Raw genomic sequence first — 72,089 nt, forward strand, 5'->3', positions numbered from 1 at the left:
ATTCATTGTATTGGTGAATCCAGTTGATCATTTTCATATTGATGAGAATACAGTTTGTTCTTGTCATTCTTTTGTCTCTATTTTAATACTTTTCATTGTGCCCTTGATCTCGGCAAAATCTCACACATTTCATTAATGCAATGTTCATGGAAATGCCAACAAGGTTTAATTCATTGCTTGATGAATAAGGATCCAGGGGTCTATCTTCTTATATTCTATTTCTTGCAATTTGTATTTCTTGAGAGATGTTGAGTAGCCAAAGTCCTAGAAGTGTTGAAGGGGGGCCATTAAAACACATAAATAGAAACATAATGTCATACTTTGGTAATGTTATTATTGGTGGTCCATCGGGTGGAGGTACAACATCAATAGTTGTAGATGCACCGAAAATTATTGAAGAAGGAAAAACCTCTGAGAAAGATTGAAATGGGTTAATTGAGTCAACTGTCAATGTCAGATAATATTCCAATGAAATTGGATTCCCAGAATAGTCAGAATAAGTTGATTGATGTTGATGACAATGTCGCATGAAATGTCGATGTGAATGACACAGATGATGTTAAACCCTATATGGACCTCAATTTTCAATGGGTCCACAACAAAAATTTTTGTACCTTTGCAATGGTTGAATTTTGCCCTAGGACCATAAGAGAATTTTTTTGTAGCTTTACAACAATCAAAATTTGCAGGCCTATAATGGAATTCATCAACATTCATACAATTGAAATTTGCAAGGCTGCAACAAGTAAGGAAGTGTTGGAATCAATGAACACTGAGGGGGGGGTGAATCAGTGTTCAACCATTTTTAATTTTATTAATCTGATGTTTGAACCACTTAATGAATATGAAAGGAAGTAAAGTGCAAAATAACAAAGCAAAGAACAACAATACCATAGCACAAAGATTTTTACGTGGAAACCCGGCTAAGGGAAAACCGCAGTGGGATTCAAACCCACAATATTAGGATACTCTATTAGAAGTATACACATATTACATAGGGGAATGCACATGCATTCAAGCACACTCCCTAGAGCTCACTACTTAGATTGCAATTAAGGGCAACAACCTCAAAAGGCTCACTACCTTACAAATGATTGTAGGAGATTACAAAGAACTTTGGACTAACAAATAACATCTACAAATGCCTAGATGTCATTCCGGTTAAGTGTAAAACATATGTTCTTACTCAATTCTGTAACACTGCTCCGTTGAAATACTCTGCTGTATACCAGAGCACAAATTTTCACCGTTCGCACGTGAAACTTCACATATTCACTCATACATACATCCACACACAACCATCAATGTAAAAAATACTCATTACGATCAATCTTAAATATCTGCATTACCAAATTAACAATCATTACACGTCGGTTTCAAGAACACGCCACACAAAAGATGAAAACATGTAAATAAGTTAGATCAAATCCAACTCTAATGTACACGCGAGCCCAAAAAAATGACCAAACGATTCCCACAAGATAGCTAATCAACCTTGAACATGCAAACAATCACCAAAATCAATCCGCAAGATCCGCAAAGTGAATCACCACACGCTACCATAGATATACACTATTCTTGCCAAAAACATGATTACCAGATCTTCTAGCTGATACCAAACTTAACATCGAAGGCCATAAAATTGAAATAAGATGAATTACATGACCACAAATCTTCTCCCAGATCTACAAAGAAAAATACATAGCCAATATAATCCGTCGAGCAAAACTGTACACTATTGGATACACATCTAGTTACTGGACCTTACTGAACTCAATCAATCTCAACTCAATCTATCAGAATGATGAAAACATGAAGTGTGGATACCAGAACTAATATTAGTTGCCATCAATGACAACGTTTCGTAATACTTACAGTATCTCTTGCCAACAATCTCCCCCTTTGGTATTGATGGGACCACTTATTGAAAATGACTAAGTGTTAGACCAAAACCAAAATATGATCACTCGATTCCAAAGAATAAAAAGAATCAAAGAACTCCCCCTTATATCAACATTTTTCACTCACTTACTCTCCCCCTTTGACATAAATTCCAAAGGTAGAGTTCCAGAAAAAAAATACTATGTACAAACTGACTTATCTCACAAAAATTGAACAATATCTGCAGAGGGGTTTTTTAACGAGTCTAGATGAGTTACCCAACCTTTTGGCAGATTGTCAAAAACTGTTATAAACCCACTAAAAAGATAGGATTGTTTTTTCAGCAGCCTTCAAGTTTTCCGATTGATCTTCCTTGAGAGCATTCTGAGCATCTTGAATAGGAGTAGCCATTATGTCCAACATAGGAATGATGAGACTCCTGAACTCTCTGACTCTGCCAATCATTCTTTCCTTATCATAGCTCATACTTCGGATCTTTTCAAGAAGTGATATAACCTGATTTTCATGAGTGCTCAATGAATTTTTTAAGGGATCAACTATCTGAGTTATGCTTTCCAATTGATCCTTGAACTCTTAAGACTTCTTTTCAATATCATCAGTAAATTTGTTTAGTGATAAGCATGATTTATATAGATTACCACCTTTAGTTGTTCCATCCTTCATTCTCTTTATATAGTTCTCTAATGTGGCTCTATCCTTTAAAATCATCTTCTCCAAGGTGCAGATATTTTTGACATTAAACTTATTTTTGACTTTCTCCTTTGCAACCTTCTCAAAGGATTCAAAATGGGAGGTAACAGAATTAATCAAACTCTTCAAATTACCAGATGGGGTGATGGACGGATCTTTTTGAAATGATGTCATAAGCCTTTCCAAAATGCTTGATACCATACCCAATAGAAGACTGTCTTCGGTGTGAGACTTCAATAGATCTTCACTGGCCTTTGTCTATGGAAAATATGTAAGTTGAAGCTTTTGAGTGGGAGACAAGGAGGAAAGATTGATTGATCCTTGAATGAATTCATGATCATCTATTGCTTTTCCCTTTGTTACCTCAACAATGTCTCTTTCTTTGGTCTTAACTTCAACTTCAACTTTGACCTATACCTTATTTGGTTCAACATTCTCTGCAGGTTCTTTCAGATCATTTACAAAAGGAATCTTAGACTTATCTCTTGCTTCTTCTCTTGTATCCTCTGATTTATCTACAGTTTTCTCGACCTTATCCTCTTTCAGTTTGACTGACTGCACATCTAGAACTTCAATTTGTACTTCCTGAATATGAGTATCATCCTGTGTTTGCACTTCCGGATTGGTGTTATCCTTCACTTGGTTCACTTCATACTGGTTTTCATTCAAATTTTTCTTCAAGATTGTCTCAGTTTCCTGAACTACCTCATCAATCTTCCCGAACATAATCTTATTAACTTTGTGCTTGCTTCTAAATTTATTATTTGTTATCTTAAGAATTCTATCAATTTCGGCCTTAGAAATAACTGAGCATAAGTTAACTAATACATACTCTTTCAATCTTTCATCTTCTTTATTAGCTGTAAGTCTCCTAGCATCCAAAATTTCATACAAGATTTTTGGAATTGTTGATGATAACTCTATCAAGGCTTTACCGTACACATTCATATACACAAAAGTGACTTCTTCTAATGTTCTCTTCCCATTGTCATCACAATTTTCATACCATTCAAATAGTGGTTTCAAATTTCATTCCTTAACAACAATATTAACAATTTGTTCTAATGTAATGGGAGGCACAATAGTGTAATTACCTTTAAGTTTTCTAGCCTTCAATGCCTCATCAAGCTCAGATTTGGGCTCCTTGCTTGGTCTAGCTCTGTTGGATGGTTTCTCCTTAGAAACCTCAGGAACTTTGTCTTTACTTCTTTGACTATCTCATCTCATTCTATCTCTTCATCATCAATAACTACAAATGAGACTTATTTCTTCTTCTTGTTATCATCGGGTGGCATAGCTAATGATTGTAGAGATGGTTTAGGAGGGTGGGAAATAGGAGTAGTGCTTCTAGTTCTAGCTTTGGGCTTAGCAACTGCTACCTGTTCCTTCCTAGCTTTCTTCTGCATAACCAATTTCTACACAACTAATTTTAGTCTCTTCGCCTTATAGGTTCCAAACCTTTCTTCATTGGGATCCATCGATTGACTCAATAAATGTTGAGCATAAAATTCAAAAACCTATCCATCAACCTCATATCCCATCAGTAGTATCCATAATATTCATGGTTATGTTGCTTCCATCAAGCATTGATCAATGTCAACCATGAAAAAAATTGTGTCAACATACTTATAAACAATAGCTATAGGGATTCTTTCCCTATTATGCATCTGCTTCTGAAAATTCCTCAAATAATCCCATAGGTTTGCATTGCGGGTTTTGGGATCACCAAAGCTATAGAGATAGTCCTGGATTTTTACTCCAACTGGCCTATCATATGCCCATTGTACCAGACCAACTCCCATAATCTCATTCTGGAAATGAAAGAAAATACAAAAGAGTAGATATCCATACTTGAAGGAATTCGTCTTGTTTTATTTGACTTTCTTCAAGTTTTTGACCAGCTCACTTTGGAGAAACTCAAAAGGATCATACTTCTTATCTTCCCTCAACATCTCATATACAACATAAATGATAATACCAAAAACAAAATTCATCCTACTAGAATAATAGATTTTGTATCCTATTACCATGGAAGCAAACTGGATGTCATCCTCCAAGATATCATCGATTGTCATTGCTCTTCTATGGAATTGCGACCCAACTGTATTTGTTACAACATCATTCTTTGCAACTTTCAAGGATGGTAGCTGACTGGATGCACATAACCATATGACGACTTGAATTACTCCCTTCATGATCTTAAAAAAATCATCCAACCATATAAATTCATCATGAACATGGCTCAGTATATACCGAATCCCCTCCTATTCATATGCCATCAAGAATTTCACAAACTGCACAAAACCCTTTCTATATCCAAATAGAGAAATTCAGGTTTCAACATGAAGCTTCCATCATATAGCTTGTTATTATATCGATTCAACATTTGAGAAGTCTCCAATTCTTCAATCAGATATTGTATATAAGCTTTGACATTTTCCTTATATAACACTTCGCGGGGTACAAATGAAAAAGTACTCTTTGGATCATCATCTATAGAGATAAACAGGTGATCTTTTAGATTCGGATGAGGGCGCTCAGTGATACTCACAACAGGAGGGGTTGCGGTACTAGACACAACCATTTTGCATATTTAAATTCTAAATATCAACTGAAAGGGGTTTGCACTGATAAATACCTTTGTTGCCAGATTAGATTTTCTTACTAAATCTCTTCGAAAATCGGTAGCACTTGGTTTCTCTGATCGCCTTCTTCACATAACACTCTTAGCTTCTTCTCTTCAATTTGCAATGTGAGAAATGACATGAAAAAGTCACCTTTTATCTATCGTAGACCTAACTTTTTACTATAATAAATGCACTTTTCCCTAACTCTTCCAAATATTCTTTGTTTGCTAGGAATTCTTCTCTGGATCTTTAGATCGGCTCAAATATTCAGGAGATTCATCAAAAAAATCTGTAACCAACATAAGCTTTTGGCAACCTGCCGAATATAGGCGCAAATCTCCAATCATGGTTTTTGAAAGATTTTCTTTATAACTCCCCCAAGAACGGATGCCTAGTTTCAGTTACTGGATGTAGTTCCAGCACGAGAATCAGGTGCAAGTCCACTTCCTACCTATGAATTAGTCTTCTAAACACATGTCTTCTTCATCTGATCTCTGATATCTTCAACTTTGGCTTTACCCTTTTCATCTGCCTTCACATTCTTGTTTTATCTTTCGGACTTCTCCTATTCATGTTTCTAATTCTGCAATACTTAGAAATGTGACTGGATTTTTTGCATGCATAGCAAACAACATTTTCTTGCATAGGTCTGAAATTCATTTGATTCCTTCTAATTCTGCATTGGTTAGCAACATGTCCAAACATACCACATGCATAACATCTGACTAACATTTCTCCTATTCTGGAAGTTATTCATCATACTTATACATTCATTTGACTTATGACCATAATTTTTGCACTTGAAACAGTAACCGGTAAAAGTAGGACCAATATTGATTATCCTATTTTTGCATTGACTAGCCATGTGACCAAATCTGTTACAAACAAAGCAATTGCCATTGAGTTTATGAGCATTAGGTTGCCTTACTGGAGGCCTTCTTGAGTTTTTCTTCTGTCGGGCTGATTTGGAGCTTTCACCTTTCTCAAATCGAAGATCTTGGGTGTCATTAGGATTCTTCCGACTTGCAAGCATCTCATCAAGTCTAGTTGAATTGTTATGAAATTTCTTCTCATATTCATTTGCAACATCAAGATCAACTTTGAGAAGTAAAACCTACTTTCCAAGATCTTCCTTATGTTCTCTAGCATCTTTTAGGTCATTCTTTAACTATCCAATTTCATCTTCAAGTTTGTAGCATTCATCTGATTTGTCTTTCAGGGACTGAGCAAGCTTTTCTTCATTTTTCTTTCTTTCCTCGATCTCCTTTTTCAATATCATCACAATGGCTTCCATCTCATTTTTATGGACTATATTATCTCTAGTAAGTTTGTTACACTCTTCATTATTCTACTTCAGGGCTTCTTCATCAATGCTTTGACTTTCTTTATCCTTTATCTTATCAACAAGTTCTTTCCTCTCATCCTTTGATTTGTTCAACTGATCTTTCAATGTCTCAATGTATTCCTCAACATCTTTAAGCTTTTTCTTCACTTATCGATTCTTATATTGTGCATGATCAACATCTTCAAGAGAAATAACCAACTGTTATTTCAGATTGCCAGAATCCATTGATTCACCTTCTCGGATCAACCTCCAGATGTTAGGCTTCTTCCGAGGAACTAGGCTCTAATACCAATTGTTGGAATCAATGAACACTGAGAGGGGGGTGAATCGGTGTTTTGCCATTTTTAATTTTATCAATCTGATCTTTGAAGCACTTAATGCATATGAAAGGAAGTAAAGTGCATAAACACAAAACAAAGAACAACAACACCATAACACCAATATTTTTACGTGGAAACTTGGTTAAGGGAAAAACCATGGTGGGATTCAAACCCATATGTAATATTAGTATACTCTGTTACAAGTATAAAAATATTGCATAGGGGAATGCACATGCATTCAGGCACTTTGCCTAGAGCTCACTGCTCAGATTATAATTAAGCGAAACAACCCTAGAAGGCTCATTGCCTTAAAAATGATTGTAGTAGATTACAAAGAACTTTGAACTAACAAATAGCTTCTACTAATGCCTAGATGTAGTTCCGGTTAAGTACAAAACATATGTTCTTACTCAATTCTGCAACACTACTCTATTTAGATACTCTATTGTATACCGAAGCACAAATCTTCACCATTCACACGTGAAACTATGCATATTATCTCATACATACATCCACACACAACCATATCAAAATAGTCATTATGATCGATCTTAAATATTCACATTACCAAATTAAGAATCATTACATGTCAGTTTCAAGAACATGGCACACAAAAGATGAAAATGTGTAAATAAGTCAGTTCAAATCCAACTCTAATGCACATGCAGACCAAAATAAAATGACCAAAAAATTCCCACAAGATAGCACATCAACCTCGAACATGTAAATAATTTTGAAAATCAATCTGCAAGATCCACGAAGCGAATCACCACACACTACCACTAATATACATTGTTCTTGCCAAAAACATGATTATCGGATCTTCTAGCTGATACAAAACTTAACATCGAAGTCCATAAGCCTGAAATAAGATGATTACATCATAACAGACCTTCTCCCAGATCCACAAATAAAAATACATAACCAGGATAATCCACCGAGTAAAACTATAGACAACCGGTTACACATCTGCTTACTGGACCTCAGTGAAATGATGAAAACATGAAGTGCAGATACTAGGACTGATATGAATTGTCATCAATGACAACATCTCGACATGCCTACAATGTCTATTTCCAATAGGAAATGGTTATCTTCTTTTGAGTAGAAGAGATCAGAGGCTAACATGTAGCGATTTGGAAATTTTGGTAGGGGTAATTGACTAGATAACCAAAAGGAACAAAATGAAAATTTCCAAAGGAATCCAAGGTTTAAATAATTAAAAACATATAATAGGGATTTAATGGGTTCGACTCGTAGAGGAAACAAAGGCTAGAAGGTTTGAATGAGAAAATAGATAGTTGGGAAGGAGCTGCAGTGAACCATCACGGGAAGAGCAATATTGTGGCTATGGGTGCAAAAAAACACTCGATTGGTAAAGTGAAAGAGAAAAGGAAATAGAGCTTCAGGATGCACTCAAAACATCAAAATGTTTGATTATAAGAAAACCATAAGAATAAATATTGACCCTTTGGGCATCCTTGAGAAGGGAGGAAGTGCCATAGGATTGCACAAAGATTTGTGTTCTTAGATGAATCAAATAGGGTTTTTGAAAAGTAATAAATGTTAACCCTTTGGGCATCCTTGAAAAGGAAAGAAGTGCCCTAGGAATGGGCAGAGATATGTGTTCTCAGATGAATCAAATGGGGTTTTCGACAAAGGTGATTTGGATGCAGAGAATGCAAAATGAAAGGGAAGTAATATGGAAGAAAAAATGCCCTAGCAGTAAACTCTTTCTATTGCTATTAGTTTTAACGACCCCAACAATTTATTGCTTGAAGAGGTTAGTCCTGATATTATCCTATTATTATCCCTAAATTAATTAAATTTTATTTAACTAATTACCTCCTTTAGATTTCTCCTAAAGATTGACTTATTTGAAACTCGTCCCTAGGGAATATTCCAATCCCCCTGCTAATCCCAATTAGTCAAATTAATTCTTAATTAATTAGGTTAATACAGTGATTCCTACAAACCCACCTTTTAATCCCCCTCATTAAGCTAATCAACCCAAAACCTATTCCCTGTTAATATTTATTCAATTTTTAAATACTAGACACCTACCCAAGTCCACATGTAACTCCCCTCATAAAGGACTTGCATGCACAAGTCACTTCACCTATCTACCTCATCTTCGACCAAGGGGTGCTCATACACGTGTGAGGATTCTCTTACACATGTCATAGACATGTCCCTTTCACGAGCTTCTCCATGTGTGATCACACATGTGTGAGCACACTTGCCCTTGCACCCCACTTCTCCTTGTGACACTTGTCACAAGCCTAAACCTTCAAATATGAGACCACACTCTCTTTTAATCTCAACCCTTCACTTGACTTCCAATATTGACCATTCATTTCCAATATCCTCTATAAATTGAAGCCTTCACCAAGGTTAAATATTTTGTACAACAAAGTTTGGACATTATGAATAGCCTCAAGGACAATTTGCACCAAGTGCAAAATCAACAAAACATCTATGCTGATCGGAACCACACTAAGAGGAAATTTGAAGTTGGAGAGTTAGTATTCTTGTGACTACAACCATATAAGAAATCATTCATCAAGATAAGCAGAGTTGAAAAACTAAAACCCCGATTTTATGGGCCATACAAGATCCTAAGAAAGAATAGAAAAGTGGGATATCAATTGGAGATGCATGAGAACAATCACATCGATAATATCTTTCATGCAACTTGACTCAAAAAAATGCTTGGGCAACAACTCACCCCATGTGTAGAGTTACCTTTGCTTGATGATGAGGATAAACTAATCCTGGAACTAGGAGCAATTCACAATATGAGAGATAACAATTTAAGGAATAGACCATATTTGAATTCTTGATCAAATGGAGGGGCCTATCTGAGGAGGATGCAACATGAGAAGGAGAAGAGATCTTCAACCATACAAATTTGAAATTGCTTGATGACAAAAAATCTTGGGATGGCATGATTGTCATGCCCCCTACTACAAACCCATTATTTGCTTCTACCCAACACCATGAATAATAATTTCATCAATCGGTGAACATGATTACTATTGACTACTTCAAGGATAAAAGTATAGAATGATAGTTGATATTGGTTAGTTAATCACTCTCTAATGATATTCGATTTCATTCCTTAATGATGTGTGATTGCACTCTTAAATATAGGAAAATAGATTAGAATTAGTTAGCACGACTAACAACATCTTGAATGGACATATTAGTTATGAAAGGAAATATGATGACCAAGAGGCACATCCTTTACAAATGGGTTCCATTTCGAGGAGACACCGCCGATGAGAAGGTATTAAGGAACAATATACAATAATGCAGAGGGAGAGTGAATATTAGCATGACACTCTATTAAATCTACAATTTCAAATCAGTGTTAAATATGCATTTCTAATAAGCATCGATTTTGCATTTCTAACCAACATCATGTCTACATTTCAATCAGTATTAAGAATACACTTCTAAACAATATTAATTCCATTTATAAATATTTCTAAACTAGTATTCAATTTGTTATATATTATTGAATCTGAATGAGAAAGAATAATCATATGATTATATTAGCAATTTGTGTAACAAACACCCCCATACCTTTCCATACAGGTATTTGCAATCGGTAACACTTGGACTCATTCACTTTTCTCCAAGTGTTGCTTCAAGTGCCCCAAACATATCAAGGACCTAGGAACAAGATGAAATATCCTAATGGTAACCTCTGCAAGCTGGGAGGGTAGCTATGATGTTTGCAGGATGTTTAGGCTCCTTTAGACACCCAAATATTCTAAGGGAACCCCTTCTTTTATACATATAAGAGAGGTCTATGGATCACATAGACAACACATTAGCCTAGACTGGGACACCCCCTGACAATCATGCAGATTGAGGCAAACTTGATGGTCTCCACATGCTTATGTATCTTGTAAAAAGTGTTCTCAAGAAAAAATAATGAAGAAAAGGTGACAAGCCAAAATATCCTACCCTATTAATCCTCCTCCCCAATAACTCTAATACCTTCATTTTGTCATCTTTCATTTGCATAAAAGAGGAAAACCAAGGAAAGGTATTCCATGTTTGTAGTTGTAAACTTGTAACATTTCAATGTTCAGTGTCAGTGGTAAATGAGAGATTTAAATTTAATATGTTTAAATTTCTAATAAATTTTTTAAAATATTTAATGAAAAAGCTATAGAAAATGTATAATGCATAAAATGTTCCATCCCCTCTATTGAGAATTGATTTTGAAATCAAAAGAATCCCATAGTTTTAACTGAAGCTACAAAAGTTTTCTTAAAAAAATATGAAAGTCAACCTTGCCCTTAGGAGTTTCGATAGAAGCTTTAGCACTTTAACCCATATCAGAATTCATAGAAAAAATCTATCGCTTAAGCTGAAATCATTAGATGCACACATTAATTCTTACCTAAGTATTCAATCCGACTGAAATGATATCGGTGAAACCCATCAATGTTTCATCGATAAGTAACTCATCGAACAAACTTGAGCCTCGATGATCTCCGAAAGCGGTTCACCGAAAGCAAGATTTCTATCGATAAGTAATATGTCAAGCAAACCATGGAAATGTTTCATCGAAAGTGATTTTCGATGAAAAGAACGTGTCGAAGAACCACCAAAAATGCTGTCTGAAGACGTGTTCACACCGAAGAAAAGACATCGATAAAACACAAGAGGTTCCCATCGAAGACCCGTTATCGGCCAAACATAGAGAGTCGAAGGAGACCATTTGTCTCTCATCGAAAGAGGATATTTCATCGACACCAGCGCAAATGTGGCATGTGAGAATTTTTTTTTTGATGGAAGTGTAGAGGTCGATGAAATTACAAATCCCTTTGATGATGATGATAGTTCCCTCGAAACTGATGCAACATTGATGAAAGATAAAGCCAGGATACCAAAGTGCATAATTTCATCAAGAAAGGGTACAACCATAAAATTGATGAGCATCAACGGGCAGCGTGAAATGTTGCTAGATGAATAATTATCTTCTGCCGCGAGAATTAATACGAATCTTAATAAAGTCACTTCATCATGAATTCAAATAAATGACTCTGTGATTGTTGTACAACTGGTAAAGGTAATCGATAGAATTGTTGAAATGTGGTGATTGATCAGCAAAGTACTGTACACTCAGCACGTATCCTTGCCGGGGTTTGGGGCTGGGCCGGGCCCCGGGCAGGGGTTCAGGGGTGGCAGCCCCCGAGAAAAGTGGGGGTTTGGGGGCGGGAGCCTCCGAGAAAATTTTTTTTGGGTATTTTTTTGATGAAAACCGACATTGTAATAAAACCCTAAAAAGGCCGACTTTGTTTTTGCCCTAAAAACGCATGTTATAAGCGGCTATGATGCTTAAGGCATTGTAAGGTTGATGTACTATTTTTGCTGGATAATAAGAAAGATTGGACGACTGTGTATGGTGGACGTAACCCATTCTGGGTGAACCACGTTAAATCTCTGTGTTATCTGTGTCCTATTTTATTTCTTTATCTTTTGTATTTAAATCTGCATATAATTGTTAGTTCATATTTGCTTTGGATCTGCTTGAAACCTTAACAAGAATCGCCATGAATGCTCGATAAATTGGCAAAAAAGGGATATAACTCTTCTTAGAATAGGTGTTGCTCACTTATTTATATGAGCAAGTTTTGTAAAAGGACATTATTAGAAGAGAAGATATTGGATAGATACTACAGCCTCTGACACACTATTGTACTATTTTGAAACTTTAATAGAATCAGTTGTTTTTTCTCTACATATGTGCTGTAAATTATTCCATTTCTTATAGGTAGTTGTTTGTGATATTATCTAAAGGAGATAAGGTTGCTTGTATTCTTACAGTGAAGTCTATGTTTCTATATTATAAACTTGGATTAATAAGATCTAATTGTGAATTGTAATTGTTCCTCGTAGTTATTCCTTGAATGGTCCTTTAAGGTTAAGGTTAAATTCATTCAAGCAGTTTTATGATATAAACATTTAGCAGATCTCATAAGAAACAGTAACTGATAGACTTGCCAAAGGGGATAGGTTTAAAAATTGTCTCACAAATCATACATTTAGTCCTAGGGAAATATAAGACTCTGTAGCCCAAATAACAAGAAAGACACTGGTCGCTCACGAATCACAACTTTTGCCATACCAATCACTTTTACTTTAAAGCAATACGAGTAGTTGAGTAGGATATATAGAATCAATTAGCAATAGTGTATATATATAAATTTCAAGCACAAAGATCGAATAGCTTCCATAACAACAATCGTGAACTCATCTAAAAGACATTTATTTCAAGAACCTTTGCCATTTTGAAATAGGGGTCAGTTAGATCAAAATAATCAATATGCTATAAGAAGATTTAGTTATCAAAAGCCACTAGTGAATAGGTATACCGGCCTAGGTCTTGCAGAGCCTAAAGTGAGAGAGTTAGTAACCAAATAGGTTCACTCTATAAGTTGGCCAAGTCAAATTGAAAGGTTTGATCATAGGAGTTGGCATTTCCTTAGATCCCATCCAATCTGTTGATTTGAGATCCAACAGATTGGCGACTCTGCTGGGGACACATTCATTTAAGAAAGACTCTACCATGGGAAAGAACTCATATACAAAGTACAATTTCCTCTCAAGAGAGAGGTGGTGACTCTGAAGTATAGAGAAGAAGTTTTATGTACAGGAGGAGGTCAATAACACAAGGCCACCCAATAGTACAATTAAATTTTAATTAGAAAAGAAATAGAAAGAGTTCAAAGAAAAAATCAATAGACAATCTGATGGAATCCAAGAATGACTTCATAAATGAAAAGTATAATTATTACTATTCTGAGAATCATTCACATCTAGCTCTAAATAAACAGAACTACACAGTTCCTACATACCCTAAAAATGAGGACTTGGCAGGTGTGGATGGAGCACGAAAAAGGAAATTCCCTCCTGGTTTTGAGAATTATCATCCAAATTCAAAGATAGGTACTTCAAGTTCCTCAGGCTCAAGCAGGATGGATGCACCAGACCGTATGACAGATTTGATGAAGCAAATGTTGGAAGTAGCTATTGAAATGAAGGATACTGGATGAGTACGAGACTGTGTAGAATTATGTGCTAAGTTGGGCATGAATGTCAATGAAGATGACATTGATCATGACCTGGATAGATACAGGGCAAGGTGTGAGCATGCAACCCGAGGATCAAACAAAGGGGGAAGCAATAAAGATGAAGTCAATGCAAAAAACAATACCTACAAGGTATCTGAAAACCCCTTATATGATCGTAGACGCAATAATATTCCATACACCAACACGCCTCCTGAGCACCAGCACAATCATTTCAATGATTTTCCGTACACCAATGTATCAAAACCACTTCCAACCTCAAAACCAATTTACCTCTAGTAATAATAATGTAGGTTAGAACCATGGAAATTTCTTTCAGGGGGGATATGGATTGATGAATACAGAATGCATCAGGCAGTTTGATTTTTCAGGGATGATGGTGTATCCTCATCCCATTCCAAATGAAATTAGAACTGCAATACCAAAATTCACTGAGAGTAATGCTATTTCAGGAGAAACACATTGCAAAGCCTTTGATACAGTCATGGAAGACTTCTGCCTCCCATATGAGGATGTTAAAATGAAATTATTCATGCAGTCTTTGATAGAAGATGCACGAGATTGGTTCAGAGCATTGCCAGACTTTTCAATAAGTAGCCTTTTAGAGTTTAAAAAACTTTTTCTCGAGCAATATGGAGATCAAAATAGCCCCAAGTTTGCACTACGTGAAATCATAAGTATCAAAAAAGAACCTAACGAGATAGTGGTTGATTTCAATAAGAGATTCAACAAAGTTATAAACAAAATTCCAAACAGGATAAAACTAGTCCCAGAAGTAAGCATCCTATACTACATAAACGCGTTTGAAAACCAAAAAAACTACGAGATCAGAACAAAAAATCCTACAACTCTTCAAGGAGTTATGAAGGCTACTATAACCATAGAAAACAATAGAAAAACTGCTGGGAGAGTTGGTAAGAGGGAAGACACTAGGTTGTTTAACCCAAGAGCTCCCAAACAAACCAAAGATGAAGATAAGTTATACAAGGTGCTAAATGCTTTAAAGGATTTGTCTGTTAGGGCAAATAAAATAGAGAAACAACAATTTTTTCGTTAAGATAGACCCAGATTGCATGATATGCCATATAATACTACATGGAAGGATGGGAAACCAGTGGAAAAAAGTCAAAAGGATAATGTACAGATACCAGATCCTCTGAAAAGAACAGTGAATCAGGTGTCAGATGACAACTTGTGGTGCTTTGTCTGTGACATGCCACATTCTCCTTATCAATGTATAATAGCAAAGAAGTTGCAGGAAGAAGAGGAAGGATGTGAAGGATATATGGATGACCATGCCATAAATCTTCTGTCATTTGAAGAATACAATTCATTTGATGAGGAAGGAGATAGTGATGTGAACTCTAGATGCATCGATTAGTAGTATTGTATGCAACAAGTATTTTAAGATGATGAAGAAATCAAACTTAGGATCCCCACTGAAGAAGAAAGAGAAAGAATTACAGCGGCTACAGTGGAACAAGCCAAAATAACCTATGCTCTTAGGAGTAGAACTATAAACCTGAGAAAGGAAAACCTTCTGGTATGTTCATGAAAGAAACCAACAAGATAGCTAAATTGATGAATAAAATGGATAATATTTAGGGCAAGGACTTGGGTAAAATCAAAGAGAAGGATATTCAAATAACAAAGCCACAAAAGGGACTTAAAGAGAGCATAACAAATGCTCCTTCAACACCGGCTACCACGTCATTTGACATCGCGAACACCCTAACACAAACGAAAGTTTCTATCCCATTGCTCGAGATAATGAAGTTCCCCGAATATAGAGAGAAGAATCTGAGAATGATCGCAGATGTCTCGGGAGAAGAGGTGAAGGAGCACAAGAAAAGTAGTCAAGATGGTAATGGTGAGAATGATCATATTCCAACAATATACTTGGGATCAACAATAACAAAGAATCCTTCCCAAGTGGATCCTTTCTACTTAACTTTGATGATAAACAACAAAATGGTTAAAAATTGTATGGTTGATTCAGGAGTGGCGATAAATGTTATGCCTGTAGGAGTTATGAAGGAGCTCTAAATGGGGGTAGATACAACGTTTGGAAAATGTTATGCTATGGATAGAAGATCTGTCCCAATTGTTGGTGTTATGAAAGATGTAGAATTCAAACTAGTAGCATGCCCTGAGGCATCTTACAAAATAGATACCACGGTAGTAGACATCCCTCCTAACTATGGGATGTTACTATCCAGACAGTGGTCAAATCTGATAGGTGGACATGTCCAGTTAGATTTATCATACACAACCATACCCGTGAATGGTCATGAGGTGAGAATTGAAAGAGAGCCTCGTTCCTTATATATCATTGAGGATCTAGAAATGCCTCGGCTAATATATTTTATTCAATCAGACATGGATAATTTTAAAGTGCAGTTGACAAAGGTAAAACATGAGGACTTGTCCCCAATTCAATCTTGCATCAAAGAAACCAATGATCAAGTGTGGCGCATGTACTTTGATGGTTCATGCAGTAAAGAGGAAAGTGGGGTTGGAATTTTGTTCATTTCACCAAGTAGCGAAACGTTTAAGTATTCTTTTAAGTTGCTATTTGAATGTACCAATAATATTGCTGAGTATGAGGCTTTAATTACAAGACTAAACTTAGCAGCCAAGCATGGAATTAAGATCCTTAGTGTGTTTGGGGATTCAGAGCTGATAGTATCCCAAGTTAAAGGAAAATATGCTTCTAAACATATCAGACTGAAGCAATACAGGAATGCAGTATGGGATACCATTGAAATATTTAGCTCCTTCCAGATAAATTGGGTTGAAAGGTCGAAAAACATAATGACTGACTTTCTGTCGAATATTGCCCTTAAAGAAAACGACATGATATTGAATGGCATATCAGAAATAGAGATAAAATTCAGACCCTGTATCCTTGATAATCTATACAACTGGCAAATTTTTCAAGATGATGTTGATCTGCTAAAGTTCTTGCAGTGTATGGATCATTATCAGGCACAAGCTATTAATTTTAATGACTTTGTAGAAAGGTTGAGGGGAAGGAAACCTTGTTTAGTCAAGAAATTATACAATGGAAATTAAACAAATTGCCAAGAGGTTTGGTTGCATTGGAGAGGACTTTCAATGCATAGGACAGGGTAGAAACCAAAGTGACTATGGCTAAAGAAAGTGATGTTGAATAGGTCATCTTAGGAAGCAAGGAATCACCAAGGCATGTATTTTTTGGGAAAAATTTAACTCCTAAAATGAAACAACAATTGACAATATTACTCAAAAAATATAGGCATGTGTTTGCATGGTCATATGATGACCTCAAGGCTTACAGAGAAGATCTATTCCAGCATGAAATACCCCTCAAACCTGATGCCACATCATTCAGACAAAAACAAAGACCTATAAATCCAACTTTGCTGCCCAAGATGAAAGAGGAATAATAAAAATGAAAGATGCAGAAATAATTAAACCTTGTAGGTATTCCTCTTGGGTCTCAAACTTAGTTCCTGTCACGAAGAAGAATGGAGATATAAGACTCTGTGTAAACTTTAGAAACCTGAATATATCATCCTTAAAAGATAATTACCCATTACCGAACATGGATATCATGTTGCAGAAAGTAATTGGATGTGAACTCCTATCGATGATGGATGGATTCTCAGGTTATAATCAAGTGAAAGTTAGGGAGGCTGAGCAATACAAGACAACCTTTACAACACCATGGGAGACATACGTGCATGCAAGGATGCCATTTGGCCTAACTAATGCTTGGGCAAATTTGCAAAGAGTAATGGATGTGGCATTTGCAAAGTTGATAGATGTGATAATGGTAGTGTATCAAGATGATCTAACCGCTTACTCCAAAAGGGCTGAAGACCACTACAATCACCTTGAAAGGATATTCAGAAAAGCTTTAGAATATGGAATTTCTCTTAACCCAGAGAAATGTCATTTTGGGGTTAGGGAAGGAAAACTTCTAGGACACATAGTATCTAAAGAGGGAGTAAAAATTGACCCTGAAAGAGTGGATGCAATTAGTGAAGTTCCTATTCCAAAAACGGTTAAAGCTATTCAGTCATTTTTAGGGCAAATCAACTTTGTCAGGAGATTCATCATGAACTTTGCAGATATTGTAAAACCTATAGTACAGATGTTGAAGAAAGGAGCCAAAATAGTTTGGGATGCGGAAGCATTGGAATCTTTTATAACAATCAAGAGGGCAATATCCGATGCACCAGTACTGATATCACCAGATTTTAGTAAACTATTTTTGATCTTTTCTTTTGCCTCTTGTCATACGGTGGCAGCAATATTAGTACAAAAGAACCAAAATGGTTGTGAGCAACCCATCGTATATTTTAGTAAGTAATTGAGCCCATCCGAGATCAAGTATGATATAAATGAGAAACACACCTACACTTTGGTTAAAGTGGTAAGACAATTCAGACCGTACTTGGTAGGGGCAAAGATCATAACTTATGTTCCTAATGCAGCAGTGTAAGATATTTTTAGGCAAACTAAAGTAACAGGGAAAAGGTGCAAGTGGATCAATCAGATCCAAGAGTTTAACATTGAGCTTTAAATTTCACAAGTCATCAAGGGTCAGGGATTAGCTAGACTTATGACAGGAGCAGATTCTGAAGAATTTCAGATAAATGAAGTTGGGTTTGAGGAGGCCAGTTTCAACATTGAGCACACTGCCCGGTATACAAATGTTGCATATTACCTTAAACATATGAAGTGTCCAGATAATATGACTGATAATCAAAAGAGGACCTTGAAGTTAAAATCATTAAAATATGTGATCATCAATGGTGACTTGTATTGGAAGAACAGAGATGGAATCTTGTTGCTTTGTTTGGATATACATCAAGCAAAAGGAATCCTACAGGAAATGCATGATGGGGTATGTAGTGGTCATTTTTCTGCTAAAACCACAGCTCATAAGATACTGAGGGCTGGATATTATTTGCCGCATGTATTCAATGATGCCTATGCATGTGTTAGGAAGTGTGAGGCATGCCAAAGGTTCTCGAAGTATCAAGGGGCCCTCCCATTAAGACCTATGCAAGTTGAAGAACCTTTTCAGCAATGGGGGTTGGATTTTATTGGGGAAATATCAGACAAATCTAGTGGACGACACCGGTGGATATTGGTAGCCACTGACTATTTAACTAAATGGGTAGAAGCAATTCCTACCAAGCAGGCTACTAGTAAAGTGGTAATCAAATTCTTGATGGAAAATATCTTTGTCAGGTTTGGTGTCCCTGCAAGAATCATCACTGACAATGGTATGTATTTTAGATCTGAAGAATTCAACACTTTCTGTGAGAAGTATGGCAGCATAGTATCCCATTCATCTCCGTATCATCCCCAAGGTAATGGAGTAATGGACAAGCTGAATCCAACAATAAAAATATCCTCAAAATTATCAAGAAGATGTTGGGACAGAACAAGAGCATGAGTTCGAAATTGAGTCTAGCACTTTGGTCTGATAGAATAACAATCAAGAAGGACACCAGAAAGTGTCCATTTGAATTGGTTTATGGCAAGAAAGCTAGACTCTCGTTGGATAACCTCTTACCTGTCCACAAGTTTAGGATACAAGAGGGAAGTGATGTGGAAGATCCTTTGCATGAGAGGTTTGTTCAGTTAGTAGAGCTTGATGAGGTCAGGACAGAAGCCCAGAGGCAGAATGTTAAGGCACAAAATCAGATGAAAAGGTTATATGAAAAAAGGACAACAACTAGGAAGTTTGAGATAGTAGATTGGGTCCTAATGTGGGATGCTAGAAACCAGGACAAAGGTAAGAACATGAAGTTTGAAGCCCTTTGGCTTGGGCCATATATGGTTATAGAAAAAGAAGGAGAGGATGCTTATTTCCTACACAGTGTGACTGGAGACAATCAGGAATTGCCGGTACATGGACAGTTCCTGAAAAGTTTTTTCTCTTAAAATTCTATTCCATGTACAGTAGATTAAGGATCATTCTTCATTGTATATACACCGCCAACCACCATTAGTAGTTTCTTGTTCACCAGAGATTCTAGATTCTTGAAGGTATTTATAATATACCTCCACCCCCAGTCAGAGCCACTGTTGAGCATTGATTTTGAAATCAAAAGAATCCCATAGTTTCGACTGAAGCTACAAAAGTTTTCTTAAAAAAATATGAAAGTCAGCCATGCCCTTAGGAGTTTCGATAGAACCTTTATCACTTTCATCAATATCAGAATTCACAAAAAAAAGCTATCACTCAAGCTGAAATCATCAGATGCACACATTAATTCTTACCTAAGTATTTAATCTGATCGAAATGATATCGGTGAAACCCATCAATGTTTCATCGATAAGTAACTCATCAAACAGACTTAAGCCTCGATGATCTCCGAAAGCGGTTCACCGAAACCATGATTTCCATCGATAAGTAATATGTCGAGCAAACCATGGAAAGGTTTCATCGAAAGTAATTTTCGATGAAAAGAACGTGTCGAAGAACCATCGAAAATGTTGACCGAAGACGTTTTCACACCAAAGAAAAGACATCGATAAAACACAAGAGATTCCCATCGAAGACCCATTATCGATCAAACATAGAGAGTCGAAGGAGACCATTTGTCTCTCATCGAAAGAGGATATTTCATCGACACCAGTGTAAATGTGGCATGTGAGATAAAAAATTTCGATGGAAGTGCAAAGGTCGATGAAATTATAAATTCCTTTGACGATGATGATAGTTCCATCGAAACTGATGCAACATCGATGAAAGATGATGTTTTGAGGAAAGATAAAGTCGGGATACCGAAGTGCATAATTTCATCAAGAAAGGGTATAGCCATAAAATTGATGAGCATCGATGGGCAGCATGAAATGTTGCTAGATGAATAATTATCTTCTGTCGTGAGAATCAATACGAATCTTAATAAATTCACTTCATTATGAATTCAAATAAATGACTTTGTGACCGTTGTGCACCTGGTAAAGGTAACTGATAGAATCGCCATGAATGCTCGATAAATTGGCAAAAAAGAGACAAAACTCTTCGTAGAATAGGTGTTGCTCACTTATTTATATGAGCAAGTTTTGTAAAAGAAGGACATTACTAGAAGAGAAGATATTGGATAGATGCTATAGCTTCTGGCACACTATTGTACTATTTTGAAACTTTAATAGAATCAGTTGTTTTTTCTCTGCATATGTGTTGTGAATTATTCCATTTCTTATAGGCAGTTGTTTGTGATATTATCTAAAGGAGATAAGGTTGCTTGTATTCTTGTAGTGAAGTTTATGTTTCTATATTATAAACTTGGATTAATAAGATCTACTTTTGAATTGTAATTGTTCCTCGTAGTTCTTCCTTGAATGGTCCTTTAAGGTTAAGGTTAAATTCATTCAAGTAGTTTTATGATATAAAAATTTAGTATATCTCATAAGAAATAGTAACTGACAGACTTGCCAAAGGTGGTAGGTTTAAAAATTGTCTCACAAATAATACATTTAGTCCTAGGGAAATATAAGACTCTGTAGCCCAAATAACAGGAAAGACACTGGTCACTCACGAATCACAACTTTTGCCATATCAATCACTTTTACTTTAAAGCAATAGGAGTAGTTGAGTAGGATATATAGAATCAATTAGCAATAATGTATATATATAAATTTTAAGCACAAAGATCGAATAGCTTCCATAACAACAATCTTGAACTCATCTAAAAGACATTTATTTCAAGAACCTTTGCCATTTTGAGATAGGGGTCAATTAGATCAAAATAATCAATCTGCTATAAAAAGCATTAGTTATCAAAAGCCACTTGTGAATAGGTATACCTGCCTAGGTCTTGCAGAGCCTAAAGTGAGAGAGTTAGTAACCAAATAGGTTCTGTATACACCTAAAAATGGTCGGAAGATAATTAATTGAATAAGGAATTATTTAATTAATCTCCCTTCCCAATTTAATTGAATTCATCAAGCAATTTGATTAAATTCCCCCTTTCATCTACTTATTAATAAATCTAAGGATTTATTTAATAGGTTCATTTCAATAATCCCTTTTGATTAATTAATTCAAATTAATTAATTCTTCCCCATCAAAATCATTTCTTCTAATCATTTAATTAATTAAACAAATCAAATCCATGAGTTGTTGAAATTAATTAACCTTTTCCTATTATTTGAATTCAAATTCTCCTTACTTTTAACCACCTAACCTAACCATTCCTATAACCCATTCTACCTACCCACATGTTCCCTTTCATTCAACCTCTTCTAGAAGCTTTGTGACACTTGTCACTAAGTGTTCCCTTTCATCCAACCCCTTCTAGAAGCCTCTTGACACTTGTCACCATAGAGATGACAGATGTTCCCTTTAATCCAACCCCTTTGCCAACCTCCTCCAATTTAACCATTAATATTTTCAAATCAATCTTGACCATCGATTCTTGCCACCTCACCCCTAGCCTTGGGAAATCCTATAAACAGACCCCATTTTGAAGCACAAAGGGTCCTAATTAATATCATTTTTGCATCCCAAATCCCATCTCATTTTCATTCAAGCATTGTTACTATAGGCATATAGCTCTTACCAAATCATTCTTACCATTGTTACCATGTTTAATTTTAGCTGAATTGCATCTTCATTCTAGCTTATTTTCTAGAATAATCATGAAATCATGTAGCTTAATCATGTTATCATTGCTAGATCATGCATCTTTATCATTCAAATCTGTTGGTGTAAATAAATATTCATTTAGGATATTATTACACTTTACTTAAGTTAACTTAGGATAATGCATCTCTTCGTAGTTTGGATTTGAGACACTTAGGGAAGTGTGCACATAGGGATAGAGCTTGTAGGAGAAATTCCACTTTTTGTGGTCTTATTTTGCTGTTACACTCCACATTCGGTGGGTCATCCACCTCTTGTGGAATATTATATTATTTCTTCTACCTACCCCTAGTATTTCTTACCTACCCTTGTTTCTCATTGAGCCACATGTCATAATTGTGTGCTCATACATCCATATGGCCTTGCCTATATAAGCAGGCCTATATTCATTGTATTGGTTAATCCAGTTGATCATTTGCATATTGATGAGAATACAGTTTTGTTCTTGTCATTCTATTTTGTTCTCTCTTATTTGTGCTTTCCATTGCTTCTTGATCTTGGCAAAATCTCACAAAATCCTCCATCTAACTGTAGTCAAGTCACTGGAATTTGCCCAACCAGATCTGAGAGAAAAATTTATTCTCGCATTTACTAGGAGGCAATAGATCGATTAGCTATGGTTTTATCTTGCGTTGATTAATTTTCTAACCATTGCTTGTAATGATTTATTGAGTGTTTTGTGTTGTAGCAGCAGGTATAACAAGTATACACTTCACAGGAACGACATTTTGGCACTCACCGTGGGGCCGGAATCATCATTTTTGGCCTCTCAAGCTTCAACAGAACTTCATCTCTGCTGGACCTGATTTAGAATGTCGTACGATTTGATTTTCCAACTCGTATGAACTTCCTTTTAGTCTGGGACAAAGCCTAATCCTTTGTCATACGAGCATATTTACCCTCTGGTATGAGATATAAATACATGTACGAATTACTAGCTAGTAAATCCTGTGTTGTACGAACTCATTTTCATTGTCGTACGAGAGCTAAATTCATGTCATACGAATTTTTGGCTGCTAAATTTTATGTCATACGAGTCTATTTTGGTTTTTGTCTGAAGTTTAAAGCTGTGTCATTTGAGCTCATAAATAATGTCGTACGAATATCTACATCTGTGTCTTCAAACAGACTGTAATTTTTAGGATTTTCATGTCAAATTTGATCACTTATTAGCGCTAATCCTGACTCGTTTATGATATTTTTGGCAGCCTAACAAGTTTTGCAGGACGTTGTCAAAGATACGCTTGTCAAAGACAAATTTCAAAAACACAATCAAGACTAGTAACAAATTTATTTTGCAGGTTGCCTATGAATTTGACTAAATTTTGTGTATTCCTTAAAGTTTTCTAGGCACACTTCAATTTTGCTAAGGGAAATGAACCATCATGTATTTCGTGTATTTTATGATAGGCGACTATGCTCTCACCTTTCTTAGGTGATCAAAAAGCTAGACTCATCTTTTACTTTCATTAGTGCATATCTTTAGCAGGCCTGTCCTCCTAAGGATCTTAAAAACTCTTAAAGCTATTACGACCAGTGTGAGGGGAACAACCTAAGTGGGAATGGCTAACGCCAAGTAATCCAACCCACTATAAAATAAATGTGATTTGATGAAAATCAAGTCAACGATAGTGCTCGGGAATAGCTCTCCTTCGTACCTTCAGGTATATCAAACCTTGGTTTTCAAGGCTGGGAGACCTCTTAATTGAGTTTATACCCCGACGCACCGAACAAATCCCTTACTAGTGCTGGTTAAAATAGAAGCTACTAGATTCACCTCCAAAAGGGTGATAATCTTTGTGCAAGAGAGATAGTAACTCTCCCAAGACACTTGCCATATCATGCCTCCATTAGCATTTGGAGTTGGATAATACAACGTTGAGAATCCATTGCGTGAGACTCAGTGGTTGTATTCTGACTAGCTATTGGGTGTGTACCTAAGCTTGCAAGAAAATGTTTTCATTCTCAACCAACTTCCTTAGGGTTTAGCTTTCTTGGAGTCACTTATCACATCATGTGTTTGCTGCGTACTCATCCCTAAATTGAAAAAAATCAGACATCTAAATCTGGAAAACAAAAGCAAAACACCAAAATTCACTAATCAAATTCGGCAAAAACAAACATATTTTTCATTGTCCTGTTCTTTGTCGTACGAGTCAGGTGATCTTTTGTACAAGATATCTATTTTGTCGTATGGTTTATAAAATTTTGTCGTATAAGTCTCTGCTCTTTCAAAAGAAATTTCTGATTTTTCGTCTAGTATTGTATATTTTGTCGTATAGTTCATGAACTATTGTCGTACGAGTATCTGTGTTTACCAGTCCAGAATTGTTGCTTTGCATGACTTTTCAGGTCTGTCCTTTTTCTTGGTCAAATTGCAGTATTCATAAACATCTGTTATCTGTTGTTCTGTTCTTAAATTGTCTTCTTGGTTTGCTTGGTCAAGTTATCATCTGTCAAAATCAGACTCTAGAAGATAAACACATTAAGATTTTCAAAGTTCTCACCCTTAACAAGTTCAAGATCTAAGCATCTCAAAGTGCATTATCACCCTCTTTGGTAAACTGATCACTCAAACATAGTTTCTAATCAGGATCAATCATCCGTTATCACAAAACTGAAACGTTTGGTCAGGATAATCTTGTCCCACATAGTAAGATTTATTGTTCCCACTGGACTTGGTTCTTATCAGATCATCATCATTGCACTCCTAAACCAAAGATCGAAAAACTTGCAAACCTTTAAACACTTGAATCATCTTTTCATGTCATATTATTCTAGCTTATCTACCTTGACAATTGATCACTTATCAAAACAAACTTTTGGACAATTGAATCCTAGCAAAATAACACACGTGTATGCCTATTTTAACTAGAGCTCAGAGATGAAGAATCACAGACAAATAAATCGAAACATTGAAAACAATCGAAGAGCATATAATCATGGAACATGAAGATGAAATACAAATTGAAGGAGACATAACAAAACAAAACATCAAGAAAGATCCTCAATTCGACAAATTTATGCAGAAATTATTGGAGGAAGAAAAAGAAAAATACTTCCTAATGTTAGCCAAATCTGGTGCTACACTCCCCCAATATTTTGATGTGAACAAATTGACACAAAAGAAAAGTGATCCTTCCCCTAATAACGAACAATATGAGGATATTTTTGGTTTCCGTATGTATGACATATCAATTCCTAATAATACCAGAACCAATGAAGAAACTTGCATACCTAGAAGAGATGAAGTAGAAATTATGAATAACATCCAATAAAATAAAGATACAAGAAGGATTAGAGATGACACCAGAAGAGATCCAGATCCTCCTAGAATACAAAATTATGGTCATGCAAGAACAAATCATGTTGATAACCCTATCACAACTCTCACACAACAACTACAAGCAATGCAAACACAAATTCAAGATATGCAAAGAGGAAATGTTAGATGATACTCACTTCAAGAAATTTGTCCTTATCCATTCGACAGAAACCTAAACATGAGACCATTTCCTATAGGTTTTGAAACTCCTAGATATGAAAAATATGATGGAAGCAATGATCCTCAAGATCATATATGAGAATTTTGCACAATGAGTATGGAGTTTGCACATGAGGATACCTACTTGATGAGATTATTTCCAAAAAGCTTAATTGGACTAGCTATGGAATGGTTCTCCAAACTTCCACCTGGAATCAGATCATTTTCAGAATTGGTAGATAAGTTTGTTTCACAATACTCTTATAACATACAACATGAAATAACAATGCTAGACCTATGTAACGCCAAACAAAAGGCTGGAGAACCTTTCATGACATTTTTACAATGATGGAGACGATTAGCCTCGCGGTATCCCTGTACAATGCCAAAATACGAAAAAATGGACATATTCATCGATAACTTAAATGATCAAATGAGTTATTACCTAAAAATGCAAGGAAATCAAAGTTTTGAAAAAATGGTTGATAATGGAATTAGAATGGAGGAAGCCATGATAAAGAAAGGTGAATTGAAAATATACAAATAAGGAGTCCATCCTCCTAACAACAACAATAACACCAATCACAATGATAAGCCAAAATTTTGGAATAAAAACCAAAATATCGTCGACGATGGAATAGTGGATAACAACAATGTGAACCAAAACAACCGATTTTTAATTTATCCATTCACTTAGCAGCGGCTCGGCAAAACAACAATCACCAAAGAGCAACTATCAAAACTTTCTTTCAAAGACAATTTACAAACATTGGTGAACCCCTTGGATCAGCGCTAAAAACACTTCTCGCAAACAAATTGATCACTTTACCAGAAGAAAGGAACTACGAACCTCAAATCAAACCACCTTGGTGAAATGATAACCATTATTGCGATTTCCATTGAAACAAGGGACATCACACAGATAGTTGTCAGAAGTTAAAACATATTATACAAGATATGATTGATAATGGAGTAATAACTGTGGATGGACATACAACAAATGAATCTCATACAACTTTTAAGATTCTATTTCTAAACTATGAGAAAGGTGAATCGTCAACAACAAACAATGGTAAGGGTAAAGCAAAAGTAAACTACGCTCATACATATGACAATGTGGTGAATGTGATTGTAGTTAAAGAAAAACAAAACCAAGAACATGCTCATGCTATCACAAGAAGCAAAGCCAAAGTTGTTTTGCCGGGTCCTACAACAAACACATCATCCAATACCAAACAATACAACCTAGTGGAGCAATTGCAGAAAAAACCCGCACAAATATCCATCTTAGAATTGTTAAAGCTTTCACCTGCACACAAAGAAATTCTAGAAAAAACATTAGTAGATACAACAGTTTCCAAAGATCTTGATATCGATCAATTCGAAACCATGGTGGGACACCTCACAACCCCTCACTGCTTATCATTCACTAAAGAAGATGACATGTCCTTACAACATCCCCACAACGCTCCTTTGCATATTGAAGTTCTCATTCACAAAACGCGAGTTAAACGTGTTCTAATAGACGGTGGAGCTGGCCTAAACATCTTTTCATTGAGTCTTGTTTGTGCCTTAGGATATTCAGAAGATGCAGTTGATGTCTGGAAAAGGATAACCATAAAAGTCTATGATGAATAAGAACGTTCCTCCAAGGGAATTGTGATACTACCCATCAGAGTGGGACCTTTGCAGAAAGACATAGCATGCCAAGTTCTCGGCTTGGAATTATCATATAATGTACTCTTGGGACCACCTTGGATACATGACTTGCAAGTTGTCCCATCAACATACCACCAATATGTAAAATTTCCCTACAATGGGCAAGAAATCACAATATCTGCAGATTCAAATCCATTTCAATATTGCAGCAATCTTAAATTGACCCAAGAAGTCATTGTTCCACATAACAGAGAGGTATCATCTTCGAGCACACAATATAAAGAACAATCATTTGCCTCTATTCTATCAAGTATGGAAAAACAAATGCAACTAAGAGATAGAGGGAATGAAGAATATTCAATATCACAATTACTACTTTCTCCAAAATCTTTTGGAAAACCATCAAATTGTACACAAAAACCAATTGTAAAACATCTTCCGATATTTGATGGAGCATTTGTTAGTGCTGGAATTTATCAGAGGAAACATAAGACAAAGATGTGCTACAATGGTTATACAAGGATGAATAATGTCAACAAAAGATTAACAATGTCTGAATACCTACAGAAAAGTATGGAAAAGGATTTAACATTCTTCAAAGGATGGGATACACCAGAATAGGACCTATAGGAAAAAGAAAAGAAGGTATCTCAGAACCTATTCAGCCTCATACTCAGTAGACTATAGACAAAATAGGTTTAGGGTATGGACAAGTCACTCTACCAGAAGACACATCTCTTAGTCAACAACAAGAGGAATATGAAAACAGACAAGAACAACTGGCAATTGAAAGAGAATAAACATCAGCTAAGCAACAAACAAAAGCAAACATGAAATGGGAAAAGAAACAAGCTTCAAACCAACAAGAGAATCAAACTAAAAACATCTCTCAAGCAACATTAAATCTCAATCAAAAAAAGAAAGAAGCTAATATAAATTCAGGAGAACTCATAGAAAAGTTGACAAAACTCAATCTCAGTCCTGAAGAAGTTGAATATGAAAAAAGGAAATGTATAGCCAGAAAAGCGGAAGAAATGCTATATGATCAAATCTGTAGACTGCAGGCTGCAAGTGATACAGATTCTAATGAATGGGAATGGGATTCCTATCACTCTGAAGAATCAACTGAAGAAAATTGCTTTGAAGGAGATGTAGAAGTCGATATAGTTCACACGTATCCAGGACAAACGTCAGGAACTAGTTCACTTGAATTAGAATCACGTTTGACTGACTTGGACTTAACCGAGGACAATCAAGAGCTTCTAATGTGAGGTCATTATGATGAGAGTACCGTTCTAGACATCGACTAGAAGCTTTGTGACACTTGTCACTAAGTGTTCCCTTCCATCCAACCCCTTCTAGAAGCCTCTTGACACTTGTCACCATAGAGATGACAGATGTTCCCTTTAATCCAACCCCTTTGCCAACCTCCTCCAATTTAACCATTGATATCTTCAAATCAATCTTGACCATTGATTCTTGCCACCTCACCCCTAGCTTTGGGAAATCCTATAAATAGACCCCATTTTGGAGCACAAAGGGTCCCAATTCATATCATTTTTGAATCCCAAATCCCATCTCATTTGCATTCAAGCATTGTTACTATAGGCATATAGCTCTTAGCAAATCATTCTTAGCATTGTTACCATGTTCAATTTTATCTTAATTCCATCTTCATTCTAGCTTATTTTCTAGAATAATCATGAAATCATGTAGCTTAATCATGTTATCATTGCTAGATCATGCATCTTCATCATTCAAATCTTCCATCTAAGTGTAGTCAAGTCACTGGAATTTGCATAACCAGATTTGAGAGTAAAATTCATACTCGCATTTACTAGGAGGCAATAGATCGATTAGCTATGGTTTTATCTTTCGTTGATTAATTTTCTAACCATTGCTTGTAATGATTAATTGAGTGTTTTGTGTTGCAGCTATAGGTATAACAGGTATACACTTCATAGGCACGACAGGTTTACTCTATAAGCTGGCCAAGTCAAATTGGAAGGTTTGATCATAAGAGTTGGCATTTCCTTAGAACCCATCCAATCTGTTGATTTGAGATCCAACACCCTCCAACATTCTTTGCCATCTACAAACCTGACGGAAAAAAATCCATAATGCATTCCTGCATTCCCCATGCCGGTAAATTTGGAGAAATATAGCATACAATGCAACATGCATCAATGTGCAAAATATATAACACAATACTTTGTACACTGCCCTGTGTTAAAACACAAACTCATTGGGAAACAAACGAGTAGATTAGAATTTCATAAACATAATCATTCGTAATGTACATTTTTCTAGGCATTTGTTGTTAAATGACACTTGCTAAGAAGCGACCACGAAAAGGCATGGTGGAATGAAGTCCGTCAAAGAAAACCATTAACAGATAAAGCAAGCCAAGAGAAATGAGAAGTTTGTGTAAACTTAATGTGTGCTTCTTGCCACTGTTGAATCCAAGATACTACAATAAACTACCTTTAAAAAAGGAGTAAAAAGGTTGATAGATTGCAAAGATAAAAACCAAACAAATTAATTAACAGTCTATAGTCAAATTTAGAGAAACTGCTAATGACACAGATTCAAGTCCTATTGAGTGTGTTTTTCTATGCCAAAATTGACCACAACAAGACAAGGCTTGCTGAAAGTCCTGAAAAGAATTTGGTGAAACAGAAACCCCTTGGATGTGTCTTGTACGATGGAAAACCATCTAAGATTCCCTCAAATGAAGCTTCGAAGTTGAATACTGTTGTAAGCTCAAATGTCTACAACAAAACTCTTTGTAATGGTGAGGTAAATATTACAACCACGAAGAATAAGAATGTTGCTTGCAAATTATTGAAAGGACCCTCCAATACTATACTTGAAAATAAATGAAATGGTTCAAGTTATAACAAGGAGACAAAGACGATTTGCAGGACGACATGGTTATAAACAAGCGATGTTTAAGAAAGGGAAATTACAAAAGGTAGAAAGAATCTTCAGGAGCCCATTAATTGATTTTAAGGGTAGTTCTTCTGAAACTGATTCTGATCAATTTTTCCTTTATATTTTCTAATCCCACGTTGGTCAACACTGAGTAGTCTCCAATTCTCTACTTCTATGAAGGTCCAATCCACTAAAACTTCTGCGAAGAATATGGCTGAATCGCTTGCTGGTAAACCATTACTGAACCCCACGGACACTAAGGTAGACATAATGATGCCATTACCATCAATCAATTTAATCAAACCTGGATTGCAAGGCTGAATAATGATGAATAATGATGATTCTACTTCCACTATGTTCAAACCTCATATTTTATTGGGTCATACTGTCTATATGACCTCTCAAGATTTTAATTGTTTAAACTTTAAGGAAGAAGCGAATGACAACTTCTTTAGGTCACATTTACTTCCACTATGTTCAAACCTCATATTTTAACTGTCTATATGACCTCTCATTTACTACCACTATGTTCAAACCTCATATTTTATTGGGCCATACTGTCTATATGACCTCTCAAGATTTTAATTGTTTAAACTTTAAGGAAGAAGCGAATGACAACTTCTTTAGGTCACATTTACTTCCACTATGTTCAAACCTCATATTTTAACTGTCTATATGACCTCTCATTTACTACCACTATGTTCAAACCTCATATTTTAACTGTCTATATGACCTCTCAAGACTTTAATTGTTTAAACTTTAAGGAAGAAGCGAATGAGCTTAAAGAAGCTGCCAGGCCTTTGTTTTAAAAAACATAAGGTATGAGATAGTGTCTATTGAGGATTCCCAACCTCATAAACTTGTAACTATGTGGATTTGAGTTTGGATGGTGCCACTACTATGGAACAGAGAAATCATTTAATCTATGATATCTTCAACTGACATTCTTATGTTGTGGAAAACTAGTTTCCATTTCAATGAACTATTTTACATTTGTTTGTTCCTATTCTACTTTAATGAATGACATGGTCTTTTTTTCAAAGATAGACATCAATTGAAAAATTTAACTTTCTGAAATTTTTAACAGAAATCAAGTCTAACAAATGAAAAGATCATCTTCAATTTATATTTTACTATCAGCATAATCATTGCACCTTCTTTTGATACAAATACTAATATAACTTCTGACAATAATATTTTTTAATATTATCTTATATATTTTAAACTTGTTAAAAAACAATAACTCGTACATACTATTCAAAGCTATCAATTATTTATGCAGAAAACCTATTTATTACTGTTAACTACTTATACATTGACATACCAATTATTTAAACTCAATCTCCTTTTACTGTGTAGAAAAGATCTGATTCACGAAATCATGATGAAATTTCTGTTTTGATAAACGTGGACGGCTTAGTCTTTTCCAATAAACACAGAGACTGAAATTACCGGTAAACCTTTTTATTTATTTATGCAGTCAACTCGGTTTGGTGAGTATTTTAAACTACTCTGATGTTAGCATAAGTGGAGTGACAAGTTGTTTGATTTACTCTTATGAATATTATATTTTATTTAGTTTTACAAGTGACATTGTATTTAGCTGTAATTATTAGATATAGATGTGTAAGGTTTATTATGGTAGGTTTTTATAGTTTTTGAGTCAATTTTCATTTTGAAATTAGAACACAGTCACATTCTGATTTTTAATTTAATTATTACTGAATAAAAAAATATTGTCTTATCAGATTTCCTTTTGATATCTGCAAAAGACATGACAGATAAAGTGTCCTAATTTTTATCCTCTCTTAAATTTTAAAAAAACCGTCAGTGGATGAAAAAGTGAGAGTCTACTGTCTAGAACACTTAAAAGTCTAAAACGTCAGGCATGAATTGAGAGCCTTTTCTTGACTTTCTTCTCCATTATAAAACTAAGACTACTCTCTGGCATACGTTCTATCCCTATAGGTGCTCTTATCCCCATTTACTCTACCAATATCTGATATACGCCCTCCCTCACACTGCTTCCCATGGATCCTCCTCTTCCTGCTTCTGCAATTTCAATTCCCCAGCCTGCCCATATTTCTACTAGTGAAGAAGCCCAGTCAGAGACTCGTTTATCTCAGCTAAAACTCTATGACATGATATTCGGCCTATCTAAGCCCATGGCTCTCAGGGCTGCTGTTTTGCTGAACATTCCGGACATAATTGCTGAGGCTTCAGGCTGTCTTACCCTAGAGGAAATTGCTGCCCATATTTCAGCCTCCACCGAAAGTCCTCCTCACATAGAATATCTGTTTCGTCTTCTGAGATTTCTAGCCTCCCACCAAGTCTTTACTGAGATCCCACACCAGGAGGACTTCAAGCAATCTAGATATGGCCTCACAGGCCTATCCAAATTGCTTGTTAAGCAAAGAAGTAAAGGAGGTTTGAGCTCTGGTGTGTCCAAGCAAAATTGTGTTCCACTTTTGTTGGTATGCACCAACCATTCTGCCTATCAGGGATGGATGCATCTACACGAATCTGTGTTAGAAGGTGGCTGTGCCTTCGAAAAGGCTTTTGGTATGAGTATGTGGGAGTACACTGTAAAGAATCCTGAAGAGAACAAGGCATTTAACGAGGCCATGTCCAGTGACACTCGGGCTGTCATGTCTTCCGTTGTGAATATTTACGAGGAGGGATTTAAGAAGATAACTTCTTTGGTTGATGTTGGCGGAGGTGTGGGCTCTGCCTTGTCCATTATTGTGGAGAATTACAAACACATTAAAGGAATTAATTTTGATCTACCTCATGTCATTGCTTCTGCAGTTCCTATTCCTGGTATGGTTGATCATTGCCCATTAAATTTTTCAGTTTTATTTTAAAAAATCTTTGGCTTTACAAGAATGCTGTCAATTCACTGATATTATATTTAAGTCTCCGGATCTTTCTTCTTTATTTATGTTCACTGTGTAACAATAGAGACTGGTTTTTTAATAACTGAATATTTTACTATTTTATATATAAAAATTAGTTGAAGTCAATTTGAAAACATTTATTTAAATATATAATTGAATTCAATTTTAGATTAATAAGAAATGTGAAATCAATAATTATAAGATGGAGAATGTATTTTAATTTTTTTTGAACATTTATTTAAATATATAATTGAATTCAATTTTAGATTAATAAGAAATGTGAAATCAATAATTATAAGATGGAGAATGTATTTTAATTTTTTTTGAACAATTAAAAATATTTGAAGTGATGTTTTCAAAAGTTTTAATATCTTTCGTTTTCTCCTTTGATGAATATGTGCCTCACTTTCTATTAAATTAAAAATATATACAAATATTTACACAAAAAAATAGTAAGACATGAGATCACTCCTCAAAGTCACATGGGTCTAAAAAGTAAGATAATCCTAATAACAAGAAAGCCGCCTAAATAAGTGCAAGAGCAACACTAATGTGAGGGGTGAGATCACATCTATAATCTAATAATAAAACATTTTTAAAAATTATTATATAAATTTTTATCCTAGATTTTAATAGATATATGTCAAATGTATAATATAATATATATCATGGAAAGGTGAGATCATTTGCATCTTTTATATCCTCTTAAGGTTAAAAAATTTATACCCATTTTTATATAAAAAATTTAAAGTTTAAAAGTTTCTAATAAATTGATTTTTTCTCTTAAGCATTAGTTAACAACATGAAAAAAAAATAGTTGCTTCTATTTGTAGATATTACCACATAATACTATGAAAAATTATTATTCTTTTATTATAATATTTCATAGGTGTTAATGATAGAAAATTAATATTAATTGGCTTGTATTATTTTAGGAGTAGAGCACGTGAGCGGTAACATGTTTGAACATATACCACGAGGTGATGTAATCTTTTTGAAGGTATATAATCTTATCGAACATTTCTTCAAAATTCATAATATTTCAATAGAAATTTAAACTAAATGGAAAATTCTATTGCAGTGGATTTTACATGATTGGGATGATGATGATTGTGTAAGAGTGTTGAAAAGGTACCATGAAGCTACACCAGAAAATGGAAAAGTTATAATTTTGGATGCCCTTATTGTTGAGGGGAAAAAAGATGAAAATGAGGAAGAAAATTTTCTAAGGGGTGTAGGATTGGCATTTGATTTGGATATGATGGTATTTAACAATGGTGGAAAGGAGCGAACAGAGATGGAATTTAAAAAACTTTTTACCAAAGCAGGTTTCAACAACTACACCATCTTCAAATTACCATCTATTCAAACCATTATTGAAGTTTCTAAATTCTAAATTAGAAGAGTTTGATATTATATATTATGATAGAAAATGATTTAGATTCATGGTAAGATAATTATTCTATAATTATCTTATTGGTGATGTATTAGATACATTTATATGGTCCACATATTGTTATACTTATTATATAGATACACTTCCATCATTACATAATGGAATGTCAAAAGAATCATTGTTTATAAGGGAGATATAATTAGTAGTTCTAATTTTCTGTGAATTGGTCCAATTTCAAACAACCTTGATTTAGTTGATCTTATGATGTTCTAGCACCTCTTGGATTGTGATGTGAATGTTGTGATTATTTTTAGTCCTTGGGTTGCATGGTGATGTACATTGTTATATTTTTTTAATAGGAAATCTTCATTGATACATTTTGTATTGAATTTATATAAGTTTGGGATCCTATTGAAGAATACTTGTTTTGATTAATTAAAGCAGGATAGCCTCAAACCTTTACATATCCAATAAACAACAACACCTAGGGAACATGAGGAATGCACACCTAGCCAAAAAACACAAGACACCAAAACATGCTAGAAACCACCAGACAACTAGATATAGACCAGAGATGGAACCAAAAAGAAAAAAACATCTAGCCACCCACCAAAGACATAAAGGGATGGTCTATGGGATGGGGGCATTACCGTTTTTCCATTCATTACACAAGCTTATAACCATTTTAGTGAAGGAAATCTTTTTGTTTGAATCCTTTGTAAAGGCTAGAGTGCTAGACTTCGGGGTAGCCTTAACCACCAAGGCACAAGGATCCATAATTGTAGAGGGAGACACAATCTATCTCTTTCACTCCACCTTCCTGTGTTCAATTTCCTCTTGTATAGCATGCAAGGAGGTTGAATTCTTTAATGCCAACTCCTAGCTCAGTGTAGACATTTTCTCGAGTCTTCTCTTTAGGACCTCCTAGTTCTCCTTTAGCTCAGTCATTGCATTTTTCTTGAACCTCTGAGACATTTTTTTAGTAAGCTCATTTAACATCACCTCTACCTTATACCATTTAGATAATTTTCCATCCATATCACTAGCAACCTTCCAAATTGTATCATCTTTGTCCTCCATCACCTATTTTTCAACCCTAGCCCTCACCTTCAACACCACTTCAAGCCTATTTATCTTCCTTATGGCCACATCAAATTGCAATAGAAGCCATTTAATAATCATTTCCTACTGTGTAATACCATGTGACAACTTAGCCACCTTTGCATCCAAAGTAGAATAGACAATATTGGGGGTAGAAATACCCTAGATAGGTGAAATGGGGACAACTTCCTCATAGGCAAAAACAAACTAGTCAAACTCTCAGGCCGAGGAGGACTCGATGTCCTTCAAAACCTCCTCCTCATCTGAGTTCACTAGCTCAATTTCCTTAGGTGGGGTTTGGATATTTTTCTATTTCACCCCTCTAATAGGGTTGAAATAGGTAGGCACTAGCTTGGTTATAGGTGAAGAGGAAACATTGGGCCCTAGTTTCAAATAGGGGCACCAAAAAGCTCTACCACTAAATTTGAATTCAATAAGGGACCAAAAGAAATGAATGGGGTCCTAAGTTGGACTAGATTAAAGCCAGGTGAAATTTGTAAGGCCTTAGGATTAACCCTTAATGAAGGGGGGGGTAATTTTTTTATTTAGCCCTAGTAACGAATTGAGTTAAAGAATAACACACCCAATAAGGAAAATTTATTTTTTTGTCGTACATTAAATGATTCAACATGAGGAAGAGCTAGGTATGGAATCTCTTAACATGAGCAACAAGGTTGTATCTTCCCTGACCCCAGGGAGGTATTATCTATTATATCCACTCTACAATTTTAAAACCCCTTCTCTAGGCTTCAAGAATATCTGGAATTCATCTTTCTAGGACCCTTTCAACTTTTTGAGGAAAAGTTATTTCTTCCAGCGATAACCTAGTAATAAGAGAGAGAATTAAAAGGCCATTTCCCCAATTTTCACCCCCCTTTATTCACAATTGACCAATTTTTATGGAGAGATTAGGATCAAAGGCCTGCATTCCTTCCACATAACTCGCAAGGTTACCATTACCAACTTTCGGTCACAAATTGACATTTATTTTTAAATCATCACAACTATCAGGTTCAGTTTGAATGAGGTCACCCTCATTGCTAACACAAACAATCTAGAGGTGAAAACTAGAGGGGGAAAACAAAAATTGGCAGTATGAAAGAGACAATACTTACAAGGGTTGGGGAAAGTGCAATTACAATTTGAAAGAGATGTCTACCACCTACACATTAAATCACTCATAGAAAGGGCGGTGATGGTAAGAAAAAAGGTAATCTTTGGATTATACTCCATCATGAGTACTTATATCATCAAAGATAGCAACATGAACCATTACAGGTATATTATAAATATTCCTCCATATTATCAAATGATTGGAAAATGAGCCCAAAGAAGCTAGCCTATCTGCTATATTATTCCCTTCTCTTATCATATGACTAAGTCTGATGTGTCTCATTCCAAGAGTGAGGTCCCAATACTTGGCAATAAGGTGTTCAGATTTCAAGTCAAGCTTGGCTTCATTTTTGAGCATTGAAATATTATTTTTTGAATCACCTTTGATGATGATTTAACTATACCCTTTATCTTTTACAATAACTAAGCCATAGTAAGCCACTGCCACTCTACAACACTAAAGTTTGTGCCCCCAGATTAGTCACATAAGCTAGGACCAAATTTTCCTTGTGGTCATGGATGACCCCACCCCTACCCACCTACCCACATTGATTTCCTTTAGAAGAATCATCAAAATTCAATTTCAGCCAACCATAGTCAGGTAAGGCGAGGACTTAGGGGGTATTTAATAGAATTTATAAAGCCAATATGCAGGGATATGAATATGGAATGAGAATCAGTCAAGATCCAACTTATAGCAATTTGCCAATCCTAGGATGAGGGTAGAAAAGAGTGTTTTTTTCTTTTAAAACAACCCATATTTTCTTTGACATTAAAAATAATGAAAGTGGCTAGAGAGTCCTAGTTGTTCTTCCTTTCCTTGAAAATTCTATTATTTCTTTCTTTCTAAAGGCTCCACCCAGTATGAAAAAAGGTCTACCACTAGAGTTCCATAATAAGGGGATTATTCAAAGGAGGTGACCAACAATAAATGTAGTCCTTCAAATCCCCATTCCAAACCCACTCAACTATAAACAAACAGGAAATTGTCTGTTTAACATTCCAAGACTACTGACAATGAAATATAATATGATTAATACTGTATGCGGGAAAAGTGGTTGAATAAAATTCAATATGTGAAAATATTGTAAAATAACTAGTCCACACACACACACAGGACTTCTTGATGCAAGCTATGGAGTAACGTAGTGTTACTCAACTTCCCAAGGAGGGTCCCATGGTTCTCTATCTCACAATCTCCCTCAAACCAATGTTTTTGCTCTCAGATCACTGAGCAAAATGGTTTAGGGATGGCAAATATGAGAACGAGAGATGCTTTTGATTGATTTTAGTATGAGATGTGTTGTAAGCTATGTATGATGCTATAATGCAATAAACTAAATGATAAGATGACAAGATTAGTATGAATACTATCCTAGCATACTATATTTAGTCTATGATTGAACTAAAATGATAAAGAAAGTAATCTAAGCATGCATATTAGTCTAATTTCTGATCTAAAAGAGGCTAAATGATGAGCATATATGAAATGAGAAAGCTTGAAAGAATTTGAGCATAAGTGTAATGCTTCAAATTTGAAAGATGATTGATAAAAATGGAGGAATGAGAGCTCTATTTATAGCACAAACAGGGCAATGGATGGTCAGGATTGAATGGTTTAATCAAGGGCCAAGTTTGAAAGTTGGGGATCCATGTGCACAATTGGTACCAATGAAATGGTGACAAGTGTCAACATAGGATTGGGTTGAGAGAAGAGGTTGGAGGCATTAAAGGCCTGAGAAGACCTCATGGTTATCTAAAGGCTAAGGGTCAAGTCTAAATTAGGCTTACCCAATGGATTAAGAGTTAATCCAAGGATAAACCTTTGTGCAAATGATTAAGAGATAATCATGGTCAAAGCATTAATGGCCTGATGAGACCTTTGGGTTGGGTAGAGGTTGAGTCAAAACAAATGTTTTAACCATGTGGGAGGGTTTGAGTTAACCATTAATGGTTATTGGAGACTTTGTGGATTAAGTGGTTGAAGGTTGGAAGCTTTCAAAGGTTATCAAAGAATTTGAGGATTTAGTGGTTGAAGGTTGAAAACCTTTAATGGTTATCAAAGACTTTGAGGATTTAGTGGTTGAAGGTTGAAAACCTTTAATGGTTATCAAAGACTTTGGGCCATTTGAGAAGTGACCTCCCTTTGCTTAGGGATGTGACAAAGTTTAGAGGAGGGTTAGGTTAATTAGAAGCAATTAGAAGATTCTAGAAGGGATTAGAAAGGGGTTTGGGATTTTGCAAGTGGATGGGGGGGATAATAGGATTTAATTGAAATTATTTAATTCAATTTGGTTGCAATTTGGAGAAATTAAACAAATTAGATTTATTCAATTTAGGATAACTATTTAATTAAATTTGAATTTAATTAAAAGTGGGTAGGGGGGATTTAATTGAATAAAATGATTTATTCAATAAATGGGTATAGTGAATTTAATTTAAATAAATTGAGTAATTTACTTAATAAAATAGAAGAATGTGGATAATTTAATTAAATTAGATTTAATCAAATAGAGAAATGAACATAAAATATTCATTTAGGAATGTGGTCATTTTTATACGTCTACAAATACTTTATTATGCATTCTCACATAAAACATATCTATTAACAAGATGAAAACCATGCATTTTGATATTGTCAATAGGAAGGATTCTACAATAGCAACTTGTCCACCAAAACAAGAAAACCTTTAGAATCATTTTTTACTTCCAAAAGATGGACCAATTGAAGAGAGGGGGAGGGGATAGAGCAACTAACTCAAACCTAGAACAAATTGAGTACTTGCCATCTTTTGAAGAAGCGTAGATAAACCTATCTTCATCATCCAACCTGAAGAACATGATGTTATTAAGGATCGTGAGAAGTTCAACAACAACCATCTTCATATTAAGATCAAAATTAGAAGGGTTAAAATTCTACTAAGGCAAAGAAAAACTAGGAACCTAGTAATCACTCACATAAATTCCATCCCTCACCATTAAGGCTCCTTCAATGGCCAAACAAAGCAAATGAGATTGCAAGAGGATAGGAGACACCCAAGGATCTTTCCATAATTTGGCCCTATTACCATTACCAATTTTCCATTGAATACCCTTAAAAAGTAGTTCTTTAGTTGTTTGAAGGTTATTTCACACATGAGAACCCCTATGAAGGACCTCATAAGTCAAAAAGGCATAATTATCACTTTCATGAAGTTACTTATTTTTCATAACAACCAAGCGATCCACAATTTTTGAAACAAATCTCCATCCAATCTTAGCTACAAGGGCTAGATATAATGAGCGAGAATCCCTAATGTAAAGACCACCAAATCTCTTATTATAACATACTTTTTTCCCAATCAAGGAGTGACATTCTAATTTTTTGTTCAACCCTCGACCAGAGAAACCTTCTTTGGATTTGATCTAGCTTCTTAGCCTAGGACACCAGGATATGGAAAAGGAAAAGTAGATGAATTGAAGTACTCTAGAAGGATGCTTTGAGTAATTGTAGATTTCCAACATTTCTTAAGAGAACACTTTTTCAACCAGCAAGTTTCCACTGAATTATTTCTAGGGGCCCAATCCAAATTGACTCCTGCATCTTCCCAGCAATTAGAGGTAAGCTTAGGTAAGAAGAAAGGAGGCTGACAATCTGAAATTTCAAATTCCAGGGAATGCAATTTTGTATATTATGCGGACATTCATAAAGTAAACATCACTTTTATCCAAGTTAATTTTTTGTCCTAAAGCACCAACATAATCCAACAAGATGGAGAACTAGCTTTTAGCCTCCTCCACCGAAGACAATCCAAGTAACTAGGTATCATCCATGAATTTTTGATGAGAGATAATAAAAGGGCCAAAAGAAGGTTTAATCCCTTTAAGGATTCTGTGATAAACACTTTCATTAATGTTTCATCCCAGGACATCGGCCATAAGAATGAAGAGATATGGGGATCTAGAGGATCACCTTGCTTGAGACCTCTAGAAGAAGACAAATGTTGGGGAGAATAATTGACAAGCACCAAATACGAGGGAGTTTTAAAGAAAGCCTCAATTAATTTTAAGAATTTACTCTCAAATCAAATTTACTAAGAATCACCATATCATAAGATTTTGAGATATCTAATTTGAATAGCATTCCCTCTCTACAATTATTCTCCATAGAATGGAGGGTTTCATGAGTTCAACAAGAACAACATTCAAAATTTAACAACCAAGAACAAAGCCCTTTTGATTAATATGTATCAATTTACCCAGGAAAGACTTAATTTTATTGACAAGGAGCTTAGCAAAGATTTTATATAGAGTATTGTAGAGGTTGATAGTTCTGAAATTAGACATGCAATTGACACCCAACTTTTTGGGAAGTAAGACAGTAAACGTTTTATTGATCTCTTTTAACAATGAAATTGAAGACATAAATTCTCTCATAGCCAAAATGATGTCCGAACTTATAATGTCCTAGTTATCTTGGAAGAAAAAAGGGGGAAACCCATCTAAACTAGGGGATTTAAAATGTCCACGATAAAATAATGTTATTTTAACTTCCTCAATAGATAACTTTCGCTCTATGAAACCCAAATCCACTAGATCAATAATGTTAGGAATAGCTTGGATCAACCTATTAGAAGCTTCAAAAACCAAGGGGTCTTAAGTAGGTTGGGGGTTATGCAAGGAAAAAAAGTGAGAGACAACCACTCTATAGATATGCTCATCCTTCAAGTAGGAGATAGCATCCACACCAATCAATTATTGGATTTTGTTCATTTTTTTATATCTATTAGTTGACTGGAGGAAAAAATTGGTAATCATGTCATCTTCCTTCATCCATTGCACTCTTGATCTCAGTTTCCAATAGAGTTCTTATTTGACAACCATATTATGAAGGTCTTATAGAAGGGTTTTTCACACACCAATATATCTAAGGAGGCTAGTAAAATTTAAATCTCCTTTTCAATTGAGTAAATATTATCCTTCAAGGCCTTCTTCTAGTCAAAGATATTACCAAAAGAATATTTACTCCATGAGCATAAGATATTTTTGAGGAAGTTCAACTTACAAGAGACTCTAAACATGGAAGTACCTTGAATCTATAAATTCCATCATCGGGGCACAAGATATTTGAAGTTAGGGAAATGGGTCCACATAATCTCAAAACGCAAGGGGAACTGAGGCCTAGGACCAACAAAGTCCCAACAAACCAAAATAGGATAATGGTCCAAGCCAAATAGATTTGAGAGGTGATGTGGTAATGACCAAGGATATTTTATGAAGAGGATATCACATACTAATCCAAGAACACCTAAATAAGGTTATCACCTAAATAAAGATTGGACCACACATAATTCATGTCTTCTAGATCTAAATCACATAAGTTACCTCTGGCCAAAATCTCATGAAGGTCCAACATACTATATATCTCAAAAATCAAGAACACCATTGAACTTCTTTGAAGGGAATAAGAGAGTATTGAAGTCCCTCATAAAAATCTAATTATAGTCCTAGAAGGACAACCACTGAGAGAGGAGAGAATCCCGAAATTATCTTCTCAAAAATGCATTGTTAGGAGCATAAATATTCATGTGGTCGTTTCTCATTAGTTATCTTATTTCAAAATTCCACATTTCGGAAGCCTCAATCTTGATTCCTCAGAGCTCCAAAAAGATTATGGGATTTCCACAAAATGGAAAGGACCAAAAAATATCTCTCCATGCTCATAAAAAAATCATTTGAGAAATTCTAAATGAAATTACAGACCTTGAGAAAGGCCTCTAAACTCGTTTTAGTTTCTTGGAAAAGTAGGATATCCAACTTCAATTCTTTCACTAGGATCAGTTTAAGGGAGCCATTAAGTACCCTTATGTTCTAGGAGAGGACCTTCATTTAGAATTATTATGAGAATAGAATTGCTCTAGAGTACTCTAGCATCCATTAGCCACATCTTGAGCCACATTTGATTGTTGCATGTCCTTGATTGACTTCCTGCCAACCTTTGTATCCCTTCCCAGATTTGTCATCTTTCTTCCACCATCGAAAGGGGGACTAACAAAGCTAGCCATACTAGACAATGATGACCTTAGGACAGGGGTTTGAGGAGAACCTAAAGCAGAGTCAAGTGACACACAATCCATCTTCGAAGGTGCCACCCCTTGGATAGGGGAGACAACAAGAGGAGCATGTCACCTAAAAATTTCTCAAGAGGAGAAGGGTCTACAGAGGCACCAATTTGAACAAAGGGAAACATATCCAACATTAGAGGAGATAAAGGGGTCTCTAAAAAATCTAGAGGGGAGCTCAAAACCCTATCACCATAATCCAAGATAGGGAGAGGAATAATCACTTCAAGAAATACTTTAGTGGGAGAAATATCCAACCTAGAAAGAGGGACCAACCCCACAATCGAAGGTAGAGGGAAAAAAACTCACCACATAACTCAACTAGACCCATCTCAAAAATTGTCTTGTCTTTAAGAGAAAACAACTTTCAGGACTTTGAGACCAATGTAGACACCTCCACATAGAATTCTACTATTCCAATGTTTAGAAGAAAGCACCAAGATGAGACTTCAGGTTGATAAAAAAAAGGAGTCAAACAAGGAGAAATTCCCTTGCAAAAGTGCACATAAACCAACTGCAATATTTTCTTAATGGTATAATCTAGGGAGATAAACTAACCAGATGAGTTAGCAAGATCAACAATGATCTCCTCATCCTAGAACTCCAAGGGAAGGCATGACAAACCCTTTCCGGAATAGAACCAAACATATGATACTCGGGCTTAAAACTAGGGTACCATTTATAGAGGAGAAGTTGTTTCTTACCAAAAAACCAAGGGCCAGAAGAAAGGATTAAAGAGTAATCCTCCTTAAGAGAGAATGAGAAACAAAATATACCTTTGGTCAGTGCCAAGACCAACACATTTCTCTTAATTGCCCATCTTGCAAAAACCCACTTACAAATAGAAGCAATACCCATATGTCTCCCCATGAACTTACCCACCAAGACATTCTCTATTTTAGCCAAATATTTGTTTAGGGAAGAATCTTTAATATTCATACATGTAGCATTCTCAAATCACTCAATAGACACCTCGTCCATGGGCGTAAAATGACCACAGTTAAACAAATATTTCCAACACCCTTGGGAAAGGTTACTAGATGATACCATCGAGGCTAGAGAGGACCCTTTCCTGATAGCATCACAACCAACAACCTTCACAGGTGGAAAGGTGTAGCTAGAGAAGGACCCACCCTCACCATGGGGTCACTCATTCCCCTGAATTTTAAGTAAAATGTATAGAAATTTTGCACAAATGTTATTAGAGGCTGACACTTGCAAGGGTTCTGAAACCTCAATATCAAATAGAACCAAACTTTCTGCATCATTCTCTCCAAACCTCTTCTGCTCCACACTAGATTGCTCCCACACACCACTCATAGAGTACAATTTAAATTTTCCTCCTTAGAATAGAAAAAAGTTAGATGCAAAAGTGATTCATGTATTTTTTTATTATCAAAGATCACTTGTTATCTTTCATAAAATATATTTTTATTATACATATATAGTCCCCATTTGTTACTATAGTCATAGTCAGTTTTTAAAATTTTCTAATAAAAAATCATCATGGTAAATTCCATTAGACAAAGGGTGAAATAACAATAATGTGTTGCACTTTTTGACATAAATAGATTACTACAATTATATTTTATAACCAATTATTAATTTATCATTTATAGCAAGTGAATCATTAATGTAGACACTTAAAAATTGTCAGCTCCTATGGTTGTTCTTTTCAGCATGTCTTCTATGTCACATGTTTGGTCTTTACAATTCATTCATATTGTGTCATTATTCCTATAATTAAAAGATATCAATTATTTAATTAATAATTAATTATGTCCTTTCATTTGATCATCTCCTGTCCATTTAACCTAAGTCACTCTTCTCATCTATCTAATTATATAATTATGTCAATTATTGAATCTCTATCCCTATGGCATTAATTTGTCCTAATCTATTTCTAGGGTCAATGAATTATTTAATTATTTGGGTCTCTTTTCCTAATATTTCCCCTAGGATAATTAAATATCATTTATTTATTTATTATTTTCCACCTTCTATCACAAATGAAAAAATTCATTTTGTTTAATTGTCTAATTATTGACATGTGAAGAAATTAATAAATTACATTTATTAATTTTCTTCACTTATCTAGTTTTCATGATAAAATCACTCCACTTTTAACTCCCCTTCACTCTACCTCCTTCTTCCACCTTCCTCATTTCACTTCACTTAACTCAACTAACATGCCATTTCCCTCTCCACTTCCAAATAACACTTACCTATTTGGCTCCACTTGACTCACCCTCACATTCAATCTTGTCAGTTAATTGCCGATCAATCATGTCCATTCAATCGGCCTTCAAAATATATAAATTGAGGTCACACTCCTCATTTTTTACAACCACACATTTGATATCTTCATTATGTCAAATCATCAAATCACATCAATTTTTCTTTGTGCACACATAATTTCTAAGAGCCATCATACGAGAAGACTAAAAAGAACAATGGAGATCATGGATTCGATGCTAGGTATAATCATTTTGAATTTCATTTGAATGCATTTTGAATTCATATTTCATTAATTATTTAGGTTATTTTGCACAAAACTTGGTTTCATGATTTCTTAATGGTTCTTTGCATGTTTTCCCAAGTTTATGTACGATATTTTTTGGTAGATTTAATATAAAGAGTCGATTTTGATCAATTTGGAAGTTTTACATGTGTTTGCATGCTTAGAGTACTGGATTTCACTTTTGGTGCATTCGAGAGATATATTTAGGCACTCGAGGCTCAAATGTGTGCACTTGTACTCTAGATCTATGCACTTGGCTTTTCTACTTGCACAATTGACCTCTTTATTGCATAATTGAGCTAGTTTCTTGTGCAGTGGTTATTATTGCTAAACATTCTGACTTCTACTTACATACAGGGTTTATTTTATGCATGGTGTGTTAATTTTATCAAATTCACTAAATGGATGAGGTTAAAATGAACCACAATTATCATATAGGTTAATTAAGGGGTTCAAATGGATAACAATTCTCATTTGGTTTCATTAAATGGTTTAAAATGGACAATAATTTGCATCTAGCCTAATTATGGGTTTAAAATGAACAACAAATCACATTTAGCATAATTAGGTAGATAAAATTGAACTTTACAAATGACACATAGATAGTTATAAGAGTAAATGAACCCTACAAAGCAATGAAAATTATGAAAAGGATACAATATTTAGCAAATCTATGCAATCTTTGTGCAAATTTATTATTTTTCCTTATTGTCTCATTAGCTACACAATTGTTTGAGTTTATTGCACATTTGTCTAAGATTGTTGTGTTGTTGTCTAAGTTTGTTGTGCAATTGTTTGAGTTTTCTGCAAAGTTGTTACATGTTCCTACACAATTGAGTGATTAGCTGCACAATTGACTGGCAAAAAGTTTCTTATGTTTTGAATTAGCATTTAGATGTACAAATATATTTTTTGGTATCATTGTAGGGATTTAGTGTTATTGATGATATGCCAAGCTGACTCTAGAGATTTTCGGATAAATTTTTTTATGTGAAAGTAGTAACAAATTTTATGCAGGATGTCAGATGAAGGATATGTGAAACAAACATTATGTGTCTTTTATAGTTTAGAGGACACTTCCTTTTCTACTCAATTAATGAACGATGTTTGTTTGAATTGTCTCGTGCACTTTCACTTTGTAGGGTGGACCTACTGTTGTGCTTACTATCCTCTCCCTTAGTTGGGTGTAAGAGAAAAGTGGCAACAATGCCTATCTTTTTCATTTTTAGAAAAGAGCTTGACTTGGTGGGAAATGAGGTACTCACCTCAAGGGATGAGTCTAAGTGGTGCATTCCTTCAATCTTCTATACAAATGGTTGAGGTGAAATCCATAGACTACTTGGTGATGTTTATCTATACAAACAATTCCCTAATACCCACATTCATGTGAGGTATATCATGTTGGAATCCAAGAACACTAAGGGGGGGGTGAATCGGTGTTCTACCGGTATGATCAATTTTAACCTTATTAAAACATGCATACACCAACTAGTATATCGGTACATAAAGAATTCAAAGAAGTAAATAAACCAATAATCCAATTGCATAAATGAATACCATAACATACAAAATTATACGTGGAAAACCTCAAAGAGGAAAAACCATAGTGGGATTTGTGACCCACAATATCAATTCACTAGCCATATGAAGATATATTATAAAATATAAGGGGCTTGTGCTTGCAAGAAGGCTTACAGCCTAGAGAACACTACTTAATCACAAAAGGAGCCTCACTAACTACATATAAATCCAGACTACAATCTGAAGAAGTGAGTGAATTGCTAAGATAACATCTTCTATGCCAGAATACAGTTCTAGATAAGCTTTGTCTATTCCAGTCTGAAACACTAAACCCTTTACTGGAATATCCCTTACATAAATATCCTCACATACATGATCTCTTTGATATATTTCATATCATATCACATCCACATATTCCATAATCTCACATATCTTCATCTCCTATCAAACTGACCTATATACCCTATACAATTTTATCATGCCTTATGTCGTCTTACAAACATATTTACAATATCAATATACATCTCGGCTAGATTACATAAATACATGAATATCAAAAATAATTGTCGATACCAGATCCAAGAGATGTCGGCCTCCAATATCGATAACCATATTATAAACCATGTCAACCTGCATTCCTGGTAACCAAAGAAACCCTTCCATCCTACCTTTGCCGGTGTCGGTGAAGTGTATACCGGAAGTGCTTGTCGGTACACAACTAAACCAAAATATGAAGCCGAAACAAGATACCATGTTTCCATCAATTACAATATAGTGAAACCAATCAATTGAGTGTCGATTGCCATCAATCTCCCCCTTTGGTATTGATGGCAACACTCAAGTGAAAAATGATCATCATTTCATCTACCAATTTCATCCTTCCTGCTCCCCCTGAGCTAAATATTCATCAATACAAAATACTCCATACTCCCTTTTTCTTTTTCACATCTATATCACTCCCTCTTTCACATCAATGCCATCAAAATTTCCAAAAAGAAAGCCAAAGATCCAAAATGGGGATAAGGAATGAAAGATATTGTACAATGAATATCCCAAAAATATCTTACCAGAGCTTAATATATTTGAAAATATCTGGGTATGCCTTCTCCAAAAGATCAAGATAAGTATCCCAACCAGATTTGAAAGTGCGTGAAATAGATGCAAGTCAATTTAGCATATGGGCAAATTACTCTTTCTCATTTAGCACTGTCGGTGTGGGCTTACCAACCATATCCATACACTCCTTATGTACACTGAGTGAATCTAACTAGGGACTCACCAAACCTCTCAAAATTATAGCCCTTCTTATGATTTTGTATTTTTCTTTCTCAAGAGTAGAAATTTGAGCTTCCAAAACCAAAATTTGATCATCAATGGATGTAGTCAATCAAGTCAACCCGTCAAAAGAATGATCTATACTTGCAATTTTCTCTTGGAATTCCTTAATCTTCTTATCCAAATTAAATGTAAGAGAATCTATGTTACAATCATCAATTTCCTTTCTCTCAGACTCAATCATCTCATCAAATGCAGCTCTTTTAGCCTGTGTGAGCCTCTCCAGTGCTTGCCAGTTTGAAATTTGTTGCAAGGATTGAAAATCCTTTGAAATATGCTCGGTAATTATCTTAAGCTTTCCAAATGGGCTCGCTTCTATGTCAAACTTGTAATCTGAGGCTAGTCTCTACAAGACAGTGATAGACTGATCAATAATCCCTTTATCCATAGATCTCTCCTTCATTAATTTCTGTGCAGCCATCATCATGAGTTCAGTTGAACTCATCTTGGTTATTTTTTTCTTTAAAACCTGCAAGGTGTCAATTGACAATAGAGATGGACTCACTACCGGTTCCCTGCTCGATTCCCCTTTCTTCTCCTCTGATGATTTATCCTTTATAGCTTCCTTACTTGCACCAGTGGCTTCGCCACTTAGTTCAGTCTCAGTAAATGTAACCACAACTTGTACACTTGTATACAGAGGACTCTTGTCCTCAACATTAGTATCATGTACATTATCAACCTTTTCACTCTCTGTATTTGTTGGTATCTCAACATTTACTTGTATATTGTATCTACCAAGGACTTAATTTCCACTATCTTAATGCTCTTCAAAATTGAGGATGAAGTACCCATAATACCCTTTCCTTTCCCTTCAACCAGGATGTCTGTAGTGTTTATCTTTGATTCCGGTGAAGTAAAGAAACCTTGATTCTATTCAAAGAACTTAACCCATGCCTTTTGAGTCTCCTTGATTATATCATTTACCCTTCCTAGCATAAGACTGGTTATTCTATGTTTGTTGTTAAAAAAATTTCTATCTACAACCTCAAGTTTCTTATCCATTTCCTCTGGAGTAATAGAAATACAAATAGATAACTCTTGTATCTTCATATACTTGTCTTCTTATATTGTTGATATTCTCCTAGTATCTAACATATTATACAGATCTATTGGTATTTGATTTTCAATTTCTATCAAGGCTATCTTATAAATATCCAAATATAATACGCCCCATAGAATGTCGAAGGGATTCGGCTATCTTATAAATATCCAAATATAATAAAATTGCCTCCTCTATCTCTCTTTATTCAACATTATCTAAACGATCATAGTAAAACTGTACATTCTTTAACTTGTCATCCTTAGTTATTTCATCAACTAATTATGCACAAGTTTTTGGTGGAATGATAATTACATTACCGGATTGAATTTCTGGATCAATGTCAGCCTTCTTCTTCCTTCTTGTAGTACTAGATGGAGCTGAAGGTGTTACTTTTGGTGCTTATTTTTGTGCCGGTAATTTGAATGTGACTTTCCTAACCCATTGCTTTTTAGCCTCTACCTTGGTTTCCTTTGCCTTCTTCCTTATAACCCTTTTGAATGCTAGGGGTGTGTCATCCTCAGATGTAGACTTTGTTGCAATAGGATCAATGAACACTTTTGTTTCCTTCCTTTTCCTACCTTTCTCCAAGACAACATCAATCAATGCTTTAATGTCCTATGAAATCTTCTCAACAAACTTACTTGCCTTTCCTTCCTGCTTCTATCTCTTCTTCCAATTGAACATTGTTTCAACCTCTTGATCTTTTGCTTTGCAGTACCATAGGGCTTCTTAGCCTCATCAATAGGAGCATCAATCAACATTTTTTCATAGGCATCTAAAATCCGTGCATCAACTTTATAGCCCAATTACTCAATCCAAGTCTTTTGGGGCTTAACCGCTTCCATAAGTGTTTCTTCCTTCTTCACCATGAAGCATATGTTGGTTGAGTATTTTTCAACAATATGCTCAGGGACCCTTTCTCTAGATTTCATAGACTTATGGAATGCTTTAAAATATCCCCATACCTTGTCATCTCTCTGACTGCCTAAAGTAGCAATTGACTATTTCAGTTGCCTCCCTACTGAGATATCAAATGCCCATTGCCTTTACCCAAAACTGGGAGTCTCATTCATGAAAAATAGCATTAAATAGACAATTAAGTTTCCATACCTAAAAGTTCCTTTCTTTTCACCTTCTTCCCTAGGTTTATCAATAATTAATCTAACATCGAACCACATAGATCCAATTTCTCATTTTCTCTCATTGTCTTTTAAGCTACAAAAATGGAGGAGCTAGAAACAGAATTTAGTTGGTTTGATTGAGTTACCTTATAACCCATGACCATGCTACCGAATCTAATGTGTGTGTTGGTAATAGTGTCGATTCTCATGGATTTCCTGTCTGATGTTGTGCTAGTGATTTTGTTGACATAATCTTTAGAAACCTTCTTATCTAGATATTGCCCTACCTGTGGTAAACCAGTGAGTGCCCTGATGGCTTCCTTGGTGATCTTGTAAGGTCTATCTAGCTAGATAAAATCCCCTTGCACTCTTCTTAAAACATACCTAATGATTTCATCTTCGAATTTCAGAATGTCTAGAATACCGGTAAACCCTAAGTCTTCAATGTGCTTGAATTCAGGTTTAACCTTTCTAGAATTTCCCATTAGCTTTCTCATGTACGCCCTTTATATTAAATGTCCCCAAATCCTCAATGTGAAAGTTCATGTATTCCCTCAATCTTCAACATAAACAACACCTTCTAGAACATGGGAAAATGCTCCAACCGAGTCATCTAGGATAGCCACATGCGGATATCGCTTGAAAGTTGGCCTGAGACGGTCCTTGACCTCTACAATAGTTGGATTTGAAACAAAGATAGGAATAGATGATGATCTTGCTTCCATTATTAAATATAAGTACTTGATAATCACTAACGGCGTAAACCCTAACAAACTCTTTCAGTCGTCAGTAAAATCGCTCAAGAAAATATCTGATCGCACTGAATCGTCGTTGATCACTCTGAATCACTCTTAGTTACACTGAATTGATATGAATGCAAGGTAATCAAAATGAAGTGAATTTGACCTTTTAACCTCCAAGATAAACCCTAATATTTTATTGATATCAATGAATTCTGGTGAAAGATACCGGATCTCGAACAAACATCTCCATGTCGGATAAGCATCTCCAATGTCTGAAACATCTTCCAAAACCTCTTCCCAAGGCATATGTAGCATCTTCATGAATTTTGCCTACCCCTAAGGCATCTGCCTTAGTTATCGGTTAAGCTACCTTCAGGTGCAGGAGAAACCTCCTTTGTTAGATAAGTAACTGGTGCATTCCCATTTGGAGATTGATCTTGAGTCTTCCTGACCCATCTCTAGGTATGATCTTGTCAGGTTTCATTAACCTTCTCTTTCCCTTTCTCATTTGATTCTCCATTACCAACCGGCGGATTTCTTCTTCTACAAAATTTAGCAATATGTCCAACCTCACTACATGCATAACATGTAACATTGTTCCTTTTAATTGCTTTCCTAAAACCAGTATAATTGCTTGACCTACAATGATTAGCTATATGTCCAAATTTTCCACATGCATAGCATTTAACATTCTTTCTACAATATTTTATCTTATGACCATACTTATTACATTTAGAATATTGACCGGGAGCAGAATCAGGGTTCTAACTTGCTCTATTTCTACATTGCCTAGCCATGTGATCAAATTTATTGTAAACAAAACATCTACCATTAAATTTATAAGCATTAAACTTCCTTACCAGTGCCTTATGGTTTTGATCTTCATTAGCAGTACTAGAGATTTGTCCTTGTTCAAATCCAAGTCCACTGAAATCTCTAATCTGTCTTGGTCTCTTCAATAACTCATCTAGTTGTGCTGAACTAATCTTGAATTTTTATTTATACTCACTTGCAATAGTTAGATCATCTCTCAAAATTATCATTTGTCTCTCAAGATCTTGTTCATTTTTCTAGGATTATACTAAATAAATTCTCAACATATCATTCTCATGAACCAACCTACCACATTCTTCAAATTTGTTCTACCGGTATGATCAATTTTAACCTTATTAAAACATGCATACACCAACTGGTATATCGATACATAAAGAATTGAAAGATGTAAAGCAACCAATAAGCCAATCACATAAATAAACACCATAACACACATAATTATATGTGGAAAACCTCAAAGAGGAAAAACCATGGTGGGATTTGTGACCCACAATATCAATTCACTGGCCATATGAAGAGATATTACAAAATATAAGGGGCCTGCCCTTGCAGGAAGGCTTACAGCCTAGAGCACACTGGTCAATCATAAAAGGAGCCTCGCTGACTACATATAAATCTAGACTACAATCCAGAGAAGTAAGTGAATTGTTAAGATAGCATCTTCTATGCCAAAATACAATTCCGGTTAAGCTCTATCTATTATGGTCTGAAACCCTAACCCTTTACCAAAATATCCCTTACATAAATATCCTCACATACATGATCTCTCTGATATATTTTGCATCATATCACATCCACATATTCCATAATCTCACATATCTTCATCTCCTATCAAAATGATCTATCAAATTGACCTATATACCCTATACAATTTATCATGCCTTATGTCGTCTTACAAACATATTTACAATATCAATATACATGTCAGCTAGATAACATAAATATATTAATATCAAAAACAATTGCAGATGTCAGATCCAATAGATGTTAGCCTCCAATACTGATACCCATATTCTAAACCATGTCGTCTTGCATTGCCGATAACCAAATAAATCTTTCCATCCTACTGGTGCCGGTGTCGGTGAAGTGTCTGTCAGTGAAGTGCTTGTCGGTACACAACTGAACCAAAATATGAAGCTGGAATAAGATACCATGTTGCCATCAATGATAACATAGTGAAACCAACCAATTGAGTGTCCATTGCCAACATATCAAACCCATTTTAGAAAGATGAGATAGGCTCTTAAGTGAGTCACTACCACATGTATAAAATTCAAGACCTTGAAGCTCCCCCACTAAGAACCATTTTGTGTTAGTAGCCCAAAACAAATATTTGTTGATCTAGGGAGTGCATATGGTGTTAGGCCCAATATGGAAAGCTAATGTACTGAGAGGGGAGGGGTGAATTAGTACTTCACAACTTTTCTTCAACAATATCTTTACTGTTATGCATAAACCAAAAACTGTTGTAACATAACATAAAGCTAAAACAAATGAATAAAAATCATACATGGTTCACTCCATAACACTTATATTTTGGTTACGCAAAAACTTTTGGTTAGAGAGAAAAACTGCGGTGGGGATGGTACCCACAACTTCACTACTACAATAATAAAGGATGCTCGGTTAGAGCTATATTTTTAGCTATTTCTGATAGCTTACCCTGTTAGGAGTATCAAGATGTGTGGGGAAAAAAGCGAGACTAGGTTAACATGCCCTAATCCTACCTTTTGACACACATTATGGAATACGAAAGAGCCTAGAGATATCGCACAATTGGCTACTTCTTTTGGTGAAAGAGAGAGCCACGGGATATCTATTAGGATTTCTATTCCCTTGTTGAAATTGTAAGATCAAGTAATGCAAGTTCAAACCCTAATCCCAAAATGCAAGTATGAACTAATAACAAGATTGCAGAATTGAGATTAAACAATGAACAACTATAAATACAAGGATGAAATAAGAATGCAGATGTGTACCCAGAGTCAAAATCGGACTGAAAATGTTCGGGATGGGGGCACGGGCGCCACTGTCCTGAAAACCGCACCGAAAACTGCTGTTCTGCACTCTGGAACACTGTCGGAAAGCTGTCTGAAAGCTATCTGTCCGGAGGACCAGGGCGCCCAGTGCCTCTGTCCCAGGGACCAGGGCGCCTAGTGCCCCTGTCCTGGTAGGACCAGGGCACCCAGCGCCCCTGTCCCAGTCTTCTGCTCTGCAATTTGATACAGAGTGCTGTCTCGACCTTCTCTCTTCGGATCTATATCCTGCGGCGTCGTCTGAATCCCGAAACCTGCAATGATATCTGAAAAAGGGTGTATGGGCGGCTATATAGGGTTTTGCCTTAGTCAAACCCCCACTTCGGTGATTTCCACCTCCACGAATAGCCAAGTTGTTTTGTAAAGTGGATTGTGTGTGCAGACCTAGTGTGTGTGCAAGCTCCTAAAATGTAAGAAAGCAAACTAGAGCAACCTAGAAAGTAAACCCTAATTGCTTGTAAATGATAACGTAAATTCTCTAAATCAAGATGAAAAGTGATCTAAAGCATGAATAAATGATGTATTGAAGCTTATGTAAAGACATGAAAACAACATGAAATCATACCCAACCCTCAAGGGAGGAGTACAAGCCAATCTTCAGTCGGTAATCTCCTATTGTTCTTCAATGTCTTCCAAGCCCTAAGTGGATGAATGAATTTGATAGATGCTTGATAGAAGGATGTTGTAAGATGTTGAAGTCTTCAAAGATCTGCTCTTTCGCTGCATATGAAGTTCTTGAAAACAAAATTCGGATCCCTTCAAATGAAGAAAGAGAGCTCTTATGTAGGAAACCCTAGATCGTAAATTCGTATTTTGGCCGACCTAGAGATTGAATATCCTGCCAATTTCTTGGGGTTAAGCTTTATTTTATGATTGGATCGTGCTCCTAAAATTTCGGGAAAAATGTCCGGGACCATGTGCACTCCGGGCGCCACGGTCCTGACAACTTTTCACCAAATTTTCAGGGCCATCGGATATGATGATTTTAGAGAGAATCCCGAAGTTATAGGTGATTTCGAGATGTTTTGACCCCGAAACCAAGCCCCCAAGTTCGAAATAGGACTTAATTAGGGTTTTTGATTGAGTGATGTATTGGAGGAATAAAATGTGAAGGGCGCGCTTTAGTGAAAGGGCCCAACTTTATGATGTAGAGAATGATGAAATAGGACCTTAGACCTAATTAATTTGATTAATTAAGTGCTAAAGGGGAAATGCCATGCCAAGTGCAACTGCGCCAAGGCAGGTGCTAAACTAGGTGTTAAATTTTACTGCTTTAGCAAGTGCGTACAATTTATGATGCTACATTTAGCCCCCACTTTAGCGGTCATATGAGTATTACGTGCATATGCAAGCTAAAGTACAGAAAGTAAACATTATTTGAAAAAGGATATATCCATAAGTTGTCGGACGAAGCCCCCAGTGGCATCTGCAGTACACAGTTAGGAACCGCACCCTACAAAACACACGTTAGATCACAAAAATCACCTAATGCTTACTAAGGAAAGTGATGAAATCTGTGAGTAGCTATATGCCCCCCTTGTTTTGACTTGCTTATTAGGGAGGTGAAACAAGGTAGCATGTTTACTTATGACAAATTGTGTAAGAGAGTATTGATGAGGGCTGTTCACTGAAAAGGCTTCATCAGAGCACTTTTTGGAACATCCCAAGAGTAGGGGAATGAAAATACAATTCCTACGCAACAAACGGTTCGAAAATTGCATCTCCCAAACTCAAGTTATGATGAAATGAGTGAAAGAGGAAAATTAGGGTTTCAAAAAGTAAGAATAAACAAATGAGAGTTTATACCTCGAAAGTGACACTTGTATTCGTCACTTTGTTGATTTCAGAATACTATTCAGTGTAGCGAAGCCCACATAGCCATCATCATGCCTTCACGACGACCGGAGCGTCCCACAAGGATTGAGATCCTGTGCCAGGCCATGATCAACGACGAGCCACTGGACGAGGTGAGTTGACTGAACGTTTGACTTTTGATTTTTCGCATGTTTGACTTTTTTGTGATCATATGCGGGCCCTGAAGGCTGACCCGGGGCCCACCCAGGGCGCCATGGTCCTTGTGGGGTGCCCTGGTCCCCCCAGGGCGCCATGGTCCCTGACAAGGGCGCCATGGTCCCTGTAGGGCGCCATGGTCCTTGACAGGGCGCCATGGTCCCTGACAGGACACTATGGTCCCCAATCAGGGCTTGGCGAGGGGTTTCAGGACTAGCACATGATGTTCGACAGTTTGCATTAGCGATTTTGATGATTGAGTACTGATTACGGTTATGTTTTTGTGTTGCAGGGCCTTCCGTACATGAGAGAGCATACAGCGGGACATATTCTTCGCAGTTTGCGAGATCAGATTTCGCGGCTGACTCAGTCAGAGAGAGACACACTGTTGATAGTAGGATTATGGTATGTGATCCTCATGCCAGCCATTCGGTTCCATCCTGCGATGCTGATGGCATTGATGGAGCGATGGGATCCTGACACATGCACATTTCATCTTCCAGTAGGAGAGCTGACAGTCACACTCGAGGATGTGTACCGTATACTTCATCTTCCTATCAGAGGAGCGACTCTTACATACGCGACGGATCGGTCAGCGGAGGATCATCAGAGAGAGCAGGTGTATTGCATAGGGAGAGTCATGCCGAGCGAGACGAGAGGTCGCATCATGGTCAGCTGGCTCTTACATCCTACAGGGGAGGTACCCCTTCTGAGATGCCTTATGATAGCCATCATAGCACTTGCCATCTGCCCTAATGGGCGAGGCACACACATGCATGGGGGTCTCACATGGTGTATCAGAGCAATGGAGAGACACAGGAGAGTGTATGCTTGGGGTTGGAGTATGCTTGCACATTTCTATCACGACCTTGAGGAGTATGTATTTGGACAGGTTTGCAGTTTGATGACATGCACACTTCTGCAGGTGTGGATTTTAGAGCACTTCAAATGCACCAGGCCCGTCGGCTTTCCGCTGAGTATAGCGAGCGAGTGACCTAGGGTGTTTGCTTATCCACTTACCAGCGAGTGGAGATTTGGAGATTTGTTATATTGGAGAGTGATTTTTGATAGAGTGACAGCCGAGGTGACAGTGTGGAGACCTTACCTACGGATGCACAGATGGGATGGGATGGAGAGACAGTTAGCATGCCTACAGAGGAACCGCCTACTGCGGGGACGATATGCACACATCATAGTCCCTTTCTACTTCTACCGAGTATGGAGGCAGTTCGGGCTAGAGCAGTGTGTTCCAGCCGATGTGCCCATCTATACTCGACACTCGCGGGTCCTTCCCAGACCTAGAGCAGTAGTGAGACCGACGATAGATGACATCGAGACTACAGACTTAGAGGGATCTGATCAGGGTGTAGTCACTGACTACTCTGTAGAGCCTGGAGCACAACACAGGTACGTCTCATGGTTTATGAGATCATATCCAGGTCCTATCTTTCCACCAGATCATCCGACAGGCTATCCAGACCCATGGAGACACGGAGACCCAGACGAGGACCAGGGATCCAGGTCAGAGGAGGCAGAGGAGGGAGAGGGTTAGGAGGAGGCGGGAGATCCTGATCCACCTACAGGCGATCAGCCCAGTGCCGAGGAGGAGGAGGAGGATACAGATAGAGAGGAGGACGAGGGAGATGTAGGTGATGATGTGGATGAGGACGAGGATGAGGATGACGAGGAGGACGAGGAGGAGGAGGATAGAGATGATGAGGAGGAGTCAAATGCAGCTCCCCACCATTCAGGAGATGATACCATAGCACTAGATCCACCTCTTATTCCCCAACAGGGGGAACATGAGGTGATACGGAGGCCTGTCCCTAGTACCATCCAGCCTACACCCATCGTGGATAGATTATTCGAGCGAGGGGAGCCTAGCGGTTCCCAAGCACAGATACTACCATATCATGATCCCTACTGGCGCGAGGGAGATCCAGGTATAGTAGGTTTATATTGATTGATTGATGTTTTGATGATATAGAATGGTACTAACAAAAAATCTATTCTACTGCCATAGCTAATGTGCAGGAGTGGCGTTCCTTAATTCAGCAGGCAATGATAGACATTTCCATGATAGCACAGATCCCCAGTTCCTCACAGATTGCCTATAGGCCTCAGGGGAACGCGGGTCGGCATGAGGATTTATTTTTCCCATTCCGAGTACAGGTAGATATATGGAGGGAGAGAGAGAGAGTCCTATCAGAGGACCTCCAGCAGGCGCGGCAGAGAGAGAGAGTCCTATCAGAGGACCTCCAGCAGGCGCGGCGAGATCTAGCAGCGGCTCAGACCAAGGCTACCACCTATCGCGCGATCCTTATGGATAGGGATTGCAGGAGTTCCTCTCGGAGTCACTCACGATCTGTATCGCGCTACACACCCATGGGTCCACCTTCACGGCCAGATCAGGAGGGAGCGTCCAGTCGACATTCTCCAGCCACTAGCCCTAGGGATAGGAGATGATTTTATGATGTAGGAGAGGTCACATTTTGGATATACAGTGACCTATATTTGTATACGATCCACACATATATATGTATATATACATGCTTCTCTTTTGTCTCAAATGTGTTATCTTTAATGCTTAAAACAATGTATATTTTGTTTTGATTAAATCTAATACATCTGGTAAATGTACATGTATGTTCAGAATTTAATTTCCATGTGATTAATTTCTCAATGCTCCATGATTAAATTGATACATGTGTGACTTAATTAAAATATTTAATCAAGTACAACATTGATGATAAGGAAGAAATATGCATTAAGTCTAAGAATCATATAACTAATGTGATTTAATTTTGAACTTAAACACAACATGATACGATTCTACTTAACACATAACGACACTGTATAATATGCTAGCATAATGGAATGTAAATCTTTCACAATTTACATAAATGAATTCAAGACAAACCATAAAGTAAGAAGACACGCTTGTCAGGAACGAAGCAATATAGATTAAACAACATAACATTTAATTCTATTTTGCTTTAATTAAGAGACACTAACATATTATCCAATGTTGAAGAATTGAAAAGATGAAGAACGAAGAATTAAGCATAATATCTACGCAAGTGCATAGCATTGATAGGTTCTTTAAGAGGCATACTGTCTACATCCGCTGTTTTGTAAGCACCTGATCCATAATCCTCAATAACGATATATGGTCCAAGCCAATTAGGACTAAATTTTCCCTTTTCTGCAGGTAAGGCATTCACATTGCACTGATTCTCATAGAGGACTAAGTCACCTACTGAGAAGGAACGTTGAATAACCTTATCATTATAGCTTCGTTGTAGAGTTTTGTGATATGCTTGAATATGCTCAAGAGCGTTTATACGCTGTTCATCAAGCATCTCAAGCTGTTGAAGTCGTTGTTCTCTATAAGAGTCATCATCTACTATACCTTTGAGAGAAACCCTAAGTGATGGAATCTCTAGCTCTAAAGGCATAATAGCGTCAGCACCATAAACAAGATTATAAGGAGTACTTCCTGTGGCAATTCGTACACTCGTTTGGTAGGCCCAAAGAGCATAGATTAGCTGGTTACTCCAATCCTTACCATGCTTATTCACGGTTTTGCGAAGAATTTGTTCAATTATCTTATTGGATGATTCGGCTTGACCATTTGACTGAGGATAGTATGGTGTAGAAAATTGATGTTTGATATGATACTTCTCAAGGAATTTCTTCACGTCCTTGTTCTTAAATGATGTCCCATTATCTGAGATTATAGTAGAAGGTATCCCGAATCGAGAAATGATGTTTTCTAGAAGAAATTGACAAATCACTTCAGCAGTGGTAGAGCGAAGGGGAATAGCTTCTACCCACTTCGTAAAGTAATCTGTTGCGGTTATAATGAAGGTGTGTCCTTGAGATGAAGGAGGAGAGATTTTACCAATAAGATCCAAACCCCATGCAGAAAAAGGCCAAGAAGCTACTTGAGAACGGAGTTCTTGGGCAGGAGCATGAATCAGATTATTGTGTTGTTGATATTGACGACATTTTTTAACAAATGAAACGGAATCCTTCTACATAGTTTGCCAATAGTATCCCATACGAAGCAATCTATGAACCAAGGATTTGCCCCCAAAATGCCCCCCACAGGCACCTGAATGTGCCTCTTCAAGAGCAACAGGGATTTCCGACTTGTTAAGACAACGAAGGAGAAGACCATCATAACCCCTTCGGTAAAGGATATTAGAAAGAATGATATACCTAGCAGACAGCTTGCGGATTCTAGCCCTAGTGTTCCTATTAGCGGAATCAGGAAAGGTACCATCGGTCAAATATCTTACGATATGCGAGTACCATTCATCTAAGTCTATAAAATCACAACATGTTACCAAGCTAGAATCGTCCACAATAGCTGGAGAAATAAGGTTGTGAATAACAAATTTAAGATCAACCACAGGGTCCTCTAAAGATACAAGAGAAGCCACACATGCCATTGCATCCACATGTCGATTATCTTTTCGAGGAACAGGTTCCATAGTATAAGAATCAAAATTTTGTAATAAAGAGATAGCAAGGTCTTTATATTGTGATAATTTGTCTTGTTTTGCTTGATACAGTCCTGTTACTTGTCTTATAATCAATTGTGAATCTCCATAGATATGTATGTGTTTTATGTTCAGAGCTAAGGCTGCTTTTATTCTCGCTATAAGAGCCTCATACTCAGCAATGTTATTGGTACATAGGAAATTTAGACGATAGGATAAGGGAAGGGGTTTCTTTGTAGGAGAAATCAGAACAACACCTGCCCCCGATCCCGTACGACACTTAGAGCCATCAAAGTATAACTCCCAAGTTTCATCTTTCTCTATAGAAAGAATGAAGTCATCAGGAAAGGACTCAGGGTTAGGGAAGGAGAAAGGTGAAGGGGCCTCAAATAAGTGATCGGTCAACGCTTGTCCTTTAATTTCTCTTTGTGAAACAAATTTAAGGTCAAATTTAGTTAACATCATAACCCACTTAGCTAGACGTCCTGATAAATCAGTTTTAGAGAAAAGATGCTTCAAAGGATCAAACTTTACCATGACATGGACTTCTGAATTTAAAAGATAATGTCTCAATTTCTGAGTCACAAATACCAAGGCCAAGCATTGTCTTTCTATCGCAGAATATCGGGTCTCATAATCGAGTAAGGTACGACTTATGTAATAAACCAGACATTCCTTACCATCTTTATCATGTTGTGCCAACAATGCTATGAAAGCATGAGAGGAAGCAGCTGTATACAGAAGGAAAGGTTTAGAAGGTTCGACAGGTTGAAGAATAGGAGGACTAGCCAAATACACTTTCAAATCTTCAAATGCTTGCTGACAATCCTCATTCCATTGAAAAGTTATATCCTTTTTAAGAAGTTGAGTAAAAGGAAAGGTACGATCCGCAAGCTGAGACACAAACCTACGAATAGCTTGAATCTTTCCTTGTAAGCTTTTAAGTTGAGACACATTTCTAGGAGGTGGCATGTTGACAATAGCATCTATTTTCTTAGTATCCACCTCAATCCCACGATGCGAAACTATGAACCCTAATAGTTTTCCACTATCCATACCAAAAACACATTTGCGGGGATTCAAGTGCATGTGATATTTACGAATTCTTTCAAAGATTTGACGAAGGATTTTAACATGATCTATGCAAAGAAAGGATTTGGCCAAAATATCATCAACATAATCCTCTAAAATCTTATGCATATAATCATGAAAGATAAGGGTCATCGCTCGTTGATAAGTTGCACCGGCATTTTTAAGTCCAAAAGGCATCATTATCCAACAAAACATACCCCAAGGAGTGGTGAAAGCAGTTTTGAATTGATCTTGAGGGTTAATAAAAATTTGATTGTAGCCTGAAAAACCATCCATGAAGGATAACAAGGCATGTCCTGCCGTAGAATCAACTATCATGTCAATGTTTGGAAGAGGGAAATCATCTTTTAAAGAAGCCTTATTTAGATCCCGAAAGTCAGTACACATTCTTATTTTGTTATCTGGTTTAGCCACAGCGACAATATTTGAAATCCATGGGGAATAGTCAATAGGGCCGATAAATCCAGCCTCCAATAATTTTTCAATCTCAGCCTTAACAAGCAAAGCCACCTTAGAATTCATTTTTCGAATCTTTTGTTTCATGGGCTTAGCATCAGGAACTAAGACAATATTATGAGTAACAATCTTAGGATCTATACCAGGCATGTCAAAATATGCCCAAGCAAAGATCTCAGGGAATTCATGCAATAGTTCTTCATATTGTTTCTGTTCCTCTTCATCCAAACATTTCCCAATTTTAATGACTTTCTCTTTATTGCAAGGATCCATCTTAACATCGGTGGTGTCACTTATGAGAAGATTACTTTGTTGAGGAGTATCCTTTAACTGAGGGAATTCTTTCACAATCTTGTCATTATCCATCTCTTTTCCAAAATAGGCTTCAGTGTTCAAACAATAAGGGAGTCCCCTATTGTGATGATAACGAGGAAGAGTGTCATAGGCTCCCAAGAACTCAGCTAAAGCATCGTCGATAGGGAAGACATCCAAAGCACAGGCACACGAAGGATCCCCATCAATATACTCAGGATGTTGTATTGATAAAGATGTAGAGATAGCATTAACACTAATGCATGGTCTTTTAGAAGCTTTAGTACATTTGCAGGGATTAAAGCCAAGTCCAAAGGCATAATTGTGAAAATTAGTCTCTAGAGGAACTCTTATCCCTTGTTCATGAGCACCACAACCTTTTCCATGATACCCATGCTTAGCAAAAATGCGAAAACCACAACCATAACGATCAGCCATTTCAGGAAGAGAAGGTGGTTTTTCATAAGATAGAATCAAACTCTTCATAATTAGAGATGTGAGGAGAAGAAGTTTGAGAGGCGGCCACAAAATTATTACTCATAGATTCAGGTAAGGTTGATTCTTTCTTTTCAACTTTATGATTTTCAGCTTCTTCCTTCTTTTCAACTTTAATTTCTCTAGAAGGAACCTTATATTCACCCACAAAGGTAGGATTAAAATCAAGGGATCCCCAATCGTCGTCTTCGAGGATCTTCCCAGGATGAAAATCCTTCTTATGTGTAGTTTCAAGTCGAGAAGAATCTTCTCCAAGAGCTCCAGACTCATCCAAAGAATTTTGATCATCGGAGAGCGAGGATTCACCGATAGGTATCTTATTTAAAGATTCATCACTAGATGAGGACGGCTTAGAAGAACCCCCCTTAGAAGTGGATGTTTGCAAACAAGCTTGAAAATTAGTATCACCTATCAAGGTATATGTCTTATTGTTATAAATAAATTTAACTTGTCTATGCAATGTAGAAGGGACAACTTGCATACTGTGAATCCAAGGTCTCCCCAGTAGCAAGTTGTACGTTAGATTTCCCGACATAACATGGATAGGTGTAGGCAAAGTAACAGGCCCCACTGTGATGGGTAAGGTGATAGTACCTAATGAAGTTTTAGCCACATTATCAAAGCCTCGAATAGGACGAGAGTCCGGTTCAATTAAGGATGTATCCACATTCATCTTATGCAAAAGATTAATGCTACACACATTAAGACCAGAGCCATTATCTACTAGTGTTCGCCTTATAGCCGTGTCTTTCATGATAACCACAATCATCAAGGGATCATATTGATGTTGGATTTCACTAGTAGGCAACTCATCTTGGGTAAACACAATTTGAGCTTTAGGATTCATCACAGAGTTAACCAAAGATGCTATATTACTAGATGTATTCGGTGGAGGAACATTCAAATCTTTCAAGGCATCTTGTAACATTCCATGATGAACAGAAGAAGTTTGAATCAAATCCCAAAGGGATATCTTAGCAGGGGTAGCTTTAAGTTGTTCTATGAGATCATTTTCCTTTCCAAGAACTTGTGAAATACGTGGAGCTTGTGGAAGAATCGGTTGAGGATTCGGAAGAGAAACTGGGATAACAGGAGGAGGACTAGGTTGCCTATTATTTCTGGTATGATAAGTATGGGCAACCGCATGATAACTCTCTCTAGTTATTTGCTTGGCATAATTATAAGGACTTATAGGTTTTCTTCCTTGCACAGTGATGATTGGTTTATTCGGAGTACGAAAGGAATCATGATCATACCCTCCTTGGACAGTAAGGAGAGGTGACTTAGAAACTTGAAAGGTGGGAGAAGGATAAGCTCCTTGGACTTCAAAGAGAGGCTTTTTATGCTCATTCAAGTTTATCATGTTAACTAATTTAGAAGTTGTGTTTTTGTCTAAAGATTTCGATAAAGCCACAAAGTCATCAAGAGCATCATCCAACAAAGCATGATCATATCTATTAAAAGGTTTATCTTTTGATTCAAAAGGAGATATCTCCTCATAGAGGGGATTGGTGAAAACAACCATGTTACTAGATTTAGTGGAAGAGTTGATAGGAATGTACCCTTGAGAGGACTCATTCAACTTATCTTTCTCATCACAACGAAATGGCATAGTAACAAGGTTTATGAGTTTTTGGTAAAATGAAGGTTTGGCATCTTTAGGGTTTAAAAACTCATCTAAAGCTTCATCTAATTCATCTTGGCTATACTCATAATAATCATCGAAAGCATGAACATTTTGCAAATAAGAATCTGACATTTTGAAAAGATTACACAAAACTTAAACACCCAATGCAAAGAAACGCACTTTTTTTTTTCTTTTCTTTTTAATGAAAATGAAATGAAAACACACTAAATCTAGATCTAGATCTAACAAATGCAATGCAAGAGGAAGCAATGATAGATTCACGTCGGGTTCACCAAAATGTGTGGGGAAAAAAGCGAGACTAGGTTAACATGCCCTAATCCTACCTTTTGACACACATTACGGAATACGAAAGAGCCTAGAGATATCGCACAATTGGCTACTTCTTTTGGTGAAAGAGAGAGCCACGGGATATCTATTAGGATTTCTATTCCCTTGTTGAAATTGTAAGATCAAGTAATGCAAGTTCAAACCCTAATCCCAAAACGCAAGTATGAACTAATAACAAGATTGCAGAATTGAGATTAAACAATGAACAGCTGTAAATACAAGGATGAAATAAGAATGCAGATGTGTACCCGGAGTCAAAATCGGACTGAAAATGTTCGGGACGGGGGCGCGGGCGCCACTGTCCTGAAAACCGCACCGGAAACTGCTGTTCTCTGGAACACTATCGGAAAGCTGTCTGAAAGCTGTTTGTCCGGAGGACCAAGGCGCCCAGCGCCTCTGTCCCAGGGACCAGGGCGCCCAGTGCCCCTGTTCTAGTCTTCTGCTCTGCAATTTGATACAGAGTGCTGTCTCGACCTTCTCTCTCCGGATCTGTATCCCGCGGTGTCGTCTGAATCCCGAAACCTGCAATGATATCTGAAAAAGGGTGTATGGGCGGCTATATAGGGTTTTGCCTTAGTTAAACCCCCGCTTCGGTGATTTCCACCTCCACGAATAGCCAAGTTGTTTTGTAAAATGTATTGTGTGTGCAGACCTAGTGTGTGTGCAAGGTCCTAAAATGCAAGAAAGCAAACTAGAGCAACCTAGAAAGTAAACCCTAATTGCTTGTAAATGATAACGTAAATGCTCTAAATCAAGATGCAAAGTGATCTAAAGCATGAATAAATGATGTATTGAAGCTTATGTAAAGACATGAAAACAACATGAAATCATACCCAACCCTCAAGGGAGGAGTACAAGCCAATCTTCAATTGGTAATCTCCTATTGTTCTTCAATGTCTTCCAAGCCCTAAGTGGATGAATGAATTTGATAGATGCTTGATAGAAGGATGTTGTAAGATGTTGAAGTCTTCAAAGATCTACTCTTTCGCTACATATGAAGTTCCTGAAAACAAAATTCGGATCCCTTCAAATGAAGAAAGAGAGCTCTTATGTAGGAAACCCTAGATCGTAAATTCGTATTTTGGCCGACCTAGAGATTGAATATCCCGCCAATTTCTTGGGGTTAAGCTTTATTTTATGATTGGATCGTGCTCCTAAAATTTCGGGAAAAATGTTCGGGACCATGTGCACTCCGGGCTCCACGGTCCCGACAACTTTTCACCAAATTTTCAGGGCTGTCGGATATGATGATTTTAGAGAGAATCCCGAAGTTACAGGTGATTTCGAGATGTTTTGACCCCGAAACCAAGCCCCCAAGTTCGAAATAGGACTTAATTAGAGTTTTTGATTGAGTGATGTATTGGAGGAATAAAATGCGAAGGGCGCGCTTTAGTGAAAGGGCCCAACTTTATGATGTAGAGAATGATGAAATAGGACCTTAGACCTAATTAATTTGATTAATTAAGTGCTAAAGGGGAAATGAAATGCCAAGTGCAACTGCACCAAGGCGGGTGCTAAACTAGGTGTTAAATTGTACTGCTTTAGCAAGTGCGTACAATTTATGACGCTACACAAGATCTATTAGATCTACCTTGCTAAAGGATTTTACAACACTTAATCCAAATGTTGCACCTAGTTAGAGGCTTTACAATTTATAGACTTTGTTAGAGTCTTTTACCTTGTTAAAGGTTTCTTTATAACTCGAAATATTACAATGAAATTATTACAAATATCTACAACTTTACATCTGAAATGCTATAGCAGATTTTATGTGCTCAAATAAGATTACCTTGCTTATAGCATACCACGGTAACCCATATAGTAACTCGGTAAAGCCTTCTGTTTACTTTGTTCTTTGATTGTTCTCTGAAAACCTTCTCGGTGACCTCTGTGTCTCTGTAACAGTCATAACACTTAGTGCTTTCTCATGTATCACACATGTCTTGCTTCATACACTCATGCACATACACACGTCTAATCCTTAACTCATGTTGTATAAATAGATCTCTTATGATGGTGATCTAGTTCATGCTTCGATCTTACAAACATGTTTTATCGAATGAATAACCATGCAAAATATTTTATTGGTTAGATGACCTCGAAATCATACACAATCTTGAAGTGCAATTTCCAATGTGATAATGGTTCTATGTTCCTTGATCTTGTAACATGTTTCCATATGTATGTCCAGGTTCAATGAATCTGGTAACACGTTTCGCTCAGTGTATATCAACTCGGTGTGTCATCTTTGCTGCTCGATAGACATGGAATGATACTCGGTAGACAGCTCGGTACATACTAGGCTCTATGACTAGTTTCTTCTATTGCTGACTGCTGCTCTATGCATATTGACTGAATATTTTGATAATAGTAACCAACTAGAGTATATAGAATGGCTTTGGATATAAAACTAATGGCAACTTGATAAGTAGTAACAATCTCCCCTTTTGACATTAGTTGAGATGTTTGACAAAACTACTTTCAAAGTCATAACTCAATAATCTATATACTTACAAAATTTGACTAAATTGATAGTATATACATTAGTCAATGAAATAGTATATACGGATATACTCCCCTTATCAATATACTGTACAACACTCTGACTTTGCATGCTCTGTGACCAATGTTTTGTTCACTGCTTGGTATACTCTGCTCTTGGATACTCTGCTCACTCTGCTCGGTATACTCCCCCTATATACTACACTCCTTTTGTTTGATACTATACTTTGAATACTATATCACTCCCCCTTTTTGACAAACATAAAAATTTAGTTACCATTTGGTGGTGGCAACTGGTCAAAAATGGATTTGTACTTTGTTCGTGCTTGGGTGAGAGCGGTAGAGAGTGCATGCTTTACACTGTTCATTAAAGAATTTTGTGCTTGAATATTAGCCAATAAAGAAATTAAGCCATCTAAAGTGCTTCCCTCTTGTGTAGTAGATAAGTGAGTGGCTCAGTTGAGCTGTTCTTGGACAGAGGAAAGATGAGGAAGGAATAATGTCTAAAGTGTCATTATATCCATCCTGATCTTGTGTTCTTCATTTCTTAGGTCCAATTGTTGAGCCATGAGCTTTTGTAACTTTGTATAGAAATTCTGAACTGAATTGGGCTTTGAGGTCAACTTATTGGAGAGATCAGTGATCTCTTTCTCAATTGCTTCTGTTTTATTTTTGATGTCTTTAATGAATAAAGAGAATGTAAAGAGTTTTTGAAATAAATAAAGAATGTGCTTAAGTTGAGGGGACAACTCAGCAATAAATTTGACAAGTTTGACTTTGCCAATAGCTATAGCCTTCTGTACCTCTTCTATCATTTTTCCAGTGAGCTCCTTGTCTTTTAGCTTGCTCAAATATTCAGATGCATCTACTCCAAATGTCTCTATTTGATTGAGAAGTTCATCTAGTTGAATATGGATGGCTGCATCGGTTGACACTGTAGCTTCAAGTAGCATACCTGATAATAGTGTCTTTACCTTCTAAAGTACTTTATTTTTCTTTTGTATGGCCATTTGTTTTTCTTGTTCAGCCTTTGCTTTGCATAGTTCACTGAAATCAATGAGTACTTTCCCTTTTAATTTGGATATATGAACATTCGGCAACACTATTGGTTTTGACAAATCAACTTTGAAACTATGCTTTTTCATTTTCTTTTCTTTACCTTTCATTGATTGAACTAAGACAATGGCTTGTGAGGCTTGTTGACCCTTGGTAGGTTGCTTGGTAGAGGCAACACTTTGGTCGGTTACTTTGGCCTCTTAGGTGTCCTTTGGTGTCTCGGTACTTGGTGTCTTAGTTGCAACATTTTCGGTATTGGAAGGTGCTTGAGAGGTCTATTCTTGAGAAGTACCTTCTCCTATTGTAGACTTGTGACCTTTAGTACCTGGATCCGTATCCTGAGGGGCTTTGGTTGATACAGGTTGATTGACTGGTGGATAAGGCTGAACTTGTTCCAAAACTGATTCACTGGATACAAGTTTTGCATATGCATTGCCTTCAATCATTTCCCATTTTGGTGCCTTTGTATCCATGATATCTTCATCTATTTGAATGGTGTCTGCAAGGTCTTGCTCGGAAACATCAGGATCTTGCTCGGTGACATCAACTATTTCAAGGCCAGCCAAATTAACTGGATGCAACCCTCTGTGGATTCTGAGGAAGATATGCCTGATTTTGCTTTTTTGGAGGAGGAGGAATCCGACAATGATTCCTCATCTAATAATGAGGATAGCTCTGATGACTCAGAGTATGAGAGTAGTAAGAAGAGGAGATCAAGACCCTCATCTTCTAAGGGCAAAAAACTTCAAATCAAACCCTTGATCAACATCTCTTCCGAAGAAGAGGATTCAGATTATTTTGAGGAGAAGAAGAACCCTAAGGGGTTGCTGAAGAAGAAAAGTAAAAACCAAGCCTAGACCCAGAAAAAGCATAAGAAAAAAGAGGAGACTGGCAAGGAACCGGAAGCTGACAAGCAAGCTAGGACCCTGGAAGCCGAGCACAGCCTGGAAAAGGAGACAATGGAAGAGACTCTCAAGGCTACTAATACTATCTCCGCCCTCCATATCCCTAAAGATGAATAGGTAACCCCTGGAAAAGCGACTCCCTCCTCTGGCCCTCCTCCCGAGGCCTTGAATGGTTTTATGAAAACTATGGAATGGCTTATTGATGGTTACAAGAAAGCTATGGATGAGTATTAAAAACTATGCAAGAGAGTCCTGATTCTGGAGACCATTAATATTGGAGAGGGGAATACAATGGCTGACTATATCGAGGATCTAAAAAAAACTATTGCTAAAGCAGAAGACATCAGAGATGCTTTTAACCCCAGGTTTGAGAAGATTGAAAAGGAGATGCTGGATAGAAAAAGCCTTGCGGAAACTAGTGAAAAAACACTCTTGGATACAGTCACCAAAGTGGAAAAAATTGAGGAGTGCCTTAAGAATATCGTGGAGCAGAGTCTTAGTATTTTGAAAATCTCAGCCAATAATACTCATACCATCATCAGTAAGCTTGATGATGACAAGGAAATCCAGGAAATTGACCTAGACGCTGAAGGAACAGGGGAAGCTCAAGGTCCCAGAACCCGCACCAGAGGCAAGAGGAAGATAAACAAAATGAACAAGGATCTGGAAGAGCTAAAAGCTATCGGGGCTACCTATGATGAGTTGGTGATAAAGGCAGAGGACCTGCTAAAGAAAATTGCTATGTAGTGTCTCCTCAGTTTCTTTGTTGTGTTTTGTTGTTTTGTTGTTCTTTCTGTTCGCTGGTCTTTTGGCCAGTTGTTATGTATGCTGACTTTTAATCCTCTTGCTGCTCTTTTTCTTTCTAAGATGTAATGGTTTTGGGTCCTTAAAACCTGTTTTTTAATCAATCAGAACTATTTCAATTTCCGCTTGCTCACCGGCATCCTTGATTCTAAAGATTTCCTACCACTTTTCTTTTGTCTCATTTTCCACTTCAATATACAGACCATTCATCAGTTTCAAAGCTTTTTGTTTGATGAGGAACTTTGTGTGGTAGGTTGTCAGATGTTCTTTTATTTCAACTATAGACATATCAGGAAAGAGATGTACCATACTTCTTTCTCTGATTTGTTTCTCCGAGTCCAGGGCATATTGCCATCTGTTATCAATATGTGCATATAATTCTTTTGGTAGAGAATTAGAGACTTCTAATGGGACCAGTCAGAATTTTAGAAGTGTGCAGATGACGGCTTCTTCAATTTGTCTCTTTTCATCATCATTTCTTGATTCATATTTAACAAATCTGAAGGATCCAAATCCACCATATTCCTTCAGATTAGCACAAAAATTTTCAACACTATGTACATTTTCCTTCTTGCTTTTCACAATCTGAAATTTCCTTGCATCCTCAGATTCGGTATCACTAGGCTCTTTTGCCAAAATGAGTCTCCGAGTAGATTTCTTGTAAGTTTTTGTTACCTTAGGTGCAGCAACACTCTTTGTTTTTTTACTCAGTGAAGCTACAGATGCTCTTGTGTTAGGTCGCTTTGCAGGATGGGTCGGTGAGGCCTTTGATGTATCCTTCTTCTTTCTTTTCAACAGTTTTCCCTTAGGCAATTTGATGCTCAGTGTTATAGCTACCTCTTGGGCTTTAGATTCCACTTTGGTAACTACTAGAGTGCCTTTGTCAGGTGTGGAGGAAGAATCTTCTCTGAATTTCTCTGTTAATGCCTTTATCATATTTGTTGCCTTCCTTGTAGCTTTGGGTACTACAATGCTCATTTTTACTTTTTCTTTCACTTCTTCATATGTTCCTTACCTTAGCTCGGTAGCATGCCTTGGTAATGTAAGAAATGCATCAATTTGTTGTTGTGTGATGTCAAAATCAATCTCGTAACCCATAGGTGGCAAAGATTGAGTTCTTGGTTCCACTACATTCACATAACAGTAATCAGTGTCTACTTCAAAACAAATGTCATCTTTGTATTTCTCCACTAGCTTGGGTAGAATCTGGTATCTATTATGCATCCTTTCCTGAAACTTGCTGAAGTAATCATCCATAATATCATTAAAATTATCACCTAGCTTCTTGATGAAGTCATTGATTTGATGGGTGATTGGTCAGTATAGCTCCCAAACTACTTTACCGACTGTTGGAAAGAATTTTTCAAAATAGAAAAACATGCATACAAGTAGTGATCCAAACTTTAGTGTATTAGCCGAGTTGTTCTTCTTTGGCTTCCTGATGGTGTTCAGATTCTTAAACAGGTTTTTCTGCAATACCTCAC

At 36.5% G+C, this 72,089-nt stretch overlaps 2 protein-coding genes across 2 annotated transcripts; both read left to right on the forward strand.

Moving 5' to 3' along the window:
• Positions 1-18,605: 18,605 nt before the first annotated feature.
• On the forward strand, positions 18,606-19,448 carry LOC131047836 (uncharacterized). Its single transcript, XM_057981621.1, has one exon. The coding sequence runs from the start codon at positions 18,606-18,608 to the stop codon at positions 19,446-19,448; it is 843 nt and encodes a 280-aa protein (XP_057837604.1).
• Positions 19,449-32,462: 13,014 nt separating this feature from the next.
• Positions 32,463-35,206, forward strand: LOC131047846 ((R,S)-reticuline 7-O-methyltransferase-like). The gene is made up of 3 exons (XM_057981632.2): positions 32,463-33,546; positions 34,559-34,623; positions 34,705-35,206. Exons 1-3 carry the CDS (start codon positions 32,757-32,759, stop codon positions 35,017-35,019), a joined length of 1,170 nt encoding a protein of 389 aa, XP_057837615.2. The 5' UTR covers positions 32,463-32,756; the 3' UTR covers positions 35,020-35,206.
• Positions 35,207-72,089: the final 36,883 nt, after the last annotated feature.

Source organism: Cryptomeria japonica, chromosome 4 (genome assembly GCF_030272615.1).
Source record: "Cryptomeria japonica chromosome 4, Sugi_1.0, whole genome shotgun sequence".
Classification (NCBI taxonomy): Eukaryota; Viridiplantae; Streptophyta; class Pinopsida; order Cupressales; family Cupressaceae; genus Cryptomeria; species Cryptomeria japonica.

Excerpts from the sequence above, each read along its gene's own strand:
- LOC131047836 (XM_057981621.1), top strand. The coding sequence starts at position 18,606 with ATGACAGGAGCAGATTCTGAAGAATTTCAGATAAATGAAGTTGGGTTT.
- LOC131047846 (XM_057981632.2), top strand. The coding sequence starts at position 32,757 with ATGGATCCTCCTCTTCCTGCTTCTGCAATTTCAATTCCCCAGCCTGCC. Across the intron at positions 33,547-34,558 it reads TTCTGCAGTTCCTATTCCTG|GAGTAGAGCACGTGAGCGGT; the intron begins GTATGGTTGATC and ends GTATTATTTTAG. Across the intron at positions 34,624-34,704 it reads GTGATGTAATCTTTTTGAAG|TGGATTTTACATGATTGGGA; the intron begins GTATATAATCTT and ends ATTCTATTGCAG.